This window comes from Podarcis melisellensis, assembly GCF_964234715.1.
Source record: "Podarcis melisellensis genome assembly, chromosome: 1".
NCBI classification, from domain to species: domain Eukaryota; kingdom Metazoa; phylum Chordata; class Lepidosauria; order Squamata; family Lacertidae; genus Podarcis; species Podarcis melisellensis.
In genome coordinates, this window is record NC_138528.1 from 78,647,579 (window position 1) to 78,717,387 (window position 69,809).

Consider the following 69,809-nt stretch of genomic DNA (forward strand, 5'->3'; position numbering starts at 1 on the left):
CCACCCTGAATAAGTGATCAGAAGCTGGTGCTTCTAGGGTCTTCACTGATTGCCTGAGACTGGACCCAGGACCTTCGTTGCGCAAAGCAGGCACTCTGCCACTGAGCCACACAGCCTCTCCCAAGTGTCCGGGCAGAGTTTTTATAAGAACTTCGGTTGCGCCCGGTATCTCCGTCTCAACAGCAATCCTCTAGAGCCGCGCAGCGAGCGTTATGCGATCCACGTCTCCTCCCTCCGTTGCTCTGGTCCTGCGTCGAGGGCGAGACGCTTGAAGAGCGGAGGAGGCGGGGGGGGGCGCATCTTGGCGAGAATGCCTGAATCCGGGAAGAAAGCCCAAGCTGGCAGCTGGCAGGGCTGGCGTGGAAAGAAGGAATTGGGGGTTTTGCAGAGAGTCACGCCGGCCCCGTCACTCGAATGAAACGCAGAGGAGGCCCACGCGAAGGGAGGGGCAGCCCGCGCTGGGGGGCCGCGCAGAACCCGAGTGAATGGATGGGGGGGGTGTTGTGGGGGGCGGTCACGTGACTCGCCGGCGAGCTGGATGTGCACGTGCATCTTGGCGCTGTGGAAGTGGGAAGGGGGGCCGAGGAGGAGAGCCTCCCGAGAGGTCACGTGACCCCTCCCGCCGGCTGACTCCCCCCCCCCCGCCCTGCAGAGAGGCGCCGGCGAGCAGTTGCCTGGAAGGGCTTCTCCGCCACTGCAGCAGCGGAGCTGGCAGGGAAGGAGCGCAGGCAGAGGCGGATCGATCGCCGTCTCCCCGAGACTTCCATGGCTGCGCCCGCCTCCCCTTCCTCCTCCTTCTCCTCGTGAGCCTCTTTCTCTCTCTCTCTCCGGGCCACGTCCTTGGAAGCGCAGCGGAGGCAGCATGTGGAGAGGGTAGGTGGGGAGCCCTCCTGCGGGGACCCGTTTCCAGCCGGGATGCGGAGGCAGGGAGAGGCGGCCCTGGCACTTGCCCTGGCCTTTTGTCCTCTGTCTGTTTCAGCGGCACCTCGGGGAAGGAATGCGCCGCTTGCTTTTGCAGCCCGGTCTTGCTTCTCCTGGGAAGGGAAGGAGCGGCGGGAGGCAGCGGGGGAAGTGGCGGGATCCGGGAGGGAGAGAGAGACGGAGTCCCGAGCGCTGGCGCCGCCTGAGGGAAGACGCGGCTGTCTGGGCGGGCGGCGAGGTGACTCCCTGGACCTTCCGGGTGCCGTCGAGGCTCTGCGCGGCCTCCCTCCCGCTCGCCTTCCCCCGTTGCCGGTCGCAAACTTTCTCCCGGACGCTTGGGATGCCGCTGCCCGGAACGAGGCAATGCCGCCGGGTGCGGGTTGCCGTCTAGTTCCCGCAACGCCGGAGAGCGTTAATAACCCTGTCTCTAGAAGTTTTAGCGTCCAAACTCCCTTTTAAAAACCCAGCCTTCCCGCCAACCCTGCAAGGTACGCTACTGTCACCCCCATTTTACAGACAGAGGCTCCCGTTTACTTTGCATGCAATGCGGTCCCACAGCTAGTTTGTGAAGTGGTGTAGGCAGGACACAAGCCGCAAATCATTTCGGTTCCTAATACCACGTGCCCCACCCCATAAAAAAACAAAACAATCCAGCTTCAGACCGAATTGAGAAAAACAAAGGACCTGGCCGCATTTTAAGCAGGTAGTGTGTACACAGCCAAGGGAGAAAGGACTGTCCCAGGTGGAACCTTGACTGACCTGTACTTGGAATAACTTCATGTTTTGCCACTAAGGGCAGATATACAGGACAGAGGATGGGTTTAAGATGCAGGGCAGCACAGTTAGCTTGAGCGTTAGGAAGATGTTTCTTATGAGCCTCCTGTTTGATTAAATTCCTAGTTAGATGTGCTGCCTATTTTCCCCTGAGGGCATTTCTACTCATTTAAGCATTAAAACCAATCCACACTGTGAATAGAAAGCCTAAATTGCCTGGCATCTACGTTGGATTCCTCTGTTGTGTTTTCTCATAAATTCACAAAGTTTGAAAGCAGAACAACTGGAGCATCTTAGAGGGTCAAAATCACTTTTTAAGTGCCAGTGTGTAGCAATAGACTCAGTCCCCAGGATTTTATTGGAATTCTTAGGGGCTCTATTCAAGAGCAGTTTGGTACTCTCTTGGTGTTTGGCTTGAGAGGAGGACCATGAGTTTTACAATACACAGTAAGCTGTTTGCTCCTGGGAAGAAACAGCTTTGGCACTCTCATGCCCTCATGCTCAGGATTGCAAAGGGAGGCTTAAAGTAAGTGATTTTGCTTCTAGGAAGGAAACGGAAAATTCTGAATATCCAGTTCTTCATCTTTGGATGCCAGTGGCTTGTCTGATCACTGCTGATGAATAGGGGACAGTGACCTCAGGTTTGTTGCAGAAATATTAAACACAGAGAAGGGAATTGCACCCCCCTCCCCCATGCTGAAAAGTTTTCTGGTTGGCAAAACGAGATAAATGAGGCACATCAAAACCCTGCAGTGACCTTGGTTTAATTGTTGACATGCTGTCAAAGTCTCTAGGACATCAGAGATGCTGCCTGCATCATGTGACAACCAGATACTGTGGGCTCTCGTGGCAAGGCTTATTTGAGGAATTCTGTGCAAGGGGACCCAGTCTGAAGCAGTGGCTATTAAGAAGCATGGTAATTTCAAACCTTTGGGTACATTTGTTGCAAAGTGTGCACATTTTACCTGTGCCTGAAAAAAAATCATGCGGGTTTACATCAAAATTTGTCTAGGCATCCATCCATTCATTCTTGCACCACAGTGCTAGCTTTAGTTAAGGATGTCCAATGAGGCTAGAGAAACTCTGGCCTGTGCCTTTCCTTCTTGCAGCCTCCCCTGCACAACAATTATGCTTAAAAAGCAGGTTCCATAGTTGTCAATGGGAGCTGACTTTTAAGCCTATTTGCTGCAGGGGGTATTTTCGCTGTATGTCTCATAGGTGAGGTGGGAAGAGTTAACCTTTTGTTCCTGCATGTTGTGGGGTCCCCACATTTTTGTTCACCCCTGCTGCACAGCAATTAGGCTAGGAAAAAAACAGCTTTGCACTGGTGCAGAAGATTCCTGTTTTTGTTCTAAGCTTTAGAATCAAATTGGGGGGGGGTGTATATAACATCTGCGCAAGACAGGCTCTTGATCTGTAAAAGCAGAAGTTTGAGGAATAACATGATTTGCTAATTAAAGTACAGCAGTGAGCCCCCAAAAACAAACCTGTCAGCATTGTTCCCCTACTAATAGTTGGTGCTACTGTAATACAATCCTGTATTCAGAAGGCCGCACTGAAACTTTGTCAGTTTGTATAGCAAACTTTATGATGCTGTATAGTTTTCCAGCTACTAACTACCTCTCCACATTAGTAAAAGAAGGCAAGACTTTGTACAGTGAAACATAGATGGCATCTATTCTGGAGTGCAAGGATTAGTAGAATGGCAAAGAGCAGGCTTATCCTTGCATCGGCAAGGGAATATTTTTGTTATCTTGGTGACAGAGCATATTCCTAGCAGATTTGGGAGTGGATGATGAGAATCATTGGGACACGCTCTGGTGTGTGTGCTCCCTGCAGAATTGTGCTGAAAGTGTCCCACAGGCTTTTTGTACAGGAAACAGCCCTGTCTGATCAGTTCTGCAGGAAACCGCCAGGGCCTCCTGTTAAAAATGCAGATCTTGCACGTTTACACCCACCCTGCTTCATTTTGGCAGAATCTGACTTAATACTTCCCATTGTGAAGACACTTGATGATATGCATTGGGCTCCTGAACTAGATTTGCAGGATGAAGTCCACGTCCAGCTTAGGGTTGCTACCTGAAGGGCTCCCAAACAGAGACTGCATTTGTGAAACAATTAAGAGAACAAAGTTATTACTTGTGTCACAACATTGACATCACTTCTGTCCTTTTAAACAATGTAGCAAATGTAATACACTTAGGGAGAATCTTCAAAGGGAAGATGTACTATATCTTAAAACTTAATCAGGGACAGTTCATTGAGATAAACAGCAGGGGGCAATTCTAATCCAGTCTAACAGTAGCCACAGCACAGTGTGTGTGAATCTGTGTCCTCCTCTTGATGTCCATAGCTTCCAACTGATCAGCCAATTCAAACAATGTGTGATAAATGAGCGGGGCAGAAATAGGAGTAAAATGACAAGCTGCCATTCATGGGCATTTATCTGGAGATATGACACATGTTGCATGGTGTGTTTGCAGCTGAGAGGCAGCACAGCAGGATGGAAGAGAATAATAATAATAATAATAATTAATAATAGTAATAATATATTTGTATCCCACCCTCCCCGGCCGAGGCCAGGCTCAGAGCAGCTAACATCATAAAAACAACAGAAAAGATGGGGGTGGGCTTGAAGGAAGATGGGGGGAATCATCAGAAAGGGAAGAGAAGAAGCGAAAACTTGTTCCCGAAAGAATAAGAACACTGCTTGAAAGTATTGCTGGGGCTGCTCCTTTTTTATATAAAGAGCCATTTACTCCCATGTGCAGGGGTGAGCTGGGAAAGCTGCTCATAAAGTTTGCACTGGGTTCTCTTACATATGTTACAGGATAAAATCATCTTCAGCTTTCCACCTTAACCTGAATGAGAGTCCACAACTTTGGGTTTTATGAGCACCTGAGGAAAGTCTGTCTTTAGAAGACGCTTTCAATGAGGGAAATGCTTTCTTGCTCCCCACCCGCCTTTCTTGAGTTTGTTAGAAAGTGTTCCTTCCAAAATAAAAACTCATCATTTGCACGTTTTGTGAAGCAGCGCCTGAATTCTGTTTGAGAGAACAGACATGTTGCTGCCAACAACTCTTGGGGGGGGACAGGAGGAGAAGGAGAGAGCAGCCGCTTTCTGCCTTTTAAAAGCAACTCTTAAGTATTCCCAGAAAGCTGGCAGTGGACTTCATGTGGGGTGAGAAGAAAGGCTTTTGATATGCAGTACCCCTTTCCTAGCTTTGCTGTAGGAAACGATTTGGACCTTAGCTATTTTGTTCAGCTGGCAGTTTCCTTCGCTGGAAAACTGTTGCTGACTGAAGCCCTTTCAGACTAGGCTAGTCCAATTATGTTGTGCTTTGCCTTGCTTCTTTTTGTGAATAATGCTTTTGTACTTTTGTATCTTTAAAGGGTATATGTCAAACGTGAATCAAGTTTAAAATTGCTTTGTTGCCCATTTGGCAAAAAGGCCCTTTAAAATAGCCCCTGGGTTCACAATAAAATGACGTATGGAAGGAAAGCAGTAGTCATTCTTGGCAGTTTGAGCCAGGAATTAGGAATCTACTCCATAGAGCAGCGGTGAGGAACTTCTGGGCTGTGGATAGACGGTGGGAATTGTAGTCCAGCAAGAAGATCAAACCTATCCATTCTTAAGGAAATCAACCCTGAGTGCTCACTGGAAGGACAGATCCTGAAGCTGAGGCTCCAATACTTTGGCCGTCTCATGAGAAGAGAAGACTCCCTGGAAAAGACCCTGATGTTGGGAAAGATTGAGGGCACAAGGAGAAGGGGATGACAGAGAACAAGATGGTTGGATAGTGTTCTCGAAGCTACCAGCATGAGTTTGACCAAACTGCAGGAGGCAGTAGAGGACAGAGGTGCCTGGTGTGCTCTGGTCCAGGGGGTCACGAAGAGTTGGACACAACTAAACGACTAAGCGACTAAACAACAAAACATTAGGAGAGCCATGGGCTCCCCACCCCTACAGTAGGGAATTGCTGCCGCATGAGACACAAGGCTGAAACATAGGTGTACCCAACCTACAACTCTGGTAGGAGAAACAGAAATAAGGCAGAATGCCCTATAGGGCATTTGAACTTGAACCTGGGATTCCTAGACATATCACCCAACCTTACTGTGGACTAGCTGCATGATTTTGGCCGTGCTTCATTGCAAACTCTGTTGTTCCATCCTAAAACTGGAATAATGATTACCTCAAGGGTGTTTACAAAAGGGATAATGCTTTTCTTTATTTTAGCATTGGGTTTGCCGACTGAGCATGTCTGGTATCTGGGAGCCACGCTTTTCTACTGGTTCTTCTCTAGTTGTCCAGAGGGCAAGACAAGGGTGTACCAGAATCATGTGGCCTCATCCAAAGTGGGGACTATTGTAGGAAGAAACCATTGCAACACTTCTTTGATGCCTTCCCCCTCACTTCTGTTTCTGTTTGCCTTTAACACAGCAGCATTACACTTTGCATGGGGAAACCTGCCTGGCTGAAGGCAATATTGCAGGGTTTTTAGAATGAAGGATAATTAGGTGCCTGACCCAATTTATCAGCATTGCCTGCTTCCTCCTCAGCCCCCACAACTCAGCATGCTCCATTCAGGAGGATCCTTCAGAAGGGCTGGCAGAGGAGGAAGGAGCATAAAAATAACATTTTGCTGAGCACTCTGCTTCTTCCGGCACTTCTTTGGAATCCAAGTCATCAAGTTTACTGAAAGATGTTTTAAAGTTTTTTTTGTTTGTTCTATCTCTTGCTGTTTGCTGCCCTGGACTCCTTTGGGTGGGAAGTGTGGGATGAAAATGAATTAATTAATAACCCCATAAGGGAAGTTTGGGGGGCAACAGTTGGCAAGCTACCTTTGCTCCTTGCTCTTTGGCACCATCATGCCTTGTTTCCAGAGAGTTATACTCTTGCCAATTTTGCCATACATGTTCTAAATTTCCCATTGGAATAATCTCGGTTCTTTTAGTTTTCAGTTAAGATCATCCTGTGAAACCATACATTCCAATAAAGATGTGTTACATCTATATTTTGAATATCCCAATTGTTTATCAGGGTTAAACCTAGCGTGGGGGTAAGACTGGCCTAGTTTTCACTAAACTGGTAAACCAGAATTTAGTCTATACCACTTCCGATTACAGTTAGGTAACTGAAGTGCTCCTTCGTACAAAAAAGTCCCCAGAATATAGAAAACTAGGTGTAAGGGAGAAGGTTGGACTAGAATCTCTCTTTTCAACATACGGTTTTCTACATGCAAGCAATTTAAACCCCCATCTGCAGGTTGGTTCAAGATGGTTCAGAACAGGTTTATTTGTTCACTAAGAGTTAGATATTTGCACCCTAATTCTGCTGCTGTGTAAACAGTTAGTGCCTCATTGGTAGTTTCCAGATGACTTGTTTGTTGAGCATCTGCCCTGATTTATTTGCAAAGTTTTCAGGGAGATTAGATGAATTTAGCTATTTATTAAACATTGATTCTGATTTGTTTGCAGGGAGGTTAGATGACATTGTGTCAAACAGGTGTTATCCCACACTTTCCAGTGCATTTCACGGTCAATAAGCTCATTGCAAAAGGCCCAGATTTTTAAGGAAATGGTTGTGTTGTGCAAGAGCACCAAATGCACTTTTAAGTCTTCAACTTATATTTGCTGGTCTGTGATTGAATCCCACCTAAAGATAGTGACTGTCTCAATGTGCCCCATGAATATTCCCCTTGTGCCTGATCCAAAGTATACTTTCCAAATATGTGGCTTCTCTCTGTGTCAGCATTCATCCTTCACTATTTCTAACAGACTTGCACTTTTTTTTTAACCATTCTCCCCACATACTTCTCCTTTTTTAACCTGATGTTTTCAGCAGTTCCTGGTTTATTTGATTTGCAGGGTGAGAGAGAGGAAAGAAGAGAACAAATGGACTTGTTGTCACTGCTCAGTTATTATCCCCACTCCCTCATTTTTAGCTCTGCTTTGCAGATGTGTGCCAAAGCAGAATTGTCCAAATGTGAACTCGAGATGGAAGACTTAGAACAGGGGTCAGCAAACTTTGCTACCAGCAGCCTGGCTCACTGTCCCTCAAATCTTCTGGCGGGCCGGACCACACACACACACGCACACGCATGCATGCTCGCGTGCACACACATACTGGCGGAGGCGGGCTTTTCTCTCTCCCCTAGCCTCTCCCCCTCCCCCTGCTTTCTTAACTCCTCTGGTGTTGGCTGGGAGCCGGCGGCAGCTGAGAGCCGGCAGTGGTGGTGGCACCTCTCGTTTCTGGTCCATGACCGCAACGCTGGCCAATCTGAAGCCTCGCCGCCCGCATGCTGAAGAAACCTGGTGCAGCTTCAGATTGGCTAACGTCGCTGCCCGCCCAGAGGCGTACTTGGCTTCAGATTGGCTGTGGGAGCTTCTCGGAGCCAATCCAGAGCCGCCTGCTCACCCATCATGGAAGTCAGTCCCCACGCGGCAAGGCACTGCCACGCCAGTTTAGCATGGGGCCTGGGCAGGCGGGCAGCAGGGTCTTCCGGCCGGATTAAAGAGCCCCTTAGGCCTTATCCGGCCTGCGGACCTTAGTTTGCCGACCCCTGACTTAGAAAGTGCATGAGATGAGGCACAGGTTGAAGCAGGGAACAAAGTCTGTTAGGATTGGGGGAGGGTGCAGAGAGACCTTACCTGCCTTTTGATAGCTGCAGTTCGAAAGTGCTATTTTTTGTAATATGAAGATCTGCAATTCTGCTTCATAATTTATCAACTTGGCTGTAAATAAGAGAGATGGGCTAGGCTAGCTGCTCAAGACTTCTGCCTTCTTCTTGCAGACCAAGGTTTCCCATTTCTGCAAGGAAATGGGGCCAGCCTGTATGAATCGTGACTTTCCTCATCAGCTTAAGGAATGGATGGAGTTATCTTTATCCTAAACTTTCATTCTTAAAACTTTGTTTTCTTGTAGATTCCTATTCATCACTTGTTCCCAGTGTAGAACTTGTTCCTGATGTAGATCTTCACTCACCCTTTTTCCTGATATAAATCTTTATTCTCCACCCCTCCCGTTCTGATGTAGATCTTTACACACACACCCCGCCCTGCTTGGTCCTGATGTAGATCTTCACTCATCCCTTCTTCCCTGGCAGGGCCCCTTTGCAGATATTCTGTTCCAATCTCTAGTTACAAATCCTGGTTATCTTGGGTTAAAATTTGTGCCAATGTACCCTTTAAGAGCCTTTAAGGCAGAGAGAGGGATTTGCTTCAGGAAACAGAGGCATCACTGGATCTTTTACAGAGGGAGCTCCTGCTCTTTTAACCACAATTGATTAGCACTGTTAAGAGTCTGCCAATTTATTGATACGTGGGGCTAATATCCATCTGTTTTCCTTGTAACTTTTTGTTTTTGTAATGGCTCATAAGTGTTGAGCCTAAATTTCTGGATGCCTTCCATCGCTTCTCCTACTCATGCTGCTTGGCTGCCCAGTGTGCTATTTTACTTGGAGTCAAAATTGGAATTGTAAGGGGAAGAGCTGCCAGATTAAATATCATATTCCTTTCTGCAGAACTGGTTCCCTGTTGATTGTTCTTTCTGTTAATCTTAAAATACAATTGCCATTGCTCAGCCGCTCTCTTTGGTGCATCTCAGCTCACCCAGATCCATCTCTTGTCTTCTAAGGTGCCTGTTTCTTTACTTCTTTCTAAAAAAGCAACACCTGCTTTGATATGTCAGAGTTGATGCACCAGCACCTGTTAAAAATGTAGGTCGCATGACTCTGAATTGGCAAATTTAGAGATTTCTCTGATCTGGGTATGAAATACTTTGAGATCATATAGTTGGTTATATCAATTGCACGTCCTTTCCCCCTCCAGACCTCTTTTTCAGGGTCTGATCTAATAAGATATTGACTATAATTCAACAAAAGCACAGCCTGCATTTTCTTATCATTGGTTTTTGAATTATTTCTATCCCATTGTTAACCCACATGGCTCTCTGAATAGCAGCCATGACCATGATATTCTCTTCTACTCTCCAAACTCTTCCCTGGAGAGGTTTCTTCCTAGTCGAAAGGCTTTGCAATAAGTGTATTGCTCTTAATTATTTATGCTTGGGGAATTCCTTTTTTAAAAGAAACCTTCAAATGGCTTTGCAAAATCTCTGGTGTGTGCCTCTGTAGTCATCCTGTGAAATATACTATTATTATTTCCATTTTGTTGGTGGAAATTTGAAGCAGAGAGAGAGGTTTGGTATCCAGGGCCAAGGTAGAATTTCATTTCAGGCCTCTCTGGCCAAATCCAACATTCCACCCCTGTAGCCATCTTGCTGTCTCTCTGCTGATCTGGGATCAAATTTTGGCTTCTTGCACATATGCACAAAAGATCTTTCTTGCTACGTGAGATTAACACACACACACACACACACACACACACACACACACACACACACACTGAGTTAAGCACCTGTGTTTGCAAGCTGATAGCAGCAAGAGTTCTTCTAAGACTCTAAGACTGAACTCCCATGCAGGGTGCCAGTACCATTGCAGGAAGGGACACTTTATTCTGAGTGAATATGCACATTTACTTGGCTGTCTTTATCTATTCCTTGCAAACCTGGCAAAGGCCATGTCTTCTTTATCTGCTTCTGCACCCCCTCTCCTAAACAGTACATATATTCTGTTTTGTTTTTTAAAAAACTAGGATCCAACTCCTAGACTTTAGCAAGCTATTTGTGTCTCTTCCCCATATGCCATTTCTACCTACTTACGGTGATTTCTGTTTGTGTGTGTCTTTTTCCCCCTCCTTCAACTCATTTCCCCCCCAAACCCCAAGGACATACTTTCTAAATTTAGTATAGCATCGTTCTCACAATCAGCAGATGGGATGGCAAATGTTTGCATGAACTGTACCACTTCAAATTACAATTGGAAGTTCATAGGACTGAATACTCCTCAACATATATTCCCTGTAGTAATAAGAGCTCCCGCTTTCAGTGCGAAGTGGTTAAAGCTCAGGCACAGACTTCTTATCCCATCTGGTGTCCCCCCCACCTGAGAATTAGCTCCAAAGGACGGAGAATTACTTTTAGAGAACTGACTATACCAAAACAAAACAAATTTCCTTCCAGTAGCACCTTAAAGACCAACGTAAGTTATTTCTTGGTATGAGCTTTCGTGTGCATGCACACTTCTTGCAGACCAACACGGCTACCTATCTGTAACTGACTATACCAACAATTTAGAATTATCTACCTTCAGTATCTTCCTTCCACAGACTGCCTCTGGCTTTTGTGTGCCTTCCCATTGAGTTAACCAGGACTGTCCTACCCACTGGAGAAAATAGGGGCATTTCACCCAGGCAGGGATGGGGAATCTGTGGCCCTTCAAATAACATTGGACAGCAACTCCCATCATTTCTGACCATTGGCCATGCTGGCTGGGGCTGATGAGAGCTGGAGTCTAGCCATATTTTGGGGGAGCCACAGGCATTGGACTAAGCAAACCTGAATGTTGTCCCTTAGTTCACTTGCAGCTTGACTGCTTGCCCGGTGTTTCTTCTTTTCTCCCCAACAAAAACAATGTTAGAAAGCTATCTTTTATTTCCTAGAAAGGAGGAGTAGATGCAACATGTTGGATGGACCTTCCAAGATTTATTCGTAAACTTTTGGCACTTGTTGGGAACTGCAAACTCTTCAGAATTTGGATCATTTCCAGCTTTAAAGAGAGTATTGGAAACTCTTAGGGAAACACCCATCCTGTCTTGTATGTGTGCTTGTGTGCTCTGCTTCTCTCCCTTTCTCTCCCCCACTCCCCACCATGCACACACCCACTTTTATGGAACATAGGAATCTTCCTTACATCAAGCCAGAACATTGGTCCCTCTTGCTCAGTCTACCCAGGCTGACAGCAGAATTCCAGGGTTTCAGGCAGAGATCTTTCCTAGCCCTGTCTACATATGCCAGGGATTGATCCTGGGATCTTCTGAAACGTGTTCATGTACTCTGCCATTGCACCCTGACCTTTCCTTGGAAGTTCTCTGCACTATTCTGAACTGGGCAACAAAGCGGGAAGGAAGCAGTGTTCTGTGATGTCGTAAGGCTCAAAAGCTTGTTAACAGACACTGGCTCGCCAGTAGTTCACAGGGTGAGGAAATAATGCAGCATTCTGACCTAGAGGCCCCTCTGTGGCCAGGTGTGCAGGCATTCGGAGCATGCAGGCTCCTGCAGAACAACATCTGGAATCCCTAATGGAATTTGGCTCCTGAACAGCTTTTGCAGATGTTTACCTTTTTGATGCAATGAGCATGACTTCCTCCCATAGAGCTGTAGTGGTGCTAGTTTTTATTCTTGCCAGTGTAGTGTGGTAACTACAAAATCTACTGTGTGAATTGCTGCTGTGGCGATAACCTTGGTCAAGGGATAGATGGTGGTGGAACCTATTTGTTTCTATCGGAAGTAGAAAGGAGATTTATACCCTTAATATAGGAAACTAGGTTATACCAGATGGTGCTTATTTGCCCATTGAGCCTCTTTTTAAACTACACACTTTGTACCTTTCAAAAACAAGTGCAAAAATACAATTCAATTGGAGTTCAAAGCAATAATGCATTCATTGTGGACTCCCCTAGAACTGATGAGAAAAACATAACCCTCCCTCTCCACTTACCTGCAATCCATGAGAAATTGACTTTGATGAAAGTAATAAGCATATTACAAACCTACACCAAAAAGGTACAAAACCAAGAGCTGGTAAAAACAGGGAAAATGGCAATTAGGGAAAATTGTCAGAAATTAAAAAAACAAAAAACAAATTCTCAATCAAATATAAGTCAGTATAGAGTAGATAGGCAAAGCCAAAGGTTCACACATTCCAAATTCTAACATAATGGGATGCTGGGTTTTGATTGTCTTATATCAACGTAAGCCAATACCAAGTCAGAATCAATTTGTTGGATTTTGAGGTACCCCAAAGTGTTGTCAACTTAGGTGTCAACTTCTTCTTAAATGTTAAGTGCCACACCTTGTGAAACTGGTAGCCCCGCATTGCACCCAGTAAGTCCTTCCTGCGTTTTGCTGGGGTTCTTTGTTGTTGACACTTGACAGCAGCATCTCTCAGAGTATAAGGCAGGTGTCTTCCCTCTCGTCGGCTAACCTGATCCATATAATCTCTGAGCACATCTCTCTCTCTCTTTCTCTCGGCAGAGGGCCACTCCTGTGTTTCCCATTTCCCAGTCTTTGTGTCTTGTGGTGGGGGAATGGGAGCATATCTTCCATGTGTTGAGAGCCCTTTTTAGCCACCCAAAGCTCATTGGTTTCTTTCCAACAGCCAGGCCCAGTTTGAGGATACCCGGCAGCATCTCCAAAAGCAGCCAGTGGTGGGACAATGGAAGCCCCTTGCACCAAGCAACAGGGGCCCGGAGCTGCAGCAGCCAGAGCCTTCTGCCAAGGACTCAGCAGGTGGGGATGAGAACCAGTCCGTGGCGCAACTCAACGTCTCCCGCTTGCGCAGCTCCTCTGTGGAGATCCGTGAGAAGGGATCTGAATTCCTGAAAGAAGAGCTCCACAGAGCTCAGAAGGTAAGAGGTTTGGTCAAGATGGGAGAACAGGATGGCCACATCCAAATGCCATGGTAAGCTCTAAACATATATTGGTGAGCACAAGCCACAGGCACAGGGCAGTGCCTTCTGAGTCAGAGCTTGGGTCCATGTAGCTCAGTGTAGTTCACACTGACTGGCAGCAGCTCCTGGGACTTCTTCCTTTCCCAGAGATGCAAGGGACCTTTTTGGTGCAGAGCAGATGCTCTGCAATTGAGCTGCGGCCCATCCCCACATATCTGTGACTATGTGAAGCTTCTTCTGCATTGCTCACTAAGGGGCATTCTGGGTCTCTTATTAGCATGCAGTGGGAAGCTGCTTCAAGGAACAATTGACATTTTGGGTTGTATCCAGTGGTGTCTGTGCATGAGTGGAATGAATGCTGATGCAACGGGACTTCACCTTCACCCCCTCCCCACTGCACCATGCAGGGAGTGTAGGGGGCTGGGAGTGGGGAGGAAATGAAGGAGAAATCTTGTTGAGTGAGTAGAATGCAGCTTGCACAGTGTTGGGTTCACTCCACAGTAAGGCTAACTTGCTTGCCTTCTGTATTGATTCTGTTCTGTCAAAAGCAGGCTCATGCTGCTTTGTGAGTAAGACAGGTGCTGAGTGGGCAAAACACCAGAATCCAATTGCAGAAAAAGAGCGTCTGCCTTTATCTCTCAGTCTCAATTAAAGATGCCACTGCATAATGTGTGGTTTGCATTATAAATGCATGTGTGCACCTTCAAGCATTATAGGAATACATTTTATATTCCTGGTCATTCGTGGTGGCCTGATACCTTGGACTTGTGCACATTGCTTATCCTTTTTCATGCTGTTCTTCCAGTTACAATTGCACTCTTTAATTAAAGAAGTGTGATTTGCTTTAAAGGAAATTGGAGAAATCAATTGATATTATTCTTTCAATGTCTGTTGAGCAATGGACAGCTTGTATGTCTTAGGTTGCAGAGCAGGCAGACCACAGCACTGGTAGTTTTTTCATAACCAAACATCCAAACTGGTGTTGAGGGTGTGACAGTTTGGTGTAGTGGTTAAGAGCGGTAGACTTGTAATCTGGTGAACCGGGTTCGCGTCTCCACTCCTCCACATGCAGCTGCTGGGTGACCTTGGGCTAATCACACTCTCAGCCCCACTCACCTCACAGAGTGTTTGTTGTGGGGGAGGAAGCGAAAGGAGATTGTTAGCCGCTTTGAGACTCCTTAGGGCAGTGATGAAGCGGGATATCAAATCCAAACTCTTCTTCTTCTCTAAGAAGATACAATACGTGCTGGCCTAAGGGAGACATAGATTCTAACCTAACTCCCCTTTCCCACCCACCAAATATTTGCCTGTAGGCCAGAGATAAGAGTTAATGCTGACAGTTAAGTACCGGTATCTTTGTTCAATCTTTTGTGACATATATGGAAGCACAAGGTAGAAAAACACGCTGTTTTTCATTATGGTGTCTTAGAAACCCTTGATCAGTAGCTGTGGGGATGAGGGGTGATGCCTTAGTTTCACCAGCATGAGAAGGTCTTTTCTTAGCATGCCCATGGAGAGGCTTTTGGCTAAGGCCTTGGAAAGCCACTGTTTATGAGGTGTGACTTGGTGCCTGCCGACTCCTTATATCTGTGACTGTGGCCAAGGAGCCTTTGCCCCAGGTGTGCTGTTTCACTTACTTGCATGTTCTGCTCTGCAGGAGTTGAAGTTGAAGGATGAAGAATGCGAGAGACTTTCAAAAGTCAGAGAGCAGCTGGAGCAGGAGCTGGAGGAGTTAACCGCAAGCTTGTTTGAGGTACCGTCTCGTGCCTGGCCTGAAATGAATCCCAGAGCCTCCATGATCATAGAATCATAGAATTGGAAGAGACCACAAGGGTCCAAACCCCTACCAAGCAGGAAACACCATCAGAGCACTCCTGACATATGGTTGTCAAGCCTCTGCTTAAAGACCTCCAAAGAAGGAGACTCCACCACACTCCTTGGCAACAAATTCCACTGTCGAACAGCTCTTACTGTCAGGAAGTTCTTCCTAATGTTTAGGTGGAATCTTCTTTCTTGTAGTTTGGATCCATTGCTCCGTGTCCGCTTCTCTGGAGCAGCAGAAAACAACCTTTCTCCCTCCTCTATGTGACATCCTTTTATATCACCCCTTAACCTCCTCTTCTCCGGGCTAAACATGCCCAGCTCCCTTAGCCATTCCTCATAAGGCATCGTTTCCTGGCCTTTGACCATTTTGGTTGCCCCCCTCTGGACACGTTCCAGTTTGTCAGTGTCCTTCTTGAACTGTGGTGCCCAGAACTGGACACAGTACTCCAGGTGAGGTCTGACCAGAACAGAATACAGTGGCACTATTACTTCCCTTGATCCTATTGATGCAGCCCAGAATTGCATTGGCTTTTTTAGCTGCCACGTCACACTGTTGGCTCTTGTCAAGTTTGTGGTCAATCAAGACTCCTAGATCCTTTTCACATGTACTGCTCTCAAGCCAGGTGTCACCCATCTTGTATTTGTGCCTCTCGTTTTTTGTTTTTTTTTTTGCCCAAGTGCAATACTTTACCTTTCTCCCTGTTAAAATTCATCTTGTTTGTTTTGGCCCAGTTCTCTAATCTGTCAAGGTCGTTTTGAAGTGTGATCCTGTCCTCTGGGGTGTTAGCCACCCCTCCCAGTTTGGTGTCATCTGCAAATTTGATCAGGTGCTGTTCACCTTTAGGAACCACTTTCAAGGCCTTCCTTATGTAATCGGAACAGGCATGTGGTGTGTGTCTGTATGAGTGCGCATATTGAAACCCTTATCACCTTCGCATCCACTTCTGAGGCACTTTTGAGCAGTCACAGTGTGTGGGATGGGGTGCTGCCCTCTCAGTTGTGGCTGTGCTTCTGTTTGCCAAGATCTGGAGCAGGCAGGGTAGTGGCAAGGGTGGGAGAAACACTTGGTTGTGGGGATGGGACGGTTGCCTGTGCTTGGGCCTGCTGCCAGCCCAGTGTTTCCCCTGCCCTCACTGCTGCCCTGCTCCCTCCAGATCTTCGCAAACAGAAGCACTGCCAGAAGGGTGGCACAGTAGCACTACCCCATCAAACATGCCACAGCTGCTTTTGAGAAACAAGTTTACACAAAGCAGTAGAATTACCAGGTGTGACTACATGTGTGCCCGCTCACAGAAAACTAGCATGTCAATGAGATGCTTGTAACCTAGATGTCTTCCTGCATCACAGTTGTCTCTGTCCAGGGCACTTAATATGCAGGAACATTAAAAGGTTATTCTCTCCTGTCCTCCACCCCCTTCAACCATCACCAGAAGTGAAGAACTGCATCGTGTTGTTTTGATGATCATGTGCCTCAGCTCTGACAGGAACTTCCTTTAAAAAAAAGAAAGGTTCTATGTAATTTTCTGTAGATCCTTCCCCAGGCCTAGGAGGAAACTTATATATTACAGTGTCATTTCCCAAATGCAGTTGCTTTGTATACAGGTGTGTTTTCCCTTGTTTCTTGTTCTCTCTGCTATAGGAAGCCCATAAGATGGTGCGGGAGGCAAACACCAAGCAAGCAGCATCCGAGAAGCAGCTGAGGGAAGCCCGAGGGAAGGTGAGCCCTGTTCTGCCACAGAGAGCCATGTCCCCCTTACATATACTCATGTCATGGGAGGAAGGGCAACCATGCCTGCTGGCTCTGCCCCAGAAGTCCACATAATGTCCAGTAAAGAAAACCTTCATGCATTGGCTCTTCATGAGATTGGGTTTCCTGATTACATGGGGAACTTAACATGCATCTAAGTGTGGGGGGGTGCCAGCTCCCCTTTTCAGTTTTTTCACTGAATGTGCAGAAGTTGGCAGCCAGTAGAATGTGGTGGGCTGTTTGAAAGAAGGGCTCATATGTGGCAAGGAGCAGGTTCAACTCACGTTCCATGAAAAGAGAAACAAAGCAAGTTTGGGACCCACTGCTCTAGACCTTTTTGAGTTTGGAAAAGACATACAGCAGGATGGGAAACCTCAGGCCCAGGCAGCATACCCAGCTCCCTAAGTCTTTCTTCCCTGTCTAGGCCTCAAACCTTCTGCAGCTCACACCTGTTCAGCTCAAGCCTCGCCTCTCCCTGGCCCTGCTCCCCATGCTCCGCATGTGCTCTTGCCTGGCTGGATCATGTTCTTGAGCTGTGGTAACCCCTCTTAACTTGCCTGTAAAGGAGAGATTTTGGGGGTGTTTGTGTGTGTGGAAACCTCTGCATTCTTGGCTGGAATATGGCCTACTGTTGCTCCACCCTCTCTTGCCTCTGACCCTGCTCACCTCTCAAGTTTTGCCCCCTTGAAAGCTTCCCAGAATGCCTGAAAAAAAGAGTTTCCCACCCTGATACACAATGTCTTAACTTGGGTCCTCCACCATGAGAAAATTTCTTCAGATGACTCTGCACTCCTCCGTTTTTGGCCCAGGATTCTGTGCCTGCTCTTTATCCAAAGGCTTTACTTGGCATTACTTGGCAGTGGCTGCTCATGTTGTGACTGTTTTGGATGAATGCTCAATTCAGTCACAGTTCCAAGTGGCTTTTTGGGAACAAGGATGCAAGGCATTTAATAAATATGCAAGCAAGATCAAGGACAGAGGTGCATCTTGTGAGGCTTGTGAGGCTAAGAGCAGATATGGCCAAACGTTCTGTTGTTAGCTGAAAGGGCAAGAGATTTGCAGAGCGCACTGGGTGGAGAGGACAGATAATTAATGCCTAGAGCAGTGCAGTTCCACTCCAGCAAGCTTGCAAGGTCCCTGTCTCAAATTTCGCCTGCCCATATAACTGCTCCCAGCAAAAAGCAAGGGAATGCAGTGGTAGGTGGCCCCACCTAACCAGTCCGTCTGCCAGGGAGGCCATTGAAGGTTAGTTGTTCCTCGCTAATGCAGTGGTCTCTGTAATCCCTTTCTTGATAAACTTTGTAGAACCAGCTTCTCTAGAACTACTTGAATGTCCAAATCTCTGAGACAATGCCTGAGGGTTTCTGAAAAGGATCTGTAGCCAGCAGTCCAGAATGTAGTCATAAAAAAATCTCATTACCATATGGCTGCAGTGCCACCTGTTGACAGGCCCAAGCAAAGCATACAAATGCTTTCTGTCTCTTCACACAAGCTGGATTCTTGGGTGTATTTTTTTATTATATTCCTGAGAAGTGCTGCGTTTCAAGTCCAAATATTTTGACATTTTAACCTTCCCATTTTAGAAGTGGGGCTGGGGGTGGGGTGGGGTAGGCAACTGTGGCTAGGACTGTACCAGTTTGCATATGTTCAACACAGAAGTGACTAGATTTTTTGAAAGTGCACTCCTGACAGACAGCCAAGGCTGGTGAGGGGCAGGTGACAATACTCACAGCACAGCATCCCAGATATAAGTGTGTGGGGATCACGTTAGCATACTGTGCAAATAAAAATTCTGAATCAGTGAGAGCTGAATTTGGCAACCCGTATCCATAATAAAATACGCTTCGTTTTGCATATTTCATGATTCCTCTGTTAAGTTTTGGTGTTCCTCCTCATAGACATGCATCAGGCATCTTCACTGTGCAGTTTTCAGCAAATGCAGAAAATGCACCTCTTTATCCTTGCCCTGATGGAACGATCACATTAGCATGACATGAGGGTGAATAACTTTGTGGAGTACTGCGGCCCATGCCTCCTGACCTCTGGGCATCTGACCCACACTGGCTTCTGACATTTCACCAGGCATTACTCATGCACTTTCAGTCTTACCTTTGTGCTCTTAAGCACTAGATATTTTTTAATATTTTAGGTAGGTTTCTGCACCTGCACGGAACAAGGAGCACATGCAGCTTCAACTGCACAGCTTGATGCTCTAGACTTCATCAGGCTCCCTTTTTCTTTTTGGAGAACAGAACTGAGTGGGTTTGGGTGAGCCATTACATGTTCTGCAGGAAGCAGGCAGGCAGGTCCCTGGATCACATTCAGAGCACCTGCTTCCTGCATGGAACTAGGTCCTGTGATGAATGGGGAACATGGCACCGGTGATCCCTTTTTGTCTCCTGTCACCCAGATTGACATGCTGCAGGCGGAGGTGACCGCATTGAAGACTCTGGTAATCACGTCTACACCTTCTTCTCCCAACCGGGAGTTGCACCCCCAGCTCCAAAGCCCCTCCAAGGCAGTCTTCAGAAAAGGCCACGGGCGGAATAAGAGCACCAGCAGTGCGGGCGCTGCCACTGCCGCCAGCCAAGGCCTGCCTGTGGAGCCAGTCAGCAGTGAGTTCAAAGAGGTGGGTCAAGTTTATGGGACAGCATTCTCGCTTGAGGTTTTGGGAGGAGGGGCTACTTAGCATCCGTCACATTGGGGGGTGGACACATGAGTGGGGTGTGTGGTGAGGTTAGGGTTCAGAGGGGAAAGGTCCTTTTTATATTGAAACTTGCAGACCCTTCTCTGCTCCACTACCGAAAGCAATTGAATAGCCTTAAACTGACCTCTTCTCATTGCATAAGCCTGGCCAGGTTCTTTAGCTGCCCCGGGCCAGAGCCAACAGTTGCACTAGGAATGTGGTTGAGGGGGACCTTAAAAGCAGCTGTAGGCAAGGACCTGAAAAATTCCTTGAGTTGCTTTGACTACCACCTTTATGCAGCTTCCTGGGGCTTTGTGCTTTCTTATGAACGGAGTCTTCCTCTTCCAAATCTTCTCTCCCTCTCACACCGTTTTGCTTTCTCTCCTTGTCTTTCTGTCTCTTCTTCCTGACCCTGCTACCTTGTCTGCCTATCTGTCTGACCCTCCCATTCCTCAAAGTCTGGGGTGCCCACCCTCCTCTCCCTCCTTCTCTGTATCGTCCCTGCGAAGGCTATCCACATCACCTATGAGCCAGGCTGGCAGTCCCTGGCATCAGACTCTTCCTTCTCCTCTTCTCTCTCATGGCAGGTAATCTCTCTCTCCATTTGGGGTGGCAGCAGGGTGACCCGATGGGGAGGAGGAGGACGGGGCTCACCCGCCTTTCTAGTCTCTCTGGCAAAGAGATGGTTTTGGCAGGCAAAGCCTTTTCAGCAAGCTTGAGGTGAAATCTCTTCTACAAAACCACTCAAGGGCACAAGAGCCTCGTTCTCCTTGACATCGGTTTGTCCTGCTTGGGGAAAGCAGGAAGGCTTGGATGCAGTAGCCTCTTACAGCTCCCCACCGCTTTCCGTTCTTTCTTTAATACTAACACCCATTTTTGTTCTGTTTTCTCTTTAATTGTTTCCTCCCTTCCCTCACCCCATATTGTGGCTCTGAAGTTGCCTCCCGGTATCAGGTGAGCAGTCTCTGTAACATAGCGCTTGTATGCTGTTGGTTGAGACCTTTCCCTGGGGGGCCAGGAGGAACTTTTGTCATGGTTATATCATGCCTGTGTTGTAGCTGTTTCTTCTCTTCAGCATGGCAGGGGCAGGCGAGGGAACAAATTCTTCTTAAATATTCAACTTGGGAAGCAGCTAACTCGTTTAAAGATATGACTGGACACAGCATAGTACAGTTGTTTCTGCTCAGGGCATTTTTTCAGGTGGGCACCATTGCCATTATAAGAGAACAAGGGAGGCTTTCATTGTGAGTTCTGGCACCTCCTCCTCTAGAAAAATAGTGCCGCTTTTGCTGATAGGCCTTGAATCCCAGGGTGCCCTAAACTCTGGTGTATGTCTTTTAGAGCAAGGCATGCTGGGAGTGGTTGGGGAATCCCATCAGTGACTTTCTGGCTGAAGAGGGAGAATCTGGAGTCACTTCTGGATTTTAAAACTGAGTATTATAAAAAACAGAAGTATTCTTGCCTTTGGATATGATTGATTGATTGATTGATTGATTGATTGATTGTATATACCGCCCTATACCCAGGGGTCTCAGAGCGGTTCACAGAATAAAATCAAGATATAAAACCACAAAATACCTAATAAAAATAACAACAACCACCCAATAGTGCCCCCCTCCCACAAAAAAAACAAAAAACACTTTGGAAGGGCGTAGGATGTAATATGTGACAGTGCCACAGTGTGGAAACCCAAGAGCTCAGAAACTAGAAAGTAATTGTGGAGAAAGAGGTGACCAGAATCTTCAAGGAATCAGGGCTTACCTGCCCCCTTGCAAGTTTAAGCTATGGGTGTCTTTTGAGCCTGCTCCCTGGAGTATTTTTGCCTTTCTGCAGTGTCCCATAAAAGGCCTTCAGTGGTGGGCTCCTTATGCTGATTTCCCCTCCCAACATGCTTGTTTCTGGGTTCTGGAATTGCGCCCAAGATCAGCACAATAAAATTTGCCAGTCCCCCCCCCCCGGACTTTGGGTGACCCTTGTTTGCTTGGATGGGAAGTGAGTTCTCTCCTGCAAAGCAAGGTGGCAGCTAAGCTCACAGCAGACAGGCACCACATGGGATGGCAGTGGAATAAACCCACTTAGTGGCTGCTGTTCTTCTATCTCCCATTGGCACAGGGCTGGGGAACCTGTGGCCTTCCATAGGTCAATGGCCTCCAACTCCCTGGCCATTGGCCATGCTGACTGATGGGAGTCGGGAATCCAAAACATCTGGGTGGCAACAGTAAGCATTCATCCTGAAGAAGAAATTAATCTTCCACAGCTCCTGCGGTGGGTGTGTGGACACATACTGGCTTGGGCATTTTGCAGCTAAAGGTAAACGCTCCCATTGCTTAAATTTATCTGGTATTAGGATGGATAGAAAGTATGCTGTCTCCTAATGCTGTTTCCCTTGGCATGGCCCTCTTTCTCTTCTTGTAGACATTGCTTCGTGTCTGGAGTCTTACAGATTCCAAGGCAATGAAGTTTGCTGTTTTGACCCACAGGCCACACTTATTCTGCTTGTTTGCCTCACAGGTTGCACACCAAATACTGCTTAGTCTGAGGTAACCTCTTGGTTCTTGTACGCTAAACCCTGCAGACTTCTTTGTCTCTCCCCTCACCCCATTGTCTGCTCTTCTGTGTTTCTTTGTCGCCGTAGATGGATTCCATCTTGTTTGCCGAATTCCAGGCTTGGAAAGAGTCTCCAACTTTAGATAAATCATCTTCTTTCCTCGAAAGGATTTACCAGGAAGATGTAGGCCCATGTCTGGACTTTACTAAGCATGAGGTGAGATTAAAAAAGGTTTGGACTGAGGGTTTGAGCAACTGCTCCCTCCTTGGAACCTTGCCTTGACTTCCCTGCCTTTATTTGTTGCAGCTCTCGGAGCTGATTCAGTCAGCTGTGGAGCAGAACACGCTCACCATTGAACCCGTGGCTACCCAGGCGCTGCCTGTGGTGAAGGTGTCAGCTATTGAATGCGGCGGACCAAAGTAAGGAAACATTGGCTGCCTCTGCTGCCTCCCCTCCCTCCTCACACAGATACACATCTGGCCTCCTTCACTGCTCCAGGAGCAGTTGCCTAGCAGAGAGAAATGCTGGTTAGCCATTCATGGAGTGGTTTATTCCTTCCTTTTATTCCTTCCTTTTATATCCCACTTTTCAGCATGCCCCATGTGACTCACAAGATAGGAAGGAGAAATCAAAGCAGGGAAGGAATCAATGACAGCAGAAGTGGGGAGGGGAATGAAATCTTGAACGGGCACAAATATAAAGCTGCATTGCAATGAAATAGGCAAACCAGAAGGGAGTTGTAAAGCAGAGGAAGGGAACCTCTGGCTCTGATGTTGGACTAGAAACTCCCATTATTGCTATTGGCCATTCTGACTGGGACTGATGGGAGCTGGAATTCAACAGCCTCTGGAGGGCCACAGATTCCCCATAAGGGTTTGCAGATATTTTTGTTTTTAGAATTTTTGTTTTTTGTATTATTACTTAATATTTATCTTGGACACTGCTTTCATAGCCTCAGGTGATGAAGTCGTTTATAAATATGTAAAACGATAATACACAATACTAATAAATATGGTGCCACCATCAGGAAATCCCTGTGCTTAATAACTGCTGCCCCAGAAGGTTGTTGCAGGGGTGGGGGGCATTTTGGTACATTTGGAACAGTGTAGTTATAAATTCACCCAAGTATGCAGGGATGGTTTTTGAGTGCAAAGAGCCTTCTGTGAAAGGAGGAACAACAAAGGAATACACCTCATAGAATAAAGCTAGAATTACATATCAAGCTAAAAAGGCAGCAAGCCATGAAAACAAGAGAATATTGACCATTAGAAACTTGTTCAAATGAAAAGCTCTTTATTGCATACTTAAAAGCAGAAAGCAATGGAGCGTGGAGGCATTCCAGTCTTTGTGCCATCACTAAAATGGTCCTGACTTATGTCCCCACTTGTCTGGTCTTAACAGGATGGAGAGCAGGGCCTTTGATGGGCAGGTTAACCTCAAGCTCATGTAGGTGAAAGACTTACCTTCCATAGTATCAGAAGCCAAGAGCATGACTGAAATCACATGGATTTTCTCTCTCCCCTCATTAAAAAAAGTCTTTCTCCAGCATCAACCATGTTTTCTGGGGCATGCCAAACAGAACACCTTCTGTATTTTCATCCTGATTTTGGTTTCCTCCTCTTGTTTCTTCCCACAGTGGCTTCCGGTCCCAAATTGTAACGTAAGTTACTTATTTTAAGGCAACGATGAAAGGATGCCTTGCTCCACTACTAAGTTACTAACTTGCCTACTTACTAATGGCCTTGAAATTGGAACTAGAAAGTAACACTTTAAAATTCCTGGTGGTCAACCCACTGAAAGCATATCAGTCATCCTTGCTTGGAATTCTCTTTGAAGCTGATGGCCTGACTTTCTGTGGTGCTGGGTATGAAAACCTAGAGAGACCTCTGGCCAATAATTTTCAATGTTATTCTGGAATATTAAACCCACTTGGCTTTCAGAACTGCCAAAAATGTACCTAATGCTTCACTAACATTTTTCACTTTCAAACACAGATGCAAGAAAGTTTGCCTGCCTGCAAGTAGCCTGGGAAGCCTCCATTTCACACATGACCCAATCCTAAGCATGCTTACTCATAAGCAGTGCTTTTTTTCTTTAAAAAAAATTAAATGTTTAGAGGTACTCTCATTTTCCTACTCATATTGAAATACTTTGCCTCAATGAGGCCAAATTTAGATTCACAAAATGTTTAGGGGTATGCATCCCCCCGAAAAAAGTGCTGCTTGTAAGTAAGCCCTACTGAGTTCAGTGGGGCTTCTTCCCTTAGAAATATGCTTAGGATTGCAGCCTTCATCACTGTATCCCCTGTTTGCTAAGGGTAGCAAATAACTGAAAGTGATGAAACAAGAATATGGTGTACAGTATCTTGAAGAATATGTCTCTTAAATTCCATATCTCAACGTTCTCAATAGCATCATGCATTAAACTGGTGCTCTTGGTTTGGCTTTCACTAATCACCAGCATAGTTTGGCTTCTCTTTAGCTTCTTCTTCATTCCTTTGATGATCTGTCTTTTGAGGACAACCTGCTTTTTCTTTCTCCCCTTTTGCAGGAAATGTGCTCTAAGTGGCCTGTCTCGGGCCTGTAGGCATCGCATCAAGCTGGGAGACTCTGGGAATTACTACTACATCTCCCCTTCCTGCAGGGCCAGGGTAAGTCTCCCAAGAAGCCCTGAGATTATCTGCACAGGGGCAGGGGCAACAACCATCACATGGAACGGTCTGGTCCTCAGCATGATCCTGTGGAAGTTAGCACTTGCACTACAAATGTCTGCAGTCTTTTCTTTTGCTGAGAACATGATGTCCTTCTGCCATTTCTGAAGCACCCAGTGCTCTTGTACATACTGCTCATGTACAAAACAAACTGTGTTTTTAAGTCGATAACATGTATTGTTCAGGCTCAACCAGAGCTGAATTCATCAGATGCATTAAGTAAGCTGTGAAGTGGTGGATATTACACAAGTGGGACCCGTTCCCAGCTGAGGTTCTCCTCTTCATGGACCCAGCCAGTCATCTGATCCTCCAAGATGCTAAAGGGTTCTAGCAAAGCATTCACTTCTTGCTACCCCCCTCACCCAAAATAAAAACCTGGTTCCATTTTGCTTTCCCAACTGACACACAGCATTCTTTTGCTGTTGGTCAGGCTCAGTCTGCATTGGGCTGTTCTTTGTGGGTTTTTCCTCAGTAGGTTTTTTTAAATATATTGCACTTCTATAAACTTTGGGGTTTGGCTCCAATCTATCAGCACTCACCAACAGAGTTTGCTGTTAAACTGAAGATATCCACATAACACTGTTCCATTTTTCATTTAAGGAATTCATTATGGGTTCCAAGTAATAAAATGCTGCCTTACTTTTTCAGTGGAAGTCTGCGAATGGTTCTGAGGAGTTACCTCTCTTCATTCTATTCCCCCCATTTAGTAATCATAGTAGTACCACCAAATACATATTCAAATCTCTCACTGGAATATTTGATATTCTATAAGTCATATGTTTGCATAAAACACAATCATTAGAACACATTATTGCTCACAGTGTGCAGAAAAGCCCTGAAACACACACACACACACAAATGTTCTTTGCCAAATCTGCTATGTTTATACTTATAAACATACCTGAGCCTCTTTTTTTCCATTTTTAAAAAAACTTCATGAAACACTCTTAGTCATTTTGGATTTGCCTCTCCTTCTCTAGTGTGGCTTCTGTTCCTTCGTAGGATACCAAAATAATCCTGTAGCAAATCCAAAGACCCATTGTTTCCTCCTGTTGAGACATGTTTTCCCTCTTCTATTGAGCCCATTCTTTGCAAAGGCTGCATAAATACTGTATGTAACTTATAAATGTATATGAATATACTGTATTGTAAATATTTTAGTTATCACTATGTCAATTGTTGTTGTTACTAATAATATTATATTTATATCCCACTTTTCCTTCATGGAGCCCACGGTGGTATACATGGTCTGTCCCCCCTTTTCATTTTATCCTCACAACAATCTTGTGGGGTAGGTTAGGCTTAAGAGGCAGTGCCTGGCCCAAAATCATCCAGTGAGCCTCATGGCTGAGTGTGGATTTGAACTCTGGTCTCCCTGGTCCTAGTCCAGCATTCTAACCAGTATTCCCTCCCTCTTTCTTTTTCCAGATTACAGCAGTATGCAACTTCTTCACCTATATCCGTTACATCCAGCAGGGACTGGTGAGGCAGGATGGTAAGTGATGTGTTGGCCTTTCCTATTTTGGATGTGAAGTCTTGGCTTGTTGCTTACTGGCTAGCTCCTAAGACTATGCAACCACTTCCTAGCATGGAGGAACTGCTGACTCAGAGCTCAGCTTTTCATTCAGAGACTTGGCAAGGAGCTCCCAAGAGGGAGGGATCGATTCTTCCCCACTCCATCTGCACAGCTTGTCATTTTTACCCAAGGCAGGCTCAAGATGAATGACATTTCCACACTAGCCAAATGAAGTGTGAGGCAGAATGCAAAGCGAGGGGCAGGGAAACCAGATAAAACGAGATGAGCAAGGTGAAGCTGAAGTTAGGATGGCTGCAAGTCCAGCTTTGATCCTGGTAGAATTTGGCCCGTTTGAAACCAAGCTCTGGTCCACAGATACTTGCCAGATCAGTGAATGGGGAAAGATGCAGTGGCCGAAATGTCAAAGCATATGCTTAAAAAGAGTATCCTAACACCATGCCTCTAACCCACAAGGGAAGTAGCTTTGCCAATCCTTAGCCTTCATTAGCTATATTAGTGACATTCAGAAGGTGCTGCTTCTAATGTTAATGGATGGTGGGTGGTATGCACATTTAATCAATGTATTTTTTAAGAAAAGACAAGCTGAACATCAGCCTGCTGTGTTGCTCTCCTAGACACTAGATGGGTTGGCATTTCCAAAAGGAGGATGTAGAATCTATTAGATACCAGCTCCCATTAGCCCTAGCCAGCACAATCAGTGGTTCGGGGTGATGGAAGTTGTCATCCAACAACATCTGGAGGGCCACAGCTTCTCCACCCCAGTGTAGAGCAAAGAGGCGTACTTGTCTTCTACTTTATGGCTCTCTCTGGTGCTTCACTCTCCTCTCTCTCTCTCTTCCTCTCTCCCCTTGCAGTGGAATTGATGTACTGGGAAATCATGCGTCTCAGAAAGGAAATGTCCATAGCTAAGCTGGGGTTCTTCCCCAGTGAGATGTAGCTGCGGACTGGCACTCTGGAAGGGCATCACCTTACCACTACTCCGCCAGGCAGCTAGAGGGCTTGACCCAGCACATCTCCTGGTGCTGGCAGGATATAAACTGAAGCTGCCTGATGTAAACTGAAGAGATAAGAAGCACAGATTTCCCCATTGCATTATCTGCAGAGCTTCCTGACAGTGCTTAGCCTGATGCAGAGTGGCCAAGGGACCAGCCCTTCTATGGCTCAACTGAATGAAGTCGTCTCTGGACTCCTCCCTTCCCCTGTCTCTATGCATTCCACAGCCATTATATATCAAGTCTTCTTCAAAGATCTGCTTCTGCAGGTTCTGAGGCCATGGCAGGCCCTTGGGCTCATTATCTGCTTGCTGCTCTGCAATGCAAATGTAGCTGGGCATTCCCGCACAACAGAAAGAGAGAGATTTGGACTCTTCCACGCAGCTGCCAACTCCAACCGTGACTGGGCACGAGGGTGTTAGTGCTGTATGGTGGCCTTGTTTGATGGCCTCTACGTGTGTGTTCTTCCAGTTGTTTCCCAGGCAGCTCTCCTCCTGAGGAGCCCGCAAGAGTCAGCCGGGGGCTGGTTTCTATTTATAGCTCAGGGTTTGCCGTTTGGTTGTGTGACAGATCCGATACCTAGGCAGGCATCTGTTCTAGGCCAAAACTCTGGCTGGAGCCTCGCTTGCGCTGTAAAAGTGGGGAAATTGCATAACAGGCAGTGGCCCACAACCACATTGAGGTCAGCTGCGCGAGACCGCAGATGCTTTTGCTCCCACTCTACAGGCCAGAGAGTTGGCTGCTGCCACATTAGTGTTCTAGGGAGCAGCTGTCCTCAGCTGACACCCTCCTCCCCACAGGCTCCTTCACTGTGCTTTGTTGCAGTCCAAACGACACTCTTGTGGCATTTTGTGCAACACATTTCAGCTCCGCTCCAGCTTCCCATTTGGTGCTTGCGTCTGCCTTGACAGTATTATAGACTCTTGTGTGAAGCATTCTCTCTTTTGCTTCATTCACGTTGGAGCTTAAGAAGGACTTCACATCTTGAATATTCTGGCACAATTTTGGGGTTTGTACAGCTCAGCCTTCCCCAACCTAGCACCCTCCAGAGGTTTTGGGCTGCACCTCTCATCATCCCTAGGAAACACAGCCTATGGTGAAGGATGATGGGAGTTGGAGTCCAACAGCAGACTGGGGGACACCACGTTCGCCACCCCTCATGTACATCCTGCATTTTTTTTTTTAAAGGGGGGAGGATGGGGATAATATTTGGATTCAAGTGATACAAATAAATCTTGGCCCCTGAATTGTTTTGGTACTGTAAAAAAAGAACCAAACTTGATTCTGAATTTGTAAATCAGAGTTGGAAGACCTGTTGAATGTTGACAGAAGTGAAAAGTCTTCCTCACTTAGCTTTTGATACGAATTTTTTTTAATGGGAAGGGGAGAATGAGGTTTATCTTTTGGATGCTGTGCCTGATTTCTGAAATGGGAGCGGCTAGGGTTGTGCTCTAGCTGGAAGCAGCATCCTCTGCCCTGAGAGCCATTTCCTCCTATTCCCAGGCAAATGGGAGGCTGGCTGGTGGCTGCTCAGTAGTGAAGGGGAGGCGCTCTGCCCATGCTGGAAAGCACTCACTATGCTATATTCCACAGATGAGCTCTGGCACTGAGAACGGGGCTTCAACGGTGAACCCTGGTATCCGTGAAGCCCTGACAGCATCCATGGCCAGAGCATCTCACTATAAATACAATGGAGTACATTTAAATCATCTTGGCCATAGCGAGCGGTTGCATCATCACCTCTGGTTCCATTAGGCAGAAACTACTGGCTGGTGCTAAAACGTCTTGAACACCCCAGTGCTGCTGGTTGCCCCATGATGCCTGCACTGTACGCCTGGCTTTGTGTGATCTTGTGACTGGCAATCCCAATTCCACTCCCTGGAGGAGGAGCACCATATCTGCTTTCATAGGAAAGAATCGCCTGCCTTTTGGGATTGTGTGCAATGGAGAGCACTTTTTGGTATCATTGAAGTAAATGCCTTTTCTTTCTTTCCTTTTGAGTGCAGTATCTCCTTAGTATTGCAGGTAAGTGGCTGTCTTATTAGACCTCGATGGCTGGAGAGAAATGTGGGTTCCCTGCCACTTGGCTGCTTAGTGGCCCAGGGCTTGGTTTCATCTTGATCACATGTAGTAGCACTTGCATGCTAAGGATTATAGTAAATATATATATAAATATATATATGTAGCTTAAAAAGTTATTCTCCCCAAAGATGTATCTGGGAGAAAATATTATTGGAATTTATGCTTACAGGAGAAAACGTTGCAACAACACTTGCCTCTTCCTGCTTTAGACAAGGCTTCCTGCTTTAGTGAAAGGACAGCTTCTCAAGGGATCCTCTTGACCTTGCTCTCAGCCGTGGGGCATTCTGCTCCTCACCTCTGCAGGGATGGTGAACTGCCCAGCAGGTTTACACCCAGCAATTCTTGAAATGGCAGAATTCCTAGTACCATGGCCTGCTTCCCATTTCCTTGCCTGCGTTTGTGTTTGTGGAGGGGTTTAGCCCTTATTTCCTACAGCTAATTTCACTGTGAACATTAAATCCTTGATTCAGTAAGAGAGGATTCCCATACTATGCTCCACAGGGCAAGCTGTGACCCTCCAGATATTGCTGGACTACAGCACCCATCATCCTTGCCTATTGGCCATGCTGGCTGGAGCTAATGGGGGTTGGAGTCTTCTACAAATGATCAAACCAGGCCAGCTCCTGGTTAATGACAGTCTACATGCTGCTTTGCACATTATGGCAAGCCACAGACTGACTTACCATGACCACTTGAATGTGATGGCTCCCTGAGAAGAGCTCGCACCTGCTTTGCTCCTCCCTAGACTGCTTAGGTCAACATGTGACAGCAGTTAAGCCAAGGTTTGGCCTTCATGGGATCCTGAGTAAGGTCTCATGCCTTAACTGCAATCTGTAATTGTAGGACAAAACTTGGCTTCTGAGCTAGGCGAAGAGCCCAGGATCTGATGGCATGCTAAGCCAGACTCTGGCTTAGCTCCATGCACCAGTGACCTAAAAAACCCCCAGGAAGGAGCAAAGCCTAAGCACCAGCATGTTCATGTTAAGTCATGGTTTTGCTTAGTGTGATGGGCAAGCTCTCAGTGCCTCTCCAAGAAAGAGTTCTGCTGCAGGAGAAGCATTCAGTCACGCATCATCTCCACACCTTGATGAGCATAATTATTAGTTGCCATATTTCTTCTATCGTAGAAAGACTTCCCATACTATCTCCCTGGTTTTTGCTGCAGCAAATTAGGAGTGCTATCTGGAAATTCCTTACAGTAAACAGACACTACTCTACTGGAAGCAGGTAATGACATTGGAAGCTGCCTTCTATTGAGTCCAGCCTTTGCTCCACCTGGCTCAGAGTTGTTTGCACGTCGCTCTCCTTGCTCTCCATTTAATGGGTCAGATGCTGTAAGTGGGAGTCCCGATGATGATAAATTTATTGAAGAGCCTGGCTTTCTAAATTCATCCACCACTCACAGCCACTCTCTCCAAACTGCTGGAGGAAGCACCTGTTTTGCTTCCTGTCTCTTACGGGAAGGGGCAACTGCTGAGCTGTTCTCTTGGCTGCATTATTATCTCCTTACTCACATGTTCATATTTTAATAAAATATACTGATCTCTATTTAATAAATAGACTGCAGTACTGACAGTGAGGCTGGTTCTTATTGCCTTTGGGCTGTTTTATTCCTTTTGAAGCCTGCATGTATTCCAGCTGCAAAATAAACAGCACATTTTCAAAGCAGAGTTCATTGTATTTCTCTCCTCAACCCCTACGAAGATTAATTCTTAAGTATGAGATGATTTTAGCTTCCTGTAGTGAAGAGGTGTGCCCAGAATTAACTCTAGTACACACTAAGCTTGGATCACCATCAGTTTGCGTCAGGATTACCTGCCACCTGGGCCTTGAATAGATTAAGCGGTAATTAACCAAGGATAGGAACTGCCAAGCTCAGGCTGAGACTTCAAAGGCCTGTTGGGTCCAGCTGGCAAACGAACACAGATACTTCTGTCTTGCCTTCTTGGTGGCTAGACAAGCAGCCAAGGGGCAAAGTAGACGAATGGACATTTGCAATGCAACATTGACAGTATAAAAATAAGTAGTCTCAGGTGTTTGCTTTTGGAACAGAGGAATGGCACCAACAGATGTGGCACTGCTTAACTCTTGAGATGGGACATGTGGTTCTCCAGATGGCATTGGACTTCACCTCCTATCAGCCCTGACCAGTATGGCCAACTGTTAGGGATGATGGGAGTTGTAGTCCAACAGCATCGGGAATGTCACAAGTTCCCCACCAACCTTTTCTTCTGCTTCAAGTTTCCTCCTGGACATAACTCTACTGCACGTGCATTGGAACCCTGATGGGGATAAGCAAACTCGTGTCTGGGTGAGAGAAAATTGCTTCCTTTCATAAACCCCCCCTCCTGATAAGACCCCAATTTATTTGCAGGTATTTTCTAACTTGCCACCTCTGGCTGTCCCTTTATTGGCTGGGAATCCATTAGGCTTTCTTTGCCTTACTGTTTTGAAAGGCTATGTTAGAATCCTAAGAGTTGGAGTGGTGCTTCAGAGGCAGACTAGAGGAGGGATCATCAAGTGTTGCCAGTATAGGCTTCTCCCTAGGGCCAGTCCGAGAGGGCTACCTGCCTCCCCCTCCTCCAATCACGCCACGGGCTGTGCCCAGAGCACCCAGCGAAGCCCCTAAGTTTGACCAATCTTCAGTGGTCAAATATTCTTTGCAACTCTCTAGAAAGATGGGGAGGAAGGGCATTCTCTAGAAATTATTAGGCAAGAATGATTTGAGAAATCTTTAAACTTGAAAATAATACTAATTCAGAGCCACAGTGGTTTGGGTTCCTGAGATGCAAGGCCTGGAAGAGAACTTGGGGAGAGCTAACTTGAGTCAGGATTCTGGCCTTCTTTGGAACAATCCTGGGGACAGCAACTATCTCTAGAAAGGGAGGCCTCCTCCTTGCTCCTGAAGCACCTAGGAAGCAAAGAGCAAAACAAATGGTCATGAGTGCTGAAGGGGCAGGGCAGGCTCTTCAAGGAGCATGGGGCTGGAGGCTAGAGAACCATGGCTAGAGAAGATGGAGGCCATCTTCAGTTCTTGAATCAGCTACACATTTGGAGCAGCTCAGTCTGCAGGAAGTTGTTGTGAAAGAAGAGATCTTTACCAAAGGAGGAAAGACACACTTGTGAGTCAGAGGTGCAGACTCTGTTGGAGTCCAGCTCCCATCATTCCAGGCTGCTGGCTAGGGATCTTGGGAGTTGGATCACAGCTTTCCTGCCCCTGCTGTAAGTGCTGGCATGGAGAGATAATAGATGTGGGTGTCACTAATACACACAGAGGCGAAGGCATAGGACAACACACTCTGGGCTGAAGGTGGTATAGGCTGTTGGGCTTGGCCCTTAATGTTTCAAAGGGGAAACTAAGAATCATAACAGTACGTTTCATAGTTGTGCTATTAAGGCAGGGCACTAGGTGTTGGATTTCCAACCCATAGCAGCCCCAACCAGCATAACTAATGGTCAGGGGTGGTGGGAGTTGCAGCTTGGCAATGTTTGGAGAGCCACAGGGGCCCCACCACCGACTTGGTGGGGGCAAACAAGCCTATAGCTGCAGTGCAACCCTGCATTTCAGAAGAGAACACTTGCAGTTAATCCAAAATGTACAGAACTAAAACATTTTGCAGTGGTAAAGCTCTTTGTAAATAGTAAAAAAAAACCCAAATAAACAGCAAATGTCAATAGGAGTCCCCACCTCCGGATAGCTGTAGTTGTATAGTGAACCACTCTGCATTTCACAATTTAAATGTCTGAAGAATGAGCTGTGATGTGTCTTAATACTTGTTTTTTCTGAGGTTCCATTCAAAGGATTTCCACACACAGCTGCTTTACTCCACTCTTTGCTCTTAGGAGCGAACATCTCCATATTAGGAGAAACATACAGGTGTTGTTCCACACAGAAGTCAGCCTATATCTCCATGTGTCTCTCCAGAAACATCTGAGGACACATGATGTGGATTATATTGTGCTCTGGTTCCCTACCTCTTTGCAGGAGACAGCCAATGAGATGCAGCAGGGATTTTTAAAACCCTCCTCTTTAAGTAAAAGTGACCAAAGTGTGTGTGGGGAGGAGAGATGTGGCAACCAGATGGCAACCAGACATATAGCTTTGTACCTCAGGTTGCACTATATAAACACACTTCTGTAACTAGGAATTTAGTTCCACTGACATGCATGGAGAAAAACAAGAATAATATTGGATGTAAGTACATGCAAGCTGCAGCAATATTCAATTACTTTCCCATCCTCTTCCCTGGCCTTCAAGAAGGATTCATCTAAACTAGGGAGAATGTACATCCCCAACACATGGAGAGGGGAAGCACAAACCCCTCGTGCTTTCCTGAAACAGCAGAAGAGGCCAGAGGTCCATTTGTGTCACTCGGAAAAGTTACGTGAGCAGAGAATTGAAAAGACAAGAAACCCAAAGGCCACAAGAAACCTTCACAGGGCCAACCAAAAATTACCAAGTTGGTCCTACTGAATCTATTACTTCACTTTGGCTTTTTTCCTCTAAGTGGGCCAATGCGACTACATACATTTTTTTAAAGGAAGAAAACATTTCCAGAGGTGTAATTCAGCCATACCTTCTATGCAGTGCCACAGCTACAGCGATGAGAGAAATAGCTCCGGCCACAATAGCTGCAGCTGCAGCCAATGAAGTAACAGTGACTCCTTGGCCCCCTAGGACAGAAAACAGCAGCGCTTTTAGGGCAGATCTCACGTGCCTTGCAAAACCTGTGGTGCCTTTGGAAAACTGTACGGTTCTGGTCACCTCGCCTCAAAAAGGATATTATAGAGTTGAAAGAGGTTCAGAAAAGGGCAACCAAAAGGACCAAGGGGATAGGGCGACTCCCCTTGTGAGGAAAGGTTGCAGCGTTTGGGACTTTTTAGTTTAGAGGAAAGAAGAAGAAGAGTTTGGATTTGATATCCCGCTTTATCTCTACCCGAAGGAGTCTCAAAGCAGCTAACATTCTCCTTTCCCTTCCTCCCCCACAACAAACACTCTGTGGGGTGAGTGGGGCTGAGAGACTTCAAAGAAGTGTGACCGGCCCAAGGTCACCCAGCAGCTGCATGTGGAGGAGCAGAGACGCGAACCCGGTTCCCCAGATTACGAGATTACCGCTCTTAACCACTACACCACACTGCGACATGACGGAAGTTTAAAGAATTATGCATGTCATGAAGAGAGTGGATAGAGAAAAGGTCTTCTCTCATAACACTAGATCTCATGGGCATCCAATTAGGCTGAAGGTTGGAAGATTTGAGAAATATAAAAGTACTTAAATCGTGCAGCACATAGTTAAACTACTCCCCACAGGAGGCAACGATAGTCACCAACCTAGATGGATTTAAAAGATTAGACAAATTCATGGAGGAGAGAGGGCTATTGGCGCCATGATGGCTCTGCTGGGCCTCCACAGTTGGAGGAAGAAATGCTTCTGAATGCCAGTTCTGGAAACCGCAGGAGAGGAGATGCTCTTGGGCTCAGGTCCTGCTTGTGGGTTTCCCAAAGGCACCTGGTTGGCCACTGTGAGAACAGGATGCTGCACTAGGTGGGACATTGGTCTGATCCAGCAGCCCCATCTAACCTTCTTAAAAGTGGGCAGAGCAACAAAGGTAAAAAAAACCCTGTTTCTGCACACACTAATGCATACCTTTCTATCCTTCAGACAAGCAAAAGGCATTATCAGCATTCAAGGGGAGACGTGTGGTGTGGGGAGAGTCTTGAGGGCTAGAAAGAGAAGCTGGGCCCCCCCCCCCAGGCCTACAGTTTACCACCCCTATGATGGAGGAAGACTCCAGGAATGACTCTTTTAGTTCCAAGTATAAGATTGCTCTGAGCAATCAAAGCCATGAGATAAGGGAGAAACGCAGCTGGAATAAGGATGCAGACATCTCCCAAACCCTTCCAATTGGCTTCTCCCAGTGAGGAAATGAGGTCAAGGGCTTTGCTAGACCTTCTGGCTTCCTCACAGCCTGATCCCTCGACCCAACCTACCAATGCAGGTGGTGCCATCCTGAGACAGAATCAAGGAGCCCTGACAGGCACATTTGAAGCTCCCAGGTATGTTCACGCAAATCTGCAGAGAGGGGCAGAGATTCTCTTGGCTGTGCTCACATTCATCAATGTCTAAAGTGACAAGAAGGGGGGGGCAAAGAGAAAGAAAGGAAATGCTTAGAGCAGTCCCTGCAGCATCAATGAAGAAAATGAAACTCACAGGAAGAAAATGTCCAAAGTTCCTGATTTCCTGACATAGGACTAGCATCTCTGGAGCCTCCTTATTTGAGCCTCTCATCAAAGATAGACTTCTGTACTTAATAATAATAATAATAATAATAATAATAATTTATTGTGTGGCTCCCAACAGAATATTAAAAATACGATAAAACATCAAACACTAAAAACTTCCCTAAACCGGGTTGCCTTCAGATGTCTAAAGTCAGATAGTTCTTTATTTCCTTGACATCTGATGGGAGGGCGTTCCACAGGGCGGGCGCCACTACTGAGAAAGCCCTCTGCCTGGTTCCCTGTAACCTCACTTCTCACAGTGAGGGAACTGCCTGAAGGCCCTTGGAACTGGACCTTAGTGTCTGGGCTGAACAATGGGGGTGGAGATGCTCCTTTTCACAGTTGCAGTGCTGGATCGACACACAAACTAAGTAAGCCACTGTTTAGGGCCTCAGATTACTAGGGGGCCTCTAAGCACACACAAAATACTAAAGTTCAAGTTTCACATAATTGGCTAATAATAATAGAACATTACACTTTTTTAAAGCATTGCTATAGGGCCTCTTAAATGCAACAAGGCATTGGGTCTCTTGACCTGGGCGTGAATAGCAGTGTGATCTGGAGGAATTGGACAGCAGTTTCCGTGACCACCACCACAACACACAAGCGTCAGAGGCGCAAGCCAAGCATGTATATGGCCAAGTCTTACAAGTATACAGACTTGACAAGAAATCTGCCTGCAATGAATGTCACACATCTAGGTGGGAAGGGGATAACAAAGCTGTAAATAAAAGTGGGAAAGGGGCATGAGGTAAAAAGTGGCAAGGAGTGAGGCTGAAGAGGGGTGGTGTCATTGTTTAAAAAAAAGAAAGCAGGACATACTTTATACATACAAGGCTCTTATTGTGGTCGGTCTTACCTCGGCAAACAGGCAACACAGTGCTCCACTCTCTGTCCTCAACATTGCAGGTTATAGAGGAAGGACCCTCCCGAATGTAGCCAGGCCAACACTCAAAGAACACCGAGGCTTTACACTGGACGTAGTGGGCTCCTTCAACCAGAGGGACCGGCCCACAAGGTGTATCTGTGGAGAGAGAAGAAGAACACAGCAGAAGGACTTCCTAGGAAATGCACCAGTTTGAAAGCTGCACTGCACTGGAACCAATTCCCAGATGCAGGCCTCTTAATGTTCCATGTTCCCCAAATGGGAATGAGTGAATATTGCAGGAGGGGAGAAGGGAAACAAAGAGAGAACTTTTTCTGGATAGGGCAGGGCAGTGTGCGCATAGTTGGTTGTGAACACACAGAATGCAACAGATAATGACTGCCTTTGTGTGAAATTAACAATTTTTCAAAACCCAGCTTTTCCAAGTTACTGTTTACACAGGGACAGGGACAAATGTCTGGGCTGTGGCAGATGTATTACGAATTTATTACTAGCTTTATTATAAAGGTACTAACTGTAATAAATGTATATTTATTATCAGCACTTTTTTCTGGGGGTACTCAAGTGTATGCAGTACTGGCACATATTTTTTTTTTGAAATGTTAAAAGTGTGGCACTTACTGTAACAACATGGTGAGTACCACCCTTCCATAAAAAAATTCCTACAGCAATTTACATAAAGGAAAGCATGCAATATACTGGTATATATAAAAGTTATACACCCTCCTCCCATCCCTGAGACTCCTGAAGGTGGCTGAGAACAGGCTTTCAAACCCTCTGTGAACTGTGTTCTGTGTTGTGGGCACTCCAGGTTCTACCTGCTGAATCTTCCCTCCATGCGGCCAGGTCCACTCTTGGAATCTGGGAGCTCTTGCAAGACACAAAGTCACTTGGGAAGTGACTGGTTGAGAAGACGTCTGCAGGGAGGTGGTGGAGGTGGGTGTTGTCGCAGAGGATCCGGAACAAAGTCACCTTTGCTAGCTCTTCCCTCTGGCGAGGGGTGAACACTCCTTCATTCTCCCACCAGAACCTGCAAAAGAAAAGAGGGAGAGAGGGGGAGCAAAAGCCTGTTCATGAATACCTTATCTGGCTGAATTCATTTATTTCCTGCAGTGCTTCCTGCTATTGAATGTAGCCAGAAGATAAGGAAATGTATAGGAAGGAATCTTTCCCTCACCCTGCACCCTGCCCCAAGTTTGAAATCGAGAAGTCAGTCATATGGATTGTGTAGATGGCGTTAATGCCTATTTGTGGAATGGTCTGCCAGGACCAGGCAGCAAACCAGTCCAGCAACAAACCCATTAACTCCAAGCATATATCCCACACCTCTCACAATCTCCAGCCTAGTTTTGTACTTCTCACAGAGGGGGCTAAAGAGCTGTGCTTCGGGCTTGGCTGTACCATTGAAGACTGCAAGGGTGTTCATACAGCTGAATAATCATCCCACTACACTTAGAAAACTAGGTGCCAGGAATAAGGAAAAGGTAGAAAAACACTGCTAATAACAAGGCCCATGAAAGTGATGATATTCCAGCTGAACTATTTAAAATTTTAAAAGATGATGCTGTTAAGGTGCTACACTCAATATGCCAGCAAGTTTGGAAAACTCAGCAGTGGCCAGAGGATTGGAGAAGATTAGTCTACATCCCAATCCCAAAGAAGGGCAGTGCCAAAGAATGCTCCAACTACCGCACAATTGCGCTCATTTCACACGCTAGCAAGGTTATGCTTAAAATCCTACAAGGCAGGCTTAAGCAGTATGTGGACTGAGAACTCCCAGAAGTGCAAGCTGGATTTCGAAGGGGCAGAGGAACCAGAGACCAAATTGCAAACATGCACTGGATTATGGAGAAAGCTAGAGGGTTCCAGAAAAATGTCTACTTCTGCTTCATTGACTACACAAAAGCATTTGACTGTGTCGACCACAACACACTAGGGCAAGTTCTTAAAGAAATGGGAGTGCCTGATCACCTCAACTGTCTCCTGAGAAGTCTCTATGTGGGACAAGAAGCTACAGTTAGAACTGGATATGGAACAACTGATTGGTTCAAAATTGGGAAAGGAGTACGACAAGGCTGTATATTGTCTCCCTGCTTATTTAACTTATATGCAGAATTCATCATGCGAAAGGCTGGACTGGATGAATCCCAAACTGGAATTAAGATTGCCGGAAGAAATATCAACAACCTCAGATATGCAGATGACACAACCTTGATGGCAGAAAGTGAGGTGGAATTAAAGAATCTTTTAATGAGGGTCAAAGAGGAGAGTGCAAAATATGGTCTGAAGCTCAACATCAAAAAAACTAAGATCATGGCCACTGGTCCCATCACCTCCTGGCAAATAGAAGGGGAAGAAATGGAGGTAGTGAGAGATTTTACTTTCTTGGGCTCCATGATCACTGCAGATGGTGACAGCAGTCACGAAATTAAAAGACGCCTGCTCCTTGGGAGAAAAGCAAGGCAAACCTAGACAGCATCTTAAAAAGCAGAGACATCGCCTTGCCAACAAAGGCCCATATAGTTAAAACTATGGTTTTCCCAGTAAAGAAGGCTGATCACTGAAGAATTGATGCTTTTGAATTATGGTGCTGGAGGAGACTCTTGAGAGTCCCATGGACTGCAAGAAGATCAAACCTATCCATTCTTAAGGAAATCAGCCCTGAGTGCTCACTGGAAGGACAGATCGTGAAGCTAAGGCTCCAATACTTTGGCCACCTCATGAAAAGAGAAGACTCCCTGGAAAAGACCCTGATGTTGGGAAAGATGGAGAGCACAAGGAGAAGGGGACGACAGAGGACAAGATGGCTGGACAGTGTTCTCGAAGCTACCAGCATGAGTTTGACCAAACTGCGGGAGGTAATGGAAGACAGGAGTGCCTGGTGTGCTCTGGTCCATGGGGTCACGAAGAGTCGGACACGACTAAACAACTAAACAACAAAGAACCCTTCATCCTTCTGCAGATTTTAAATTGTAAGCTCATTGAGGGTAAGGATCTATTTATTTTCTGTTTATGTAGGCTGAACTTTAACCCTGTACTACCTGCTGTGGTCCTGATATGGTTGGCTACCGCCCTCCCCGTGCTTGTTAATTTGCACTGAACATGTGGGGTGGGGGTGCATTATTCAGTGATTGCATCTTTCGTTTTCATTTGCTAGGAATAACTGAATCAGTCTGTTTCTGATCCATGTCACTTCCACATGTGTTCACCCAAAAATCCTTTCTATTCCATTTCCTCATTATTCTGTGGCTTTTTGTAAACGAAAGCCCACTCCAAATTTGCAGTTAAAAACACACTTGAGCATGCATTTCTAACTTATTTTGACTCTTATAGATGACAGTGGTGTCAAAACAACTGAGAAGTGTCACAGTAAGCAGATAACAAAGTTCTGACCTGCACATTAGTTTCTATCTTGGAATTTGCAAAGACTACATTCCTCAAAGATTCCCTACCTGTCACCATCTCGCAGGGCCTGGAACTGCCTTCCCAGCAAGCAGGCAAGCAGTTCCCCCACTCGGGCACTAGGCAGGAGAGGTTCTGCAATGGCCCCAATCCAGACATCAATGTTCTCAGGCATCCCATACAGCTTGAGTAGTTTGTGAGCCAGGTAGCTGCTGTTGAGGATATGCTGCAAGTCAGAGAAAGTGTGGGCCTCTGGGAGACCGCAGAACCTCCTCCAGGAGTTGTAACCTGCAGGGAACACCAGAAAATGGCATTTGAAGAGAACATCAAGTGTTAGTTCTAGAGGGAGGTGCCCTCTGCTTCTGATAACCTCTCTCTCTCTTTTTTCCTCTCTCTCTCCTGCCTCTACCCCTGCAGCAGTGTTACACACCTGGCAGTCCATGGTCCCGGCCTCTTTGCAGGTTCAGAGCTGCCAGGTCAAGGGACAGGGCCTTCTTGGGATGAAACAGCTTCTCTGTCAGCTCCTCTGGCATCATCTGAGTGGCTGTCTGGAGCTTTGCAAGGGTGAAGATCTCTCCACGTAGGATAGGATCGATCCCTCCTAAAGTTTGTGACAGAACTTCAAAGCCAGCGAAAACAAACCAGCATTCAGTCTTTATGGCAAAGCTCTAGGGCAACTTCTCACACAATCTTTGGCATTCTGAAGCAGATGATTCAGTAGACATCACTGTTATTAATAATCCATGTGCACAGCCTTCTCAGCACCAGACACAATATGCAGGTGTTTTGTGGGCAAGGCATTCATGATGATCAGCTTAGCAGGGTCCCTTTTCATGTGTTACACCCTGAAGCTGTGTTACATTTGCCCCAGTTTCTAGGACAAGCAATGGCGATATGGGGTGGTGCCACAGGATGGCGGAAAGATGGCCTCCTCCCACAAGGCCCAGGGAGACACAGAAACAAGCTGCACTCTACTGACACGGCAAAGCACCCTGCGGCTGACTATATTCACATAACTCGGAAGTGGAATGGCTATAAGCAGAAACCCTGGGGATTTTTAAGCCTAACAGAAATGGCGCACATTTCCTTCCAGCATCTCTGAATGTTGTAACCCTGCAAACAATTCTGTCTCGCTGCTCTCCACAGGACCATTCCTGGCCATATGTAAAGGATGCCACTCAGTCTCACATTCCCTCAAATTCCTCAACAACAGCAGAGGCTTAAAAAGAAAAAGAAAAAGTACAGACACTTTATTTAAATAACATATTGTTTCAGGCTGTTTTTAGAATGAATAAAGGTGGTAACCCTATGACAGCCCTGTCACTCCCTTACAAGATTCCTGTCACCAGGAGGATCTCAAGGCCCCCAAACACATTGTGACAGGCTTCCCTAGGCCTGTTTTATCGCATACATTCAATGAAGTCTGCTATAGGCTCAAGCCACAATAAAAATATTAAGGTCCTACTGCAGGAACTTCTAGTTGATTTTGCTGCAACTGATTAATAAGGCAGCCACACTTCTGGAATTCAGACACTCAAAAACATGATTTACTCAGCACAATCTGAGTACAATAGTTCTTAGATGAGGAATGGGGAACCATTGGTCCTCCAGATGTTGCTGGACTTAACCTCCCACCATCCCTGACCACTGGCCATGCTGGCTGTGGCTGATGAGAGTTGGGAAAACATCTGGAGGGCCACAGGTTTCCCACCTTTGCCCTAAACATTGCTGGTCTCTGGGGCAGATCTGGGTTCAGTGGGACTAACACTGTGTAACTTGATAAATGACGTCACCAAAAACAACATGCCCTTTCCACCCGCTCCCAACTCATGTGTTGCCAGTTCTGTACCTTCCTCGATGATCCTCCATGGGGAGAAGAATGACTGATGAAGAGATATGCTGGGGTGACTGGGATTCTCCTCAAAGTTTTCATCCAGACGGGAGAGGAAAGGATTGATGGTGACGTGGGCAAAGCGAAATGCAGCTGTGGCAAAGACATTGGAGATACGGGGGTCAACAGACTCGTCGTAACCAGAGTATGGAGGAAGGTAGGCCTCAGTGGCTTCTGGGCCAAGGATCTTTGGGACATAATCCCTCCAGTTTATAATCTACATCAAGTGAACAAACATAAAAAGGAGAAATATACTTGAGTTCAATGGGCTTGATTGAGCATCTAGTGAAACCAATGGATGCTATTTCTATCTGCTTTGTACCAGGTTAAGTCCAGTAGATATGAACACTGAAAAACAAGGTGAGAGCACACCACATGGAGAAGGTAAGAGGAAAAGAGCCTTGCTCTTCCATTAGAGATGGCCATTTATGAACGGCTAATTTACTATAGCATATATGTAACCACATGGTAACTGGCTGGCTGCATTATCCTGCCAAGTGGTAAAGAGAATTTTACCACACAACAAGAGCATTCTGAGGTAAAATGGTTGGTGTGTCTCCATTTTGAGTCCCTTCCTGAGCAGTGCCACTGCTACTCACTGGATGGATGGTTGCCAGAGGAGGAATCTCAGTCAAGCGGGGAACCATGGAGATGTGCAACAGGAGCAACAAACGAAAAGCATTATTTCATTTGTGCTCAGGCTAAAGTGGAGAGAAGCAGTCAAAATGGCAGCTCATTCACAGTATTGTACCATGGAAGATACAGATTTGTTGGGAAGAAATTGCTCGTTGGGCCTCAACCACTGCAGTGCAATAGATAAAAGTGCTGGGATGCATGCAAGAGGCTCGGCCATGAAGCTCACTGGTGGCTAATCCCCAGGCAATAGCTTTCATGTTCATCTATCTCACAGGTTGGCTGTAAGGATAAACATGCTAAAATAACATTCCCTTTCCTCTGAGACTGCAAAAAACATTCTGTGAGTTCTGTTTCCTAAACAATTGGAATGTCTCTGAGTATTCTGTGCCACCACACTGGGTCAGCCAAACTGGTGTCAGGTGCTTCATTGCCTATTAGGATAGCATAATATGGATGACCTTTTAAAAATGAATTTGTAAAAAACCATCTGGATTTATGAGAACAAAATTTCCAATTATGTCAGCGTTTCTTCTCAGGGACTTTCATATCTGGTGAAACTGAACCACGCCTCAGAGAAAACACTTGAATGGGATCCCCCCCCCCCCCCGCCTTTCCATCCCTTGCATCAAGCAACTGCAGATGCTCTAGAAGGGAGCTTGACTCCCAGGAGGGAGATCAGTGTTCTGCAAGTTAAAGAGTTTTTCTATTTCACTGCCAGCTGCACTTTGACCCTGGTGTTAGTTTTGCGGTTCTTGCATTTCTTCACAAGAGCCTGGTAAGATTAGAGCGCCTCTTGTGCAAACATATCCGCCTGCATTAACATGGCTTGTTGAGTGTTTTCAGAATTATCGGCTCTTATCTGACATAAGAGCAGGTTCCGCAAAGCAAGCAAGGTGGAGCAGCGTGTGAGTGATTGGCAATAGCAGCGTATTCAGAGCCAAACTGACACAGAATGCAAAGCTGCTGTAGAAAACACCAGCTGCAAACATACATGCATGTTTAGATCCCCTCCATCTTCCCCATAATATCTAGTAAAATTTAGTCATGTCCTGACATCACAGCAACTGTGGTGCATTACATTGTAGAACCATAGAGTTGGAGGGAGGGGGCCTCATTATAGCCCAGCCCTCCTAGTCCCCAAACACGACTGCCATTTTCCACAGCAGATCTACGCATACTTTTCAGGTAGTTCGAAGGATTTTGTTCCAAGTAAACAAATAGGAGCATAGCCTAAAATCCATTGAACTCAGTGGGAACTGATCACTGATTCAGCATACACATTGAAAATCAATCCTCTTGCATTTACTTACCGATCATTTATCTGCATGCATAAAAATTGTAATTTTGGATAGAAACTGGGACATTATTATTTTAAAAAATCAAGTGCACATGCTAGCCTGTGTTGCAAAACACAGATACAAAATTGTTATGCTGTGTGATTTTATGACTGTTTACCCAGAAACATTCTACTTGGCAAATGTGCTTAGGATGACTGTGGACCACTTGTGATGCCATAGAAGCTGTTGGCAGCTGAATGGATATAAATGAGGACCAAGGGAAAGGCCCTATCAACCAGCAAATCTTTTCTGTGAACCGCCCTGAGACCTTTGGGTATAGGGCGGTATATAAATTCAATTAATAATAATAATGATAATAATAATAATACATACATACATACATACATGCATACATACATACAATCTGGATGTTATGTATAATCTGCCCCTCGATGGGAACTGTATCCAGCCCTCTGTTGAAGGAACTAAGCAACGACATGCCTGAGGCCCTCACCTGGAGGTAGGCCCCAATGACTTTGCGAGTCTCCTGATACAGAATTTCCCCACTCCACTGGGGGTTGAGCTGGTGGAGGGTGGTAGCGATCCTGTTGCTCTCCCTCAGGAACACTGTGTGCAGGACTTGAATGCCTAAATGTTCATTGGACCGCGAGTCTCCTGGCAAGGAAGAGACCAATGCACACAGTAAATGAGATAGAAGTTACACAGCCTTTGGCAGGCTTTAAGCAGCCTGCAAAAAGGAGAAAAAAAGAGATGTTACATACATATTTTGAGTGGCGGTAGCCCTGTTTTAGTATTTTCACCATTCACTTCCATCAGTGGAGGTCCCACTGATGGAATTTTGGCTCCAGATGTTTTCCCCTGATACCTCAAGGTAGAAGCCACCCATCTCCCCAGTCCCTTTTCACCTTGTTCCCAGCATCCAACAGGACTGGCATCCCTCTGAAAACTCACCCACAAAGCTCCCATATATGGATCAAGTACACAAGTCAGTTATGGAGGAGGAGAACCCTACAGCCTATAGGTGGTGCTATTGGACTTGTTAAACCACAAATCAGACAAAGCAGATCCCATTAATCCTGAAAGGCTGTGCACACATTCAGGGGACTCCTGTACAAAGCTAGGAGACCCACTGCAAAGGAGAACAGGGCTCTAATTACTTTAACAGTTGCACAGAAGAGGGCATTTTGGCATCTTGTCTTGCAGGGCTGAGAAGGCTGCCCGTGATAAAAAATCACCTCCGTTAAAGAAACGAAAGTCCTCTCTTCCTTTTCATCTGGCCACACTGTTCAGCAGAGATGGGAGCCTGTGCCATGAGTCCCCAGTCAGCATGGCCAACAGACAAATATGCTAGGAGTTGGAGTCTGCCCATGCCTGCAGGGCCACAGGTCCCCCATCCCAGCTGTATTCTCAAATACAGAGAAGCCTTCCTCTTACCTGCCACAAAGCAGGGCACGTCAGACGCATTGGCAAGGCAGGAGTCCCGCGTCAAGGCACAAGGGTTTGGGGATTTCTTCTCAGCAAAGGGCAGGAGCAGAAGGCCACCGTCGGAGAACTCCTGGTTGACGGCCAGAAGCCCCAGTGCCTGGGTGAAGTTGCGGAGCTTCCTGGCCAGCGAAGCCGTGCTGCCATAGATCATGCTGCCGTCCACAAAGGAGGTGAGGCTGTTCAGCTGCTCCCGGGGCTGCAGCTGCCCCTGAAGGAAGCCGGATTGTCCACTGCCACAAGCTGGCGAAGAGCGGATGAAAGGCATGCACTTTGTTGTCCCCCCTCCCAGACGGAGGTCACCAGCAGGGATCTGGCACAGGAGAAGCAGAGTGGTCAAGAAGCCCTGGGTCTGATTGACAGGCGGCCAGGAAGAATGGAGAGCTCACATTCTTTATCGAGTTTCCACAGCTTCTCACACAGAACCAGAGTCTAAAGACAGAGGTGGTTCTCCCCATGCCACACTGTGCCCCGAGACAGGGACATAGCTACAGAGTGACCCAGGGGAATCTGAGCCCTCAAAATCTACTTCCCCTTCCCAGCCTTTAAAAGCTATTCCTTCATTATTTATTTCCTAAACTTTGCCTTCTTGCTGAAAGACAGAAAGCTGAAATTGGGATCTCTGCATATGTATTAGCATATATAAATGATCTTAACTAGTGTGCACACTGAGCTTTTTTTAAAAAGGACCTAGCAATGGATGGATGAATTTCAAAATGGTAGGCCTCGGTTTTTTTGCTTTCATGCTCAACGTGGCTGTAAAGTCACCTCATGGAATGAATTACATTGTACAGATTTCACGTCTGGTTTTTGTATTTTAAAAAGCTCTATAAGCAAGCCCTGTGGACCTGTCTGGATATGACAGTGGGGGAAAGTATTTGTGAATCCATGTACTTCTGAAACACTCTCATGGGAGTTGTGACATATATAAACCAGCTCTACTTCACATTTTGGTAAAAGGTAAAGGTGACGGTCCTTACTATTAGGAGGACTAAGGTGAGTTTTCTTCTTCCTAAGTTTTTTGTTGTTCATCGCTGTCTTTACCTGGATGGGGAAGCACGGATTCCGGTTGATGCAACCATGGGAGCAGTCTGCTCCGTCCGTGAAAGAAACGGTGCTGGCACTCTGGGGGGTGAGATCCATGTCGTGATCAATCCACTGGCCCCACTCCACCAGCATGTGGGTGTAGGAGCTGTCTAGGGAGATGTTCTCATTCCGTGTATGCAGGATTTCATGGGACACCTGGCGCACCTGGGAGAACAATTCATTTCAAATATGAACACTGTTGGTGTTTGTGAATAACGCAGTATATTTTTCTACTTTCTGTGGAAACGCAGTCCAAACTAGTCATGCTTTTCGTGGAAATTCTAAAAAGTTACACTTCGAGTGCGTATTTTTTGACAGTATTACGAGACATGGAATTTGCAATTGCCGTGGAGTGTCTAACTTGTCCATGGGAAACTATGAAAATGTCATGTGCTCCTCACCCTTTCATGCCTTCACAGATACACCTTCCAACATTTCTGTGTAAAGACCCAGTAATGTTGGCATGTCATGCAAACCAAAGGGTGCTTTTTTTAACATCTTAACATTTATTTCAAAGCTAAGAAGGAAAGCTTTGGAGTTGTCTTATAAACCCTGTGTGAACTCTGCCATCTCCATTCATAAGAGATTCCAAGTCTTGCCTGCAGCCGCATACCAAAGGCAATGAGAAGCCGTTATAGGTCTTGGATTGATTCCATCCTTTGGGTGCAGAGAAGCCATCCTCATAGTCTGCGGGCAACCAGCGGGCGTAGGCTGTGTTTGCTGCTCCCCAAAGTGGGTTCTTCCTGCAAGGGAGAATGAAATCTCATAAACTGCAGAAAATGGGCAGGTGGCATTGGGCTCACAGAAGTAGAAGGTGGAGAGGAGAAACGGCTCCTGAATTATACTACTTGAGAGTGCAGATGAGGAAATGAGGGGACTGTATGGTCTTCCATATCCAAGATACTAGCTCATTGAAAGCAATAGATGTTAGAGAGAAAAAGATGTCAGCCTTTCCCTGGGTGTGCCCATTCTGTATCTGCAAGTTTTTGTTTCAGTGGGAAAACTTCAACCAAGATATCCCCTACTCACCAGAGGATTTACCAAGTGGAAACATTTTACTACCTCATCTGTGCAAACTAAAGAAGCACGGGGGACGCTTTATTTGATACAGAGGATTTCCTAAATAACAGCAAACAGGCAGCTTTCTGTGGTGTATTGATTTGTAGCCTAGGATACCCATGGGGGTGGTCTTGGGTGTGTGTTGGGCAGAGGTTTGTGAGCAGATAATTTTTGTGTGGTTTTAAAACTTTGTTTATTATTAAAACAACAACATTCAGTATAGGTTTAGCACTGTATATAACCTTTATTTCAATATACTGCTATTTAGTTTTATGGAGGTATGATTGATGTTTATGTTATGTTATGATGTTTATGGGGGTATGATTCCTCACGAGTACGTGACTAAATATATATAAAAGATTGCTAGCCATGTTCAAAATAAAGATGAAATTTTATGGAGGGTTGAAATGGTTAAAGGACAACTTTAAAAGGAAGGGCTGGGCTGAGGTTGAGTAGTTAAATAAAGATGGTAAAATATACAGATATCGTTTGCTTCCATTTGGCAAAGGGACAATTCCCCACAGTTGGTGTTTTAAATTGTTATGAAACAAAAATAGATATGTTAAGGGTTCTGCTGGCGATATAATTGCTTTCTCTGCCTTTCCCCATTCTTCCTCCTCTACCTTTCTTGATTGTTTTATAGCATATGGCAGTATTTAGCTGATTCCAACCTGGCCACCAGTTGCTCAGTTTGCTCTATGTATGCTAGATGTGGGGCCTATGGATCAAAAACAAAATGATTCCTTTGGAGGTCTTCTGTGGATTTTGTGTTCAACTGCTGTATCCCATGTCTTACAGCAGTATTCGCACAGGGTTGTTTAACTTCCCAGCAAACGTCATGCAAGCACGTCAGAATGAAAAAAAGTTTTCTGGAATCGCTCTCTCTGTTTTTGCATACAAACAGGAATTACAAAAAATAAAAATCAGGAATCCCCAGTATTCTGTTTTCAAAAGAAAAGGTGACTCTGTAAAAATGCCCTGGGGGAACATCCTACTATCAGCAGAAAGTGGGGAGTGTAAAATCATCTCTATGATTTTCCCTACTACCTGCAAGACCTGTTGCAAAAAGGCGCAGCTAAATATAGCTGACTTTCTTCACAGTTTATGTTATTTATAAAAAAAATTATAGACTGCCCTGTCATATAAATCATCAGCAACAAAATACAGCAACATTTACAAGTACAATAAAACATAAAATGTCATAAAAACAACACAAAAGGGTCATAAAAAAGACAGGCTTGTCCTGAAAAAAATGAAGCAATTGAAGAGGCCTCCTGGCTTAAAAAGGTCTTCAGGAGTTACTTGAAATTAGTAGCGGGTCAAAGGGTATTTTGAAAAGTGCAATTTTGCATTTAATAATATGGCCAGTGCTTTTGCAGGTTGCAGGCCTAAGGGCTGGGCCAGCAGAATTACCTGTTGTTGCACGTCCCATCTATGGATCTGTACTTTTCAGTCAAACAGTTGTCTGAGCACTTGATGGGCCGCAGCTGAGCAGCACAGCCAGTTACTTCTGCCAAGGTGGAGAGATCATGGCCGCTTAAGACTCCTTGCAGAAGAAAAGGGAGAAAGAAGATTCTCAAGAAGGTCAGGAGGTGAAGACTGGTCCTTCGCGGCCTGGGTGGTGGTTGCAAGACACACCTGACATGTTGGCATAACGCTTCTCCCGCGTGTACACAAGCTGCCGAATGAGCTCCACTGTTGTGTCCATCAGCTCAGCCGCATGAACCGCCGCGTTGGTCTCTGCCTCGGGGTGCTTGAACAAGCTCAGCAGGTCGCTGGCACTGAGGGATCCCTTGGTCAGCACTGCTTTCCCTCTAGGATTTCACAGAATGAGGCATGGCTGAACAAAGAAGACCAGAAACCCCCACAAGGCCTGGGGTGTAGGCACAGCTGGGGGGAGGCGGGAGGAGCAGAGAGCATGACAAGTAGGGAAAGAAAGATGCTCTCTGCCACCTGCGTCACCTGGAAATTCATACCTGCTTCTAGAGCGATGATACGCCATGGAGACCAGCTGCTTTCCCCGTGCCAGGGCCTCTCTCACCAATGGCCTTTCAAGTTTTCTGTCGTTTTCTGAGTGAGGCAAAATAGTAGCCCCAGAATGAAAAGAAATACAAGGGTCCACATTGGTTTCCATGGCTGAGTACAAACCTATTTGTTTCTAGGCCCAAATCAAGGTGCTTATGATTACGTTTTAAGTCCTTAATGGCCAAGGGGTCAGGATACCTGAAGAGCTGCTTTCTTCCTTATGTCTCTGCCCTGCTTAGGAGATAATCTCATGAGCCTCTGCTTTGTATCCCAAACTGAAGTGCAACTGGTGAGTTTGCAGACTGCTTCTTCTCTCACCATTTTCAGATGACTACTGGAAATAACTTTATTATTCCACTGAGCTTTTAACAATTACTTGAGCCTCTCAATCCCAATGGATTTTAACCATCTCCATTTGACCTTTTGTTTACATCTGAGCTCTGGGAGCGTTTGACTGGTGCCCATTCCTGATTTCTGCTTTTTAGGACTGGTCTTAAAAAATGGAAAGGATTTTATTTGCCAGTTTTGTAATTTTGCTTCTGACGGCTTTACAGTAAACTGAAAACTATAACCGATTAGAGCTGAAAGTGCACAGTATAGGTTACCTGCATGGGCCAGATTGGCATGAGTGCTGAATAGGGATATGACCACAATTGGCACAAGTCCAGGTAGCATCACTTGGGTTGGAAAAGCTGCCACAGAGTGCTGAGGATTGAACACATACACGGATTAATAATTGCTACAGTGCTGTGAATAAATTATCAGCAATCCCCTTTCAGATAAAATTGGTGTTTATGTAGATGATTTAAAACTTAAACATTATGCATAGATGGAAATAAGTAAGTAAAAATCAATATATGTCATCAATAGATCCACATGGAGGTATATGCCCTCCAGTGTGCTCTCATTGCTGTGTACAAAAAACATGAGCCACAATCCATACATGTTTACCCTACTGTTTCTTATGAAATATTTCATTTCGGTGCATTTCTGTCCCAAACTAGCTTCAATCTGAACTGCAAAAAATAGTTTTAAGCCAGTAATGCGCTTACACAGTGTAAGGACAGAAACTGATCTCTGCAATCAGTAGGCTTTCTGCCTAAGAGCACTCTGGGAAAAAGTTTGTTAGCAGCTGGCAAGTGATATGCCTTATCCTCAGCAGGGGATCAGAGAAAAAATGAGCAGCCTGACTCTCCTTCTGCCTCCCAGCTCTACCCTCCAGAGAGGAAGAAGGGATCCGATTAGAGAAAGGAAATATGGTGAGATCCCTGCCTGCTGCTTTAAAAGTATGGTTGTGTACGCAGCCTGCCTGAACTGCTTGCGCCCCTGCTTTTCTCTCCCTGTAACCTTTCCATATCCATTTGTGGTCCTGGTTTCACTCCCTGTAACAGTTTTCTTATCTGTTCTCTCCTGTGTAATTTGCTAGGTCAGATTGCGTTAAGGAGAGTGGATTCAGAGATCCGCACACATCACTCTTTGAAGTGCAAGGCCATCTGATTTTGATGGAATAGATTTCATTGCATCACCCTTACGAAGTTGCCCAAATATCCAGCCCTTTATCAGTGACGTTCCCTGTCATCACCTGTTTTCAGTTGAAAAAGAAGAGATTAGCAGGTGAGCTGAGGAAGCGAAATCAGCTGTTGGGGCAAAGGCAACAGGAGGGCTATGTGTCCATTAGCCACTATCAGAAAGTGTTCCTATTTGCTTGAGAGATATGATAATCTTTATGTAATGTTCATCGCAGACGGGTTTTCCAAAGAACAGTCAGTCAACCTATTTATTCTCCTCGAAGCCTGATTTATTAGTGGGAATTAAGGTTGCCAAGTGACCCAACAACAACAACAAAAACCAGTTAGGTCTCCTGCTCTTGTGCCTTTATAGAGGAATGTCAGCTCCAGAAATCAGCAGCTGAACACAGCACAGAGAAGCATTATTCACCCGCCAGTGTGTGCAGATCAAAGCACTGTTGAAAGCACAGGAGCAGTTTGAAAAGTTAGCAGCACTAGTAGGAATAATTAATTAGGCACATATGGAAATTAGGGTACTGCATTTTATTTTATTTTATATTTTTAATGACCTTGTCTTGAAACTTGCAATTTAATAAGCAGCACCCAAGGAATGTTATACCTTCCATACAGGCGGGATACAGATTGCACACACAGAAGCTATGCATGAGCTAAGAAAAGAAAGGGAATAATATATTTTTTTAAAGCGCACCCACAATTCCAGCAGGAGAAATACCAGGATACAGAGAAAGCAGGAACAGAAGGCAGAATGAGAAACTTTAGCTAAATAAAGACTGAGATAGTGCACAGATAATGAGGTGTCCAAGTGATGTCACATCCACCCCACACTTTTAAAGCACATAGCTTAGCTGCAATTCCCAGCATCCTTTAACAAACTACAGTTCCCAGGATTCCTTTGGGGAGAAGCCATGCGTATTCAATGTAACAAAGAGGACAGGGCTCTTGCACCCTCCCCACTTGTGCAGCAGAAGGCATTTCAGCATGGCAAGCTACACCTGCTACTATTCCCGCTTCTGCACAACTATTAAAGTCGTCCTCGCTCTGGCCACTTTACTTTTGGTGACCTTACCCAAAGGAAACAAACAGCAGACATACAGGAAGGCTGTGAGAGGCTGAAAGATCAGGGGCAGAAAAATACAAATGAATGTCCTCAACCAAGAAGCAATATAATCTATACCAAAAGAACAAATAAAAGGACCATGAAGTGAGTAATCTGGGCTGGATTGGTATTATATGCAATGCTGACAAAATACAGATCAGGCTGGTGGGGATACAACAAAATGCAGCCTTTAAAGAACTGCACAGGCAGAAATTCAAAAGGTACAGCTTTCCCCAACACACAGAGCAGATCCACCCAATTATTTCCACCTCTGCCCCTGTCCAGCTGGCCCATGTGTGGAGAGGTGTACACCAGTGTGTGTACAATTTTGTGGCACACAGTGATCATAACTTCTGCACAGAAGCAGACCCAGGGGCGCCTCAACATGCATTGACATCTGTATCTTCCGTTTTTGCAGCGCACGGACTGCCCACACTTAGGAGCCTATGTGAGCTGAAATGTACACATGTGCAGCTTTCTTTGCAGAAGTCCCTTTGCAAACTGTACCCTGCAAAAATTGAGAGTACAAATGGTTGGTTGAGAGTGTTTAGTCCCTTGAGGTAAGGATCAATGCACAGAGGTCAGAGATGAAGCCAGCAGATCCCACCCCAATTTCCCCTCCAAGCATAAATATTTAGATTATTAGCACACACTATTGCGTCCATGGAAAGGAGGCATAATTTCTGCACATAACAAATGTGGGTGCTCTCACCCTATAGTTAGTCAGGCTTCTGGGGGGGGGGGCACCTCAATGAAGCCCCTGGACTTACCACTGCTTGGTGTCCTAGCGTCCAAATGTCCCCCAAAGCCCCCCAAAGGCCTTGCAAGGTTTGAGTCTTTTCCCCAGCCGCCTTCCTTTTATTTGCTGGCTTCTAAGGAGGCATTTCCAGAATGTTATTATCACCTTGCCAGAACAAAGCCCTTTCAAGGTAACTTCAAAGAAACCTAATTAGTTTTACAGAGCATGAGGATATTTTATCTTCTTGATATGGTCTCTTCTCTCTCTCTCTCTCTCTCTCTCTCTCTCTCTCTCTCTCTCTCTCTCTCTCAAACAAAGATAATCTCTTTGGATATAGGATAAAACAATTCAAGTTAAAACAGGAGGTCCAGAAAACAGCTTCATATTTGGGAAATGTCGAACACTTTTTAACACAGTTGCAGTGATCAAATGGAAGAGGACCTCTGTGCATCCAATGCTATTTTTGCAGTGCCCTTAGTCAGCCAGCAGGGGGAGCTTTAGCCAACACAAAGGCAAACAATTACAGTACAGTGGTACCTCGGGTTAAGAATTTAATTCGTTCTGGAGGTCCGTTCTTAACCTGAAACTGTTCTTTTTTATATATATATAAAATATTTATTAAAGTTTTTGGAAATACAACAAGAAAAACACACACGAAAAGATGAAATACAAAGAAGAAGAAGAAGAAAGGAAAAATCAAAAAGAACATAAAACAGAGAATTGAAATCCATTAAGCAAAAAAGAAAAATCCATAAAAAAATACAACAAATCTTCCCATTACTGATCTTTCATTGACTTATTTCCCTGACCTCCTCACACCTCCCTTTTTTGTATTCTAAGTCATTATCCATTTCAGCAAATCCTTTCCCGCTTTTCAAATTTTTGTCCTGTAAATTTATCTTAAAATTAATATAACTTTACTTTCTCTCCTTTCACCAATTAACAATCTATTTTTCCTAAATCTTTGTAACATTTCTGCTAAAATCACATAAATTCATTCCAACATCATTGTAACATTCATTAATAATGCAATGTTTCTGTAAATAGTCTTTAAATTTTTTCCAATCTTCCTCCACCAACTCTTCTCCCTGGTCTCGAATTAACCTGAAACTGTTCTTAACCCGAGGTACCACTTTAGCTAATGGGCTCTCGCGCTGCCGCCGTGCGATTTCTGTTCTCATCCTGAAGCCAAGTTCTTAACCCGAGGTACTATTTCTGGGTTAGCGAAGCCTGTAACCTGAAGCGTCTGTAACCTGAGGTACCACTGTATTGTTTCCTAAATACATTAGGTCTCATCCTTAAGTAATGAATGACAACAGAGGATTGCACACACTCAGGTTCTGCTTCCAAATTTCCCATAGGCATCCAGATGGCCATTGTGAGAACAGGATGCTGGCTTTTGGTCTTATCCAGGAGAGCTTTTTAATGTTCTTATATAGCTTAGTGCCTCCAGCGTAACTCCCCCCAGCTGCCCAGGCCATACAGTGACACCCCAGAGGGCTCCAAAGTTGGCACTAGGCAGTTCTTGCACTTAATAATGCTAAGCAGAAATTGGTTTTTATGCTACAAGAATCTGAGGTGCAGCCTGGCTAGGAGTGGAGATCAGAAATATGCCAACTGGGGTTCTGGAAAATTCAGAAACGGGAATAACGTTTGCAACACAGTGCTCAGTTCGAGAAGATACCTCAGAGGAAAGCCTCGAAGCCAAAAGATTGGGTGATTATTTACAAGTGTGGACAGCTCCGTGAGCATGTTTGAAAGATAATGCAAGCCCAAAATATGTGGACTGGATCCAGATTAAAGGGTAAAGGCCCATTAGCACATCTTTCTCAAGCAGGAAGCCAAACATGGGTATTATGCTCAGATGAATTGCTCCACTCTTTCCCCAAACCAATTTTTTTTCCTTGCAAAAGTATTCAGCAGGCATCCTCATCGGCTCCAGTTCCTGATGCTGCAGTGATATTAGTGGGCAGGGCGGTTTTGCAGACAGCCTTAGCTCAAGGCAAGGCACCGGGGGCTAGTGTGGGAGCTAAAATGGTCTCATGCAAAAGAAGGCATCGTTCCTGTCCCCTACAGCCTCTAATATCAGAGCAGAGGGCTCTTGGTAGCTCCACTATCCTTAGACTTTTTTGTGGGGTAAAGGTACCCCTGCCCATACGGGCCAGTCGTGTCCGACTCTGGGGTTGCGTGCTCATCTCGCTTAAGAGGCCGGGAGCCAGTGCTGTCCGAGGACACTTCCGGGTCACGTGGCCAGCGTGACGAAGCTGCATCTGGCGAGCCAGCACCAGCACAGCGCACAGAAACGCCATTACCTTCCCACTATACAGCGGTACCTATTTATCTACTTTGAAAGGGACGCGGGTGGCGCTGTGGGTTAAAGCCTCAGTGCCTAGGGCTTGCCAATTGAAAGGTCGGTGGTTCGAATCCCCGCGGCGGGGTGCGCTCCCGTTGCTCGGTCCCAGCGCCTGCCAACATAGCAGTTCAAAAGCACCTCCGGGTGCAAGTAGATAAATAGGGACCGCTTACTGGTGGGAAGGTAAACGGCGTTTCCGTGTGCTGCACTGGCTCACCAGATGCAGCTTTGTCACGCTGGCCACGTGACCCGGAAGTGTCTCCGGACAGCGCTGGCCCCTGGCCTCTTGAGTGAGATGGGCACACAACCCCAGAGTCTGTCAAGACTGGCCCTTACGGGCAGGGGTACCTTTACCTTTACCTTTATTTATCTACTTGCACTTGGGGGTGCTTTCGAACTGCTAGGTGGGCAGGAGCTGGGACCGAACGACGGGAGCTCACCCCGCCGCGGGGATTCGAACCGCCGACCATGCGATTGGCAAGTCCTAGGCACTGAGGTTTTACCCACAGTGCCACCCACGTCCCTTTTTTGTGGGGTAGGGTGGCCCAAACTCTGGAACTGTGGAATTTTCTTCCCACAGAAGGGCACTTTCATTATATACCAGGCATGTCCAAAGTCAGGCCCAGGGGCCTAATCAACAACTTTGGGGTAAAATCCTGGGGCGGGGGGAGCTAAACAACTTCAATCCTAAAAAAAAGGTCAATAACTTTGGTTGGCCCTCACGCATGTTCATGTCTTCAAATCTGGCCCTCTTTGGAAAAAGTTTGGACACCCCTGTATACCTTCCGCCGTATGCTGAAGAGGATAATTAATTATTATTATTATTATTATTATTATTATTATTTTATTTATACCCCGCCCATCTGGCTGGGCCTTCCCAGCCACTCTGGGCGGCTTCCATAAAAACCAAAAATACAGTAAAATATCACACGTTAAGAACTTCCCTGAACAGGGCTGCCTTAATGAAGCTGAGCATTCATTCCAAACAGATGATCAATGCTTGTAACAATTGAAATCATTTTCATTTACCAAATTTGAGAAGTTTAAGCCATCTAGAGTTTTAAGCATGAAAATTCAACTTTGGCAGTTGAAGTTTCTGCATGTAAGGATGCTGTTAAAGACACAAGAGCAGGGACCATTAAGGTTCAGTGACCCTCACTCGGTAATGATAACAGGCTCCCCTAGATGACGTAGTTCAGGGGTCGGCAACATGGGCCAGATGCGGCCCACAAAGACCGTTTTATCGGTCCACGAGCCACCCTTGAACCAAGCTGCCCGCTCCAAGACTCGCTGCGCTAAACTGGGCATGTGCAGAAGGAATTTCCGGCATCGCGCTGCCCCAGTCCGGCCCATGGACGATCGCCATGGGAGTGATCCGGCCCATGGCCGGTAAACCTTGCCGACCCCTGACGTAGTTTGATTGCATAAAGCTTACATGCAAGTTAGACTACGCCCAATCTTTACTAAGCATTTGTTCTAAGTGATTTGTGAGGTGGTTATACAACAATGAACATCCATTCTGATTTGCTTTTGGGGTATTCACCATTGGTTCAACATATTGTTTAAAGCACATTGAAACTGCTGCTGTCCTCAGAACTAGTTTGATGCTTTAAAAAAGCCAAACCTCCTGCAATGTAAGAGTGAAACATGCCTCCAACTGTCCAGTGGTACCTTGGGTTACATACGCTTCTGGTTAAATATGCTTCAGGTTACACACTCCACTAACCCAGAAATAGTGCTTCAGGTTAAGAACTTTGCTTCAGGATGAGAACAGAAATCGTGCTCCGACGGCGCGACAGCAGCAGGAGGCCCCATTAGCTAAAGTGGTGCTTCAGGTTAAGAACAGTTTCAGGTTAAGTGCAGACCTCCAGAACGAATTAAATAATTAATCCAAGGTACCACTATATTTGAGAAGCAAAGTGTGCCAGGAGTTTGAGAAGCAGGGTTCTTTCTCCATAAAAGAGTTTACTGTATTTACTTTACTCAATGTCTAGCAAGCAAAACAGGCAAAAACAACTGGTTTGTTTTCCCCGCTCTCACAGACTAATCTTTTTTGCCTGTCATAAAGAACATTCTTATCAAGGTTTACCATTAAGATTTGAATTGTTATTGCATGTTATAAACACATTTTATGCCACCTAGCCTGCTCAGCACTGAGCCTCTTGATAAGAAGAAAGGTAATGGCAGGTGGTTTTTCTTCTTTTTCAATATCACATCTTCATCTTTGTCATCAATGTACTGTGCTTAAAACATGGACTCTATAAGCCAAGGTTTGTGTGTTTGTCACTAAGTTTCTATTTCTGCTGACAAAGTTCAATTAAAATGATTTATTTGTTGTTGTTTTTTAATGCAGCAAAACAAGTGCATGCAACCTGAGGTAACTAACCTTTCCCTCCTGGTAGAAATTTTCATACTTATTTTTAAAAACATTTTTAGCCTGCCCTTGCCTCCGGAAGCAGTTTAGAGAGAAACGGGGGCAGTTTAGAAAGCAATGACAACAGGCAGAAATTCAGTAAGTGAAGTCCTTCCATTGCTGCTTCTCCCCCACCTGTTAAATGTCTTTCTTTCACACAGATGCTAAAAATGGGTTTATGAGTAGCAATCGTAGTTCAACATCCCCAGCCTATTAAGGTTATTTTCCCTAGAAAGGAAGAGACAGCCTTACACATGCTGAAGTGGAGACTTAGAAAAGTGATTCCAGCAGCTGATATGTACATTTAGTTTTGGGTGGCTGTGGTGGAACTGCACCTGATTTGCATGTTGGAAGCCCCAGGTTTAAGGCCTGGTAAGGTAAAGGTAAAGGTACCCCTGACCATTAGGTCCAGTCGTGGTTGACTCTGGGGTTGTGGCGCTTTATTGGCCAAGGGAGTCGACGTACAGCTTCCAGGTTATGTGGCCAGCATGACTAAGCCGCTTCTGGAGAACCAGAGCAGTGCATGGAAACGCCATTTACCTTCCCACCAGAGCGGTATCTACTTGCACTTTGATGTTCTTTCGAACTGCTATGTGCGCAGGAGCTGGGCCCAAGCAACGGGAGCTCATCCTGTCGCGGGGATTCGAACCGCCGACCTTTTGATCGGCAAGTCCTAGGCTCTGTGGTTTAACCCACAGCGCCACATGTGTCCCCTTAAGGGACCTGGTAAGGCCCCCTAAGGCCTGGTATCTCCAGCTACAAAAGGAGTTCAGAAGAAGGAGTGACTTGCCCTCAGAATGAGACTCCTGGGTCAGATGGTCTCTGACTGTGTATATGGCTGGCTATATTATGAGAATAGTCACTCCTTTATTTTGAAATTAGCAAGATGCAGACTTCATCTTAGAACATTTACCTTTGAATGACCCTTGTAGGCTGCCAGCTTCATAAAACCGTCTGCTGCTTGTTTTTATTGCCTGATTTACTTGATAATTGTGGTGAAACCCGGGAGAGTCACTGCTAGTCAATATAGATAATACTCAATTGGGTCAATCAATAGTCTGACTCTATAGACTGCAGGCAGCTTCCTATGTTCCTGCTAATTAGTACCTGAGCCTTGAAGAACTGATCTCACCTGCCTCGGCTTTTTGGCTCTTCTGGTGATCTGGCTTGCAACCAGGGAGTAGATGATCCCCTTTCTTGTGAAATCAAGCAGCTGAACAAAATGGGTGAAACACAAAGGCAGCATTTTCAGTCTCAAGGCAGTAATTTATTTCCCAAAGGAAACAAAAATAGCAATTCTGGATGTGAAGGAGGTTTTACTAGTTTAAAATAAGGATTTCTCTGCATCCTGTTTTTGGGTGATATTTAAATATGCTACAGTGATTGATTTATGAAACTGAAATAAATAAAAGCAAATTTCTGCTGATTAAGTTGCAGCTAAATATTATATTGTGAGGGATGCTGAGGCCTGGATTCAGAGGGCGTTTGAGATTACAATCTCCTTCTTTTTACAGTCCCAGGATGCTCTTGCTGAAAATATATTAGCAGGTGCAAATGCTTATCTCCCAGATTGTGAAAACTTCACCTGCTGTTTTATGTCAAACTATCTGGAGTTCAAGGTAAAAGGTTGCTGGGTTTGTTTCTTTTATTGTTGTTGGCAATCCTAGGTGAGTCATTCCTAAATCCCATGGATTTGTCTCTTTGGATTGGGCATCCTACTATTTTCTGTTTATTTGGGAAATCTACTATTCTAACAGAATTATCTGAAACGGATAGCATTTACATTTAGGCAATGGAACTCATGGGATGTGATTTGTGTTGCATTTGAAAAAATTAGACACATTCATGGACAACAAAATGGCCTCTCAGTCAGCAATCCTATAGCTACTTTTCTGGGGACTAAGCCCCAATGTAATCCAACATTATTTATTTATTTTACTAAATATATATCTCACCCTTTCACCCAAAGAAACTTAATATGCAAGTAAAAGGTAAAGGGACTCCTGACTGTTAAGTCCAGTCACGGATGACTCTGGGGTTGCGGCACTCATCTTGGTTTTACAAGCTAAGGGAGCTGGCGCTTGTCCGCAGACAGTTTTTCCGGGTCATGTGGCCAGCATGACTAAGCCGCTTCTGGCAAACCAGAGCAGATAAAAGAATAGGAGTATCCATCCAAATTTATTTGCACAAAGTTTGTGGGGAGGTTAGACAATGCTGGCTATTTAATAAGCATTCATTCTGATTTGTCTGAGGGGAGGTTAGATGATGTTGCTGACTTTTAAGCTCAATAATACGGATTAAAAAAACAAAACAAAATCCCACAATCCATACAAACACACATTCTTTTTTTGCCACGAAATAAAATAGTTCTCAAATTGCAAAGAAAGTTTAAGTAACTGGACACAGAAGATGAAGTAGTATCAGGGTTAAATTTATAAATGCTTTTCTTGCCATTCCTATTTCATACCTGTAGATTCAGTTTGGGGGGGTCTTCCCCCCCCCAGTGTCATCTCTGTTATGCCAATGTTGGGCTTCTTCACCTTTGGCTGTGGTTGCAGGGGAGCCACAGTAGGTCACAGCCACAGGATGAAATTCACCTGTGCTTATTCGTGCAGGCTGAGAAGAGATGCTGTTGATTTGTTTTTGACCTATGTGTGATAATATTGTATCTGAAGAGATTTGCTTTGTATTGTGAGAACATAATATATATTTGTGTCTGTGTGTGTATTCACACATGCATACTTAATGTCAGTTCTAAGTGGGATTTCGGGTCTGGATGTAATTACTGAAACTTATCTTCCAGAACTGCCTGGTGCAACCCGGGCCTCCCTGTCTCAGTGACGTGGAAGACTTGAATAGATTTGAAAGAAGGCAAGCTTTGTAAAAATAGGTCAGGTTGCCCCTGGAGACGCAGACCAGAGATTTGCATTACAAGGAAGTAACAGGGAAGTAAAGCTTGAAGTTTAACATATGGTGACGGGTGGGAGGGGTCTGAGGAAGGAAAGGGAACTCTGAAGTGTTTGGTTCAGCAGTAGCTACTGCTAAAAAATTAAGTCCAGCTCCAGGATTGTTTCTGCATTTGGAAAAATCTGTAAGTGTAGCATTTCCTAGCTCAGTCTAGAGCAGACTTCTCCAGCCTTTGCTACTGACTGGGACGGATGGGTTGGAGTCCACAACATCTGGTAGGCTCCAAGCTGGCAAAAACTGGTCGAGGAGAAATTCAGTTTGGGTTGCATTTTAATGAAAATGTATGTAATTTTTACTTCCTGAAACAATATGGGAACTGAAACAGAGTTATCCTTCGAAATTCACACTTCTCCAAAATTTGCAAAGCTGTTTTCCAACATTGTGTACAAAAATGTGTAGTTTAGGAGAAATTGTGCATGAAATACATACATTAGTGAGAAAAGCATACACAAATGGATTTTATTAGGGGGAAGGGCTGGCAAAAAAAAGTGTAGAGTAGGCAGTCACTGATGAAGTTTCACAATTTATTTGTTGATGTTTTTTGTTGAAAAATTCGGCAAACTGATGCAGCAATGTGAAGAACTGTACTTAAACTTGGGGGAAATGAGGAACTGAGAGAAACCAAAATTGTTTCCCCGTAGACTCCCCGATGGCCATCTTTGATACTGTTATGTACTGAGTGAATAGGATCCAAACTGCAACAGTCTGATTGGTCCTAGAACAATAGGATCCAAAAGGCAGCAGTCTGATTGGTCCTAGAACAATAGGATTCAGAATGCAGCAGTCTGATTGGTCCTAGAACAATGCAGCAATATGATTGGTTGGCAGGAACCACCCAATCATGCTCCAGATAGAAGTGAATCCACAACCTGATTGGCTTACAGTAGAATTCCAGAATTAGCCAATCATGTGCAGCCCATTGTGTAAATAATGTATATAAAGCAGATACTTTGAGGGGACTTCCATTCATTCCTCCTCACCACTATGAGCTGAATAAAGAGCATGAAATCACTTTGCGACTCTGAGTATATTTCACTGGCGACGAAGGTGGGATCCCGCTGAGCTGACTGCCACACACAGCATCGCAGCACCGCCACCTGCCGCACCGCTGCCTCGCACCGTGTATCCAGGCTTCAGCTCCGGAACTCAAGGAACTCAGAATGGCAACCGACAGCAGCTTCTCGCCGTTCAACCCAGCATCTGGAGACTGGGAAGCATACACCTCCCGTTTCACCTTCCTCCTAGAAGCCAAAGGGATCACCGATGAAGAAGACGCCAAGAAGAGGGCAATATTCTTCAGCGTCTGCGGAGAGGAGACGTTTGAAATCGCCCGGGCTCTCCTTGCGCCTGAAGACGTCACTACTGTTCCATACAAAACAATAATGGAACAGCTGAAGGGGCACTTTTCGCCACAGCCCTCAGTGGTGGCTCGTCGAAATGCCTTCTACGCAAAGCGGCAAGCCCCTGGGGAAACCATAACTGGGTTTGTGACCTCTCTCCGCCAAGCTGCCCGGTTCTGCAACTTCTCAGAGCTGGAGAACATGCTTCGTGACCGCCTCGTCGGTGGCCTGAAGGATGAGAAGCTGCAACGACGCCTCTACACTAAGAAGAACCTAACGTTCCAGGTCGCTCTGGAGGAGGCCCTGGCAACGGAAGCTGCCGAGAGGTCGACGCAAGAGGCACGGCCGAGCCAGCCGTCCCAACCGAGGGTCCACCACGAAGACCTCACCAACGACTCAGGATCCGACAGGGAGGAGGTGCACCGAGTACAGCAGCGCACTCAAGCAGCCCACATACCACAGCTGCCTCGACGAGAAGGAGGGAACTGCGCAAGCTGTGGAGAAAGTCACGAGAGGAGGACCTGCCGTTTCCGCAACGCAGAGTGCAGGCAGTGCAGAAAATTGGGACACATCGCCCGGGTGTGTCGGGCTCGGCCCACCCGACACCAGGCATCAGATGACCAACCCAAGAGCCCCAGGTCCAGGGGCCCAACGCACCAAGGCAACTCGACGGAGCTCACGGACTTTCAGGTATACCAGTTGCCCCACCCCAACGTAGAGAAAATTTATGTAGAGGTACGGATAGAGGGGGCCCCATGCCGCATGGAGCTTGACACGGGTTCAACTCTATCCATAATCTCGGCAAGGACCTTAAGGAAACTGTGCCCTACTGGGGGTCCCAAACTCAGGCCGGCCCCATTCACCCTCCGGGACTTCCAGAAACGTAAGGTCCCCACAATGGGGGTGGGGACCTTCAGGGTGCAATACAGAGGGCGGACGCGGCAACTGGACTTGCTTGTGGTCAAGGGCCCCTACATTAGCTTACTGGGATTGGCATGGTTTGGACCACTGGGGCTAGCCATCACCGGGGTGAACCACATGAGCTTACAAGTGGACGTGGACGCCATATGCAAGGAATTTCCGGGGGTTTTCGATGGGAAGTTGGGACAGTATACGGGCCCCCCCATTGCTCTACAGCTTGACCCTGCAGTACGACCGGTCAGGCTCAAGGCCCGCCGGGTCCCGTTCGCCCTGAAACCCCGTATAGATGAGGAATTGGACCGACTCGTGGAGCAAGGAGTGCTGGAGCCGGTGCCTAATGCCCCCTGGGAAACCCCAATCGTCACACCCGTCAAGCCTAATGGTTCGGTCCGCATCTGCGCAGATTACAAATGTACCATAAACAAGGCCCTCACGGCCCATGCATACCCAGTGCCAGTGGTCAGCCATGTCCTTGCCACCCTGGCTGGGTCGAAAATTTTTGGCAAGCTGGACTTGGCCCAAGCATATCAACAGCTGCCAGTAGATGAGGCTACAGCAGAGGCACAAACGATTGTGACGCACAGAGGAGCGTTCAGGGTAAAGCGGCTGCAATTTGGGGTCAGCGTGGCACCAGGCATATTCCAGAATCTAATGGACTCTCTCCTTAAAGGGATTCCTGGTGTCACCCCCTTCTTCGATGATGTGTTGATTGCCGGGCCCACACCCGAGGAGTTTGAGGACCGCCTCCGCACCGTTCTGCACCGTTTCCAGACGGCGGGTCTCAAGGTGAAGCGGGAAAAATGTCTACTAGGAGTGCCTCAGGTGGACTTTCTGGGATTTATGGTGGATGCAGAAGGGGTCCACCCAACTGGGGACAAGGTACGGGCCATTTGTGATGCCCCAGCACCCAAGAACAAGACTGAACTTCAGGCCTTCTTGGGACTATTGAACTTTTACCATTCCTTCCTTCCCCACAAGGCGGCGGTAGCGGAGCCCCTACACAGACTCCTGGACAAGCGGGCTCCTTGGGTGTGGGGCCAGCGCCAGGAGGCCGCATTCCAGGCAGTCAAGGACTTGCTTGTCTCAAACTCGGTCTTGGCACACTTCGACGAGAGGCTGCCGGTTGTGCTAGCATGCGACGCCTCACCCTATGGCATTGGCGCTGTCCTGGGACACCAACTCCCGGATGGAAGAGAGGTACCGGTGGCATACTTTTCCCAGACACTCAACGAAACCGAGCGGAACTACTCGCAAATCGACAAGGAGGGTCTGGCAATCGTGAAGGGAGTAAAAAAATTCCATGATTTCTTGTACGGGCGGCCCTTCACTGTGGTGACTGACCACAAGCCGTTGCTGGGCTTGTTTGCCCCCGAAAAGCAGACCCCCCAAGTACTGTCTTCTCGCGTCTTCAGGTGGTCAATTTTCCTTGCCAGCTACCAGTATGCACTGATTCACCGCCCTGGGAAGGCGATGGGCCATGCGGACGCCCTCAGCAGGCTACCACTACCGGAAACAGGCCCCGACCCAGCACCTGCACAAGAGGTTATGAGCCTGGAGCTGCTTCCCGACCGCCCCATTCAGGCACAAGAAGTTGCACACCATTCCAAGAAAGATAGGGTCATCTCCCGGGTCCTGGACTGGGTGTGGAGGGGATGGCCCAGCAGCAGCCCCGGGCCAGAATTCGCCGGCTACACAACCCGCAAACATGAACTGTCAGCCCACAAGGGGTGCCTGTTATGGGGAAGCAGGGTCGTTATTCCCCAGCCCCTCCGCAAAAGGGTCCTCACAGCCCTACACGAGACACACCCAGGGGTAGTAAGAATGAAAGCCCTTGCCAGGAGTTATGTGTGGTGGCCGGGGATCGACGGAGAGATAGAGGCCTGGGTCAAACACTGCCAGGCCTGCCAAGAATCCCGCCCAGATCCCCCAAGGGCCCCAGTCCAGTCCTGGGAGTCCGCCCGAGCACCATGGTCACGCCTGCATGTGGACTTCGCTGGCCCCTTTCAGGGGAAAACATTCTTCATAGTGGTGGACTCCTACACCAAATGGCTGGAAGTCGCACTGGTACCGTCCACTTCTACGTCCGCAGCCATCCGGGTACTACGCAGGCTGTTTGCAACCCATGGGCTCCCTGACACTCTCGTCTCAGACAACGGGACTGCATTTACGTCAGGAGAATTCCAAACCTTCACAGCGCAGAACGCCATCCGCCACATCCGTTCGGCGCCATTCCACCCAGCCACCAATGGCCAAGCAGAACGCATGGTGCGGACCACCAAGGACACCCTTCGCCGCATGACGCAAGGGGATTGGGAGTACCGCCTTGCCACATTCCTTCTAGCACAGCACAGCACCCCCAGCTCAACGACTGGCCGGAGCCCCGCTGAACTACTAATGGGTCGGCGCCTTGCAATCAGATTGGACCGCCTTCACCCCGATAGAGCTCAGGATGAGGGAGGGGTGGGGGAAGGCAGGAACCCCCGGACCTTCGAGGCCCAGGACCCAGTGTACGCAAAGAATTTTGGGGCAGGCCCTGCATGGGTACCCGCCACAGTCACCAGGGTCACTGGCCCCGTGTCGTATGAGGTGCTAACAGATGGGGGGCAATGCTGGCGCCGCCACTGCGACCAGATACGGCGACGATTCCCGGGAGAAAACCAGGAGGAGGAGGACAGGTCAAGGGAGTCCCAAGGGACAGTGAGGCCCATAGAGCAGCAGGGGCAAGCAGGAGAGGCAGAATCAGTAAATACAGAGAGGACCCGTGAGGCCGAAGGGACACCAGAACCAGAACTACGACTGAGCGAGCAGGTTGCACCAGACCAAACAGCCCCATCACAGCCAGCATCCTTGGAACACGAGCCAGAACCTGAACCCCGGACCAGGGAACACCCCAGGCCGCAGCGCACACGTAGGCCGCCGGCGTACCTTCAGGACTATGAATGCGACCTCCCGGGCAGGACTGGAACTTAGAGGGGAGGGGTGTTATGTACTGAGTGAATAGGATCCAAACTGCAACAGTCTGATTGGTCCTAGAACAATAGGATCCAAAAGGCAGCAGTCTGATTGGTCCTAGAACAATAGGATTCAGAATGCAGCAGTCTGATTGGTCCTAGAACAATGCAGCAATATGATTGGTTGGCAGGAACCACCCAATCATGCTCCAGATAGAAGTGAATCCACAACCTGATTGGCTTACAGTAGAATTCCAGAATTAGCCAATCATGTGCAGCCCATTGTGTAAATAATGTATATAAAGCAGATACTTTGAGGGGACTTCCATTCATTCCTCCTCACCACTATGAGCTGAATAAAGAGCATGAAATCACTTTGCGACTCTGAGTATATTTCAGATACAGAGGCATGGGTGCTGCTATTTAGGGTGAACTGAAGGCCAAGACAGGTGTACATGTTAAAAAAGACCGAACCTTGAATGTGTGTTTTAGTTCTCTTTTGGATATACGTGTGCCTGTAGCGTATCAGAGCAAATTGACACAGGTACATTCATGAAGGAACAATGAGTGTTCAAAACCTGTGAGTCTTTTTTTATGTATGCCTTGTCTTGGCCCTCAACTAAGATTCTGTTTGCAGAAAAGAACATTCATTTATGAATGGAGATGGCACAAAGTGTGGCATTTTATTCCAAAGCTGAGCAAAACCCAGTTTTCAGTCCAGAACAAAAGGTGATTGGCCCTTTTGAATGATTTATCTTTTCCTTGAACATAACACCCGAGCACTTTGACCCACTCCCCACAAGAGGCCCAAAAGCAATGCAATCCACACCTTTGGCAGCTGTGGCTGCTCTTGAGGGAAATGCAACCTCTTGAGGGAAACGGCATAATTAATAACGATCTGCTTGAAAACAAAGACAAAGAACAATTAAATGAGATCCATTGTTCAGTCTCTCATAGGAAAAGAATGCAAGTAAATGAGTTTCCTTTTCCAGGGCCGGCCCTGCCACTGGGCAGAATGAGGTAGCCACCTCAGGCAGCAGATATTGAGTGCTATGAAAGGGGAATAATAGATTCAGAATTGTAGAATTGGAAGGGGAAATCGTTAGTCAGTTTATTACTATTGTGCAAGGGGAAAGTAATATGGATGCAGCTGTGCAGCACAGGAAGTAATTGAAAAGTGCCTTGTAAGCCAATCTACCTCTTGTCTCTCTTCACAGTGCACAGGGAGGATGACCAGCTATTGACTCAGAGATGGCACCTTTGGCTTTAACACTAGACCTAGGGCATGGCCCTGCAGCAGCGTCTCTCATCCTAGTGCCTTAGTACTTCACTGTAACCCTCCTCCTTTCTCCTACCTGCAAACAGCATTCTAGTTTTGTTCCTCGTGAGGTCAGCCTGGCAAATACTGCATTGTCTCTAGGGATGCTATAGAACGTGAGTGCTGCTCCCGGGGTCAACAGCAGGGTACCTTATGTCCTCCAAGCTGGAGAACTCTGGTAGATGGGACAGCTCAATGTTAATTACAACGGTAAGGGAAAGAGGAAGCAAGTTTCTGTGTGGATGGAAGATTCTGTATTAGGAGAAGAAATAAGCTCCATGTTCTGCCATGTTCAGTGGTGCAGTTGCGGGGACATGTGATGGGGCTTTTTCAGTTCTGGCACCCAGGTTGTGGAACTCCAACTCTAGGGAGATTCCTTTTCTTACAGCTTTTAGATGTTCTGTGAAAACCATTCTATGTTGCCATGTGTTTTGTGCCTATTTTCTCCTGCTGTGCATCTGATGGTTTTCAATGTGCTGTTTTCATGCTCTTGGATTTTTAAATATTCTCTAAATTGCTTGCTTTGTTTGTAAGTGGAAGCCACCTCAGACCCTTTTAAGGGCTGAAAGGTGCTATCTAAAAACAGCTTTAGAAGGAAGTAAATAATTCAAAACATGTGTGAGCTTGGAGGCTGGGAAGATACAAAACTAGGCCAACGCTTGAGATGCTCAAGGATCTGCTGGTGGTGGTTCCAATGGCACTGTCCCTTGTACCATCATTATCTGTTGGAGCAGGAGATCAATTTTCCTTGACCGAGACTGGGCATGATTTCAGTTGTTAGGTGTTTAAACAAGGCCTATTGGGTTAGTTATCTGGCTGATAAAGAGCAGATAATAACCACTGAAATGGAGCGGTCACCCCAGCTGTCAAGGCAGCTGGACTTTGTGCTGTCACATAACTGTTTCTCCAAATGACAGGAGGGTTAAAGTCAACCCCTGTGAACTGGGACTTATGCAAATGTGCAGTCACCCCACCAAAGCCAGCCAATAGCTGCACCCACCGGGTTGCAGCTGGTTTCCAAGAAGCCATGGGATTCAGGTTTGGAAAATTTATTTGCCTTTTCCGATTTTCTTCTGCCTTTTTCTCACATGAAAGCTCAAGGTGGGTTACATTAGTAAAATAAATGCAAGAAAACCAATAAAGCCACAATGACAATTCCAATCATCATTCAAACCACTGTTCACCCTAATTCAAACGCATTTAGCAGCTGCACCATCCCATGCATGCCTACTCCGAAGTAAGCCCCACTGGGTTTACTTCTAGATAAGTGTGTATTGGGTTGCAGCCATATGCGAATCAAACTATTAGTTTTCTGAAACTGGAATTGAAATTAAATTAATAAAAGTGTTTTAAATTAAAAAAGGTTTTGCCCATTTCCTGGAGGTTGACAGCCTGATCATTTTTACTTGGAACTTCTACTTAAATCAGTAGGTCTTTACTTCCTAGCAAGTGTGCATGGGATTGTGGTCTTCTTAGAGTCCATTTTGGGCAGCTTTGCTCAGAAGAGAGTTCAATTTAAAAGAGAGGGGAACCTGTAGCCCTGGACCTGAACCTGTGTGGTTGGACTCTAATGCCCATCACTCCCTGCCAGCATGACCAATGATCAGGCATGATGGGACTTGTAGTCTAACAACCTCTGGGTTGCCACAGATCACCTTTCCTGCAATATACTACCCTACTGAAATGTCTTGACTCCTCAAGAACTCACATAGGATCTTACAAACTACGAGGGATTTTTAAAGAGAAACCCTACTTTTGTGCTAACAATAGGATGGCAGATGCAATCTTTTCAAAGTGTATATGCCTAAGGCTGGGTACACATCTTGCCTCTAAAGCACTTTTAAAGAAGATTACTTCCCCCAATGAATCTGAACTGTAGTTTGTTAAGGGTGCTGGGAATGTAGCTCTGTGGTGGGTAAACTACATCTCCCAGGGTTCTTTGGGAGAAGCCATGTGCTTTAAATATATGGTGTTTATGCAGACTTGGGATAATATATCCTACACATAGCCTGTAACATTGTCTATGAAAGAGCAGTAATAATGTAGTCCAGGAACAACCTTCCTCTGTCCCCTTGTTACAATGAGATAAGCTTTCTAACTTAATCGTATTAGAGAGTTAACTTTAGGATTTTTCTTCAAGTGAAATGTCAGTTGGGATTTAACCGAACTTCTTATCCTCCTTCATTCCATCGTCAAGAGAAATGTGTCTCATTGGATAGATCCAGGCATACAATGCAATCCTAACCATGTCTAGTCTATTGAATTCAATGGGACTTACTCCCAGGCAAGGATGGACAAAATCTGTCCACTTGGTTTCTCATTTTTCCAGTTACTCCCCTTTCCTTAGCAATCTGCATTTTTAAAAAATTCCCTCGTGAAAATTTGTCAGATTTTAGTGCAAATTTCTCCTAATAAGCACATTTTGCACATACAGCCTAACAAGCAGATTCCGCTCATACAATGCATTTTTGTATGCTATTTCCGAGAATATAAGCACTTGTATGCACACCCTTTCCCAGCAGCTGACGACAGGGAGGTGGCAGGAAGATCGGGACAGGCAGGCGCAGTGGCGTAGCGTGGGGGGTGCAGGGGAGGGCCGGCCGCACCGGGCGCAACATCTGGGGGTTAGGGTTAGGTGGCGCAAATCCATGGGTTAGGGGGCGCAAATTACTTGCCTTGCCCTGGGTGCTGACAACCCACATTACGCCACTGGGCAGGCGGCATTGCGCACCAGGTTTCC

The 69,809-nt window shown here is 46.2% G+C and overlaps 2 protein-coding genes across 6 annotated transcripts; one reads left to right on the forward strand and one right to left on the reverse strand.

Annotated features, from left to right (window-relative positions):
* Nucleotides 1-263: 263 nt before the first annotated feature.
* On the forward strand, nucleotides 264-31,059 carry RAB3IL1 (RAB3A interacting protein like 1). 5 transcript variants are annotated; one of them, XM_081930860.1, is made up of 12 exons: nucleotides 268-873; nucleotides 12,977-13,226; nucleotides 14,926-15,021; nucleotides 16,732-16,809; nucleotides 19,250-19,468; nucleotides 19,984-20,112; nucleotides 22,161-22,289; nucleotides 22,380-22,492; nucleotides 23,710-23,733; nucleotides 24,624-24,723; nucleotides 26,212-26,278; nucleotides 27,175-31,059. In XM_081930860.1, the coding sequence occupies exons 1-12, from the start codon at nucleotides 863-865 to the stop codon at nucleotides 27,255-27,257; spliced, it is 1,299 nt and encodes a 432-aa protein (XP_081786986.1). In that variant the 5' UTR covers nucleotides 268-862; the 3' UTR covers nucleotides 27,258-31,059. The 5 variants fall into 5 exon arrangements, with proteins under 5 accessions (XP_081786987.1, XP_081786986.1, XP_081786988.1 ...); XM_081930862.1 differs by having other exon boundaries at nucleotides 270-873; nucleotides 20,035-20,112; XM_081930861.1 differs by lacking the exon at nucleotides 23,710-23,733 and having other exon boundaries at nucleotides 264-873.
* An 858-nt stretch (nucleotides 31,060-31,917) lies between these two features.
* On the reverse strand, nucleotides 31,918-52,864 carry LOC309380530 (eosinophil peroxidase-like). The gene is made up of 18 exons (XM_081930591.1): nucleotides 52,838-52,864; nucleotides 50,048-50,147; nucleotides 49,394-49,487; nucleotides 49,056-49,231; nucleotides 48,831-48,963; nucleotides 46,972-47,101; nucleotides 46,317-46,523; nucleotides 45,225-45,585; nucleotides 44,284-44,444; nucleotides 41,815-42,073; nucleotides 40,396-40,566; nucleotides 40,016-40,253; nucleotides 37,382-37,593; nucleotides 36,537-36,701; nucleotides 35,387-35,518; nucleotides 33,972-34,068; nucleotides 32,197-32,305; nucleotides 31,918-32,153 (listed from the first exon to the last, which is right to left on the reverse strand). Exons 2-17 carry the CDS (start codon nucleotides 50,115-50,117, stop codon nucleotides 32,212-32,214), a joined length of 2,700 nt encoding a protein of 899 aa, XP_081786717.1. The 5' UTR covers nucleotides 50,118-50,147; nucleotides 52,838-52,864; the 3' UTR covers nucleotides 31,918-32,153; nucleotides 32,197-32,211.
* Nucleotides 52,865-69,809: the final 16,945 nt, after the last annotated feature.

Coding starts and splice junctions, on each gene's coding strand:
- RAB3IL1 (XM_081930860.1), top strand. Junction 19,469..19,983: donor TCAGCAGTGAGTTCAAAGAG/GTGGGTCAAGTT, acceptor CATTCCTCAAAG/TCTGGGGTGCCCACCCTCCT. Junction 22,493..23,709: donor ATTGAATGCGGCGGACCAAA/GTAAGGAAACAT, acceptor TTCTTCCCACAG/TGGCTTCCGGTCCCAAATTG.
- LOC309380530 (XM_081930591.1), bottom strand. CDS start 50,117: ATGCTACCTGGACTTGTGCCAATTGTGGTCATATCCCTATTCAGCACT. Junction 45,586..46,316: donor ATCCGTGCTTCCCCATCCAG/GTAAAGACAGCG, acceptor CTCCTGTGCCAG/ATCCCTGCTGGTGACCTCCG. Junction 37,594..40,015: donor GCCCTGCGAGATGGTGACAG/GTAGGGAATCTT, acceptor TTTCTTTTGCAG/GTTCTGGTGGGAGAATGAAG.